The sequence below is a fragment of the Coregonus lavaretus genome (assembly GCF_964263955.1).
Source record: "Coregonus lavaretus genome assembly, chromosome: 2".
Taxonomy (NCBI): Eukaryota; Metazoa; Chordata; class Actinopteri; order Salmoniformes; family Salmonidae; genus Coregonus; species Coregonus lavaretus.
This window is the reverse complement of record NC_139989.1, coordinates 54184955-54257043: the sequence shown is the minus strand read 5'-3', so window position 1 is coordinate 54257043 and position 72089 is coordinate 54184955. Positions and strand designations below refer to the sequence as shown.

Below are 72089 nucleotides of genomic sequence, written 5' to 3'. Positions count from 1 at the left end.
GCTCTGGGGACTCTTAAATGTTGAGCCAGGGTGTGTAGTGTCTATGTTGTATTTTCTATGTTGTTGATCTAGATCGTGTAGATCTATGTTGGCCAGGGTGGTTCCCAATCAGAGGCAGCTGTTTCTCGTTGTCTCTGATTGGGGACCATACTTAGGCAGCATGTTTGGCACTAGTCATTGTGGGATCTTGTTCTGTATGGTTTGTTTTGGTGTTAACCTAGGACTTCACGTATCGTTTGATTTGTTGTTTTTGTTCGTGTGTGTTAAGTACGTTAATTAAATAAAATGTACGCTTACCACGCTGCGCCTTGGTCCGTCACTTCCTTGAACGATCGTGACACTTATTTCTTTTTTAATTCACCCCAAAAAATATTTTGCATCTTCAAAGTGGTAGGCATGTTGTGTAATTCAAATGATGCAAACCCCCCAAAAATCTATTTTAATTCCAGGTTGTAAGGCAACGAAATAGGAAAAATGCCAAGGGGGGTGAATACTTTCGCAAGCCACTGCAATACTTAAGAATGTACCTTTTTTGTGAAGCTTGCACCTGCAGAAGTACTATCAGCTAGGGCAACGCTCAAACATTTGTCCTGAAAGATATTGTTGATGGAGTTGATGAAGCTGGACTTGCCCGGTCCAGCTGGTCCAGTAAAAACCAGAGAAAGGGTTAGAGAAAGGGTTAGGCTAAATCTTGATTAAGTTCTGAAGCTCGTAATTCAACAATCCACCACACCTACTTAAAAATATGTCTCTCCCTGGTTCATTATAAAATATAAGTAGGGGTATTAGGGTAGTTTACAACATAAACATCCACATTGGAGTTGTAGTGACCTGAGACCAAACAAATTAGACTTATGATCAATCTTACACTTTTCTCAGATTTCCCTGTATTTTTGTGCATCTACAAAGGTTAGTGTATGCTGTACTTACCCCCAAGATGTTTGTCTCCATTATTTGCCAAAAGCTGTTAAACAAAAGAGTCAGTACATATTCTGATAAACAACTTCTCATGAAATATATTTCATGAAATATTTAAATTTAATCAATTACAAATTACATGACCCTCCCCATGTACCCGTTCCATAAATTATGAAAGTTCCCTTAGCTATTTGTCACGCCCTGACCTATAGAACGTTTGTTTGTTGAGTCAGGGTGTGGAAATCTATGTTTATGTTCTAGTTATTCTATTTCTATGTCTGGCCGGGTATGATTCCCAATCAGAGGCAGCTGTCGCTCATTGTCTCTGATTGGGGATCATACTTAGGTAGCCTACTGCCTACTGTGTATTGTGAGATCTTGTTCCGGTTAGGCTGGTATGTGTAGAGCCCTTTGGACTTCACGTTACGTTGTTTCTTGTTTTGTTGAATGTTTATTTAGTTAATAAACATGTACGCTTTTCACGTTGCACCTTGGTCCGACCCGTCTCTCAACGTTCGTGACACTATGTTACAACACCATTTAGCCTCCTTGGAGTAGATTTAAAACTTAATGCAAAGGGCATATTCAAAACATGAGGCTCTATACAGCATGACAATATCCTCAAACTCAAAGTAAAAATAAAAAACGAACCTTAAGAAGTTTTATGCCTACATACAGCATGAACCAATATCGTAGCTGATGTTTTTTGGGGGATCTTTCTGGGTCAGTTGAAAGGAGCCAAAGTAAGGTTAAAGGTGTGATCCCTTTAAACCACTGATTTTATTTATTATTATTTTTTCAATGGAAATGTAATACATTTCTGGAAATATTTTTTATGAAAGATTGTGATTAAACACCTGCATACATATAAACATACTAATTACCTGGTGGTGGAGGGCTAGGTTTGGATTTAAACAACCACATGCCTTTCTCCTCAAATTATTCTTAACTGAAATACAAAATAAATACTCTACACAAACAAACACACACACACACACACACACAATATCAAAAATAATCAATGAGATTTGCTGATTCACTAGCCATGTGTATACCTGGTGCTAACATGCATCCTTTGTCTTCATCTTGTCCACATTATAATTGTGCCCACATTTTTTGACAGGGTAGACAATTAAAAGATGAATTGTGATCTGATTGTGATCAGATCTTCCAGACCACCCCCGGAGGTGATCAGGGACCAATTGCATCTGGATATCATTCAAGCGTAAACAGATCTGGATGGTCAAACCATTAAAATCATATTTATACCGGCTTCTAAAATCATTGACAGGTAGCACCATTGACTTATGGCATCAATAGTTGGTGTAACCAGGAAATCTGGTCCCAATGCAACACAGTGGATGGATAAGAGACACATTTTAATACCATGTGTAAAGACGACAAACCTTCATCAGATATTGATATGATCATATCAATCAGATCACAAAACAAACATGTTAGCTCAAGCTTTTATTGTGCCAACAAGAAAAGGCAATACGTAATTTATGAAAACAAATAAAAAAGATGGTTTTAAAAACATACACTACCTGTCAAACGTTTTAGAACACCTACTCATTCAAGGGTTTTTCTTTATTTTTACTATTTTCTACATTGTAGAATAATAGTGAAGACATCAAAACTATGAAATAACACATATGGAATCATGTAGCAACCAAAAAAGTGTTAAACAAATCAAAATATATTATATTTGAGATTCTTCAAATAGCCACCCTTTGCCTTGATGACAGCTTTGCATACTCTTGGCATTCTCTCAACCAGCTTCACCTGGAATGCTTTTCCAACAGTCTTGAAGGAGTTCCCACATATGCTGGGCACTTGTTGGCCACTTTTCCTTCACTCTGCTGTCCAACTCATCCCAAACCATCTCAATTTGGTGGAGGTCAGGGGATTGTGGAGGCCAGGTCATCTGATGCAGCACTCCATCACTCTCCTTCTTCGTAAAATAGCCCTTACACAGCCTGGAGGTGTGTTGGGTCATTGTTCTGTTGAAAAACAAATGATAGTCCCACTAATCCCAAACCAGATGGGATGGCGTATCGCTGCAGAATGCTGTGGTAGCCATGCTGGTTAAGTGTGCCTTGAATTCTAAGTAAATCACAGACAGTGTCACCAGCAAAGCACCCCCACACCGTAACACCTCCTCCTTCATGCTTTACGGTGGGAAATACACATGCGGAGATCATCCGTTCACCCACACCGAGTCTCACAAAGACACAGCGGTTGGAACCAAAAATCTCAAATTTGGACTCCAGACCAAAGGACACATTTCCACCGGTCTAATGTCCATTGCTCGTGTTTCTTGGCCCAAGCAAGTCTCTTCTTCTTATTGGTATCCTTTAGTAGTGGTTTCTTTGCAGCAATTCGATGACGAAGGCCTGATTCACACAGTCTCCTCTGAACAGCTGATGTTGAGATGTGTCTGTTACTTGAACTCTGTGAAGCATTTATTTGGGCTGCAATTTCTGAGGCTGGTAACTAATGAACTTATCCTCTGCGGCAGAGGTAACTCTGGGTCTTCTATTCCTGTGGCGGTCCTCATGAGAGCCAGTTTCATCATAGCGCTTGATGGTTTTAGCGACTGCACTTGAAGAAACTTTCAAAGTTCTTGAAATGTTCCGTATTGACTGACCTTCATGTCTTAAAGTAATGATGGACTGTTGTTTCTCTTTGCTTATTTGAGCTGTTCTTGCCGTAATATGGACTTGGTCTTTTACCAAATTGGAACCCTGCTCTATGCTATACTTTCTTGTTTTTGTCACAAACTGAAATTGGCAAACATCAAATGGCAGAGCAATTTCTACATAGTGCAGCTTTTAAATAGTTAACCAAACCTACCTGGACTATCTGCATTGACCCTTTTTGCACTCTTTGACATCACATACGCTGTTGTTACTGTTTATTATATATCCTGTTGCCTAGTCACTTTATCCCTAATTATATGTACAGATCAACCTCAATTACCTCGTACCCCTAAACATCGACTTGGTACTGGTACCACGTGTATATAGCCAAGTTATCGTTATTCATTGTGTATTTATTCCTCGTGCCATAATTGTTCTATTATTTATATTTTCTTTCTCTCTGCATTGTTGGGAAGGGCCCGTAAGTAAGCATTTCACTGTTAGTCTACACATGTTGTTTACGAAGCATGTGACAAATAACATTTGATTTGATTTTGAAATATAGTGTTGACACTGGTATGTTGACAATATTGGGCTGTAGAGAGAACTTTTCAACCTGTCTCAGCTAAATGTAGTGAATAATACTCAGTATACTACTAACACCCCTCAGTTTTTGAGGGGGACTTTGTCGCACGGCCTGCTGCTGCCTTTTCAGTCTGCCACCTCCATAGCCCCCAATGCAATACACTGTACATGGCATGGGATAAATATTGGGTAGTAGAGAGCGCCCTCTACTGAAGACCTTTAGAATCATGTCTGACAAGGCCAGAATGACACTGTGCCTCACCCGGAAGCCCCGCCTTCCCAGGTAATATTACCTCAGGCATTCCTTAAATTCTTCTGTTCTTCACCTCGTGCTGAATGGAACAATTCACACATTTTCTCTGACAAACATTGGAATGTGGAGTATATCAAGCTTTACTCCGACATAACTGTCCTACTTAAGGGGAGCGTGCTCACCCTTTTGGACTTTGTGCGTTAAAGTTTGGTAGTTGATTTCATGAGGTTTCCAAATAAAAATAATAACACGAGGAATAAATACACAATAAGTAATGATAACTTGGCTATATACACGGGTACCAGTACTGAGTCGATGTGCAGGGGTACAAGGTAATTGAGGTAGATTCAATATATATACAAAAGTATGTGGACACCCCTTCAAATTAGTGGATTCGGCAACTTCAGCCACACCCGTTGCTGACAGGTGTATAAAATCGAGCACACAGCCATGCAATCTCCATAGACAAACGTTGCCAGTAGAATGGCCTTACAGAAGAGCTAAGTGACTTTCAACGTGACACAGTCATAGGATGCCACCTTTACAACAAGTTAGTTCATCAAATTTCGGCCCTACTAGAGCTGGAGTGGTGTAAAACTCGCCGCCATTGGACTCTGGAGCAATGGAAACACGTTCTCTGGAGTGATGAATCACGCTTCACCATCTGGCAGTACGACGGACATTACAGCCTTATTCTAAAATGGAATCAATATTTTTTTCCCCTCAATCTACACACAATACCCCATAATGACAAAGCGAAAACAGGTTTAGAAATGTTGACTAATTTATTAAAAACAGAAATACCTTATTTACATTAGTATTCAGACCCTTTGCTGTGAGACTCGAAATTGAGTTCGGGTGCATCCTGTTTCCATTGGTCATCCTTGAGATGTTTCTACAACTTGATAGGCGTCCAACTGTGGTAAAGTCAATTGATTGGACATGATTTGGAAAGGCACACACCTGCCTATATAAGGTCCCACAGTTTACAGTGCATGTCAGAGCAAAAACCAAGCCATGAGGTCGAAGGAATTGTCCGTAGAGCTCCGAGACAGGATTGTCTCTAGGCACAGATCTGGGGAAGGGTACCAAAACATTTTCTGCAGCATTGAAGGTCCCTAAGAACACAGTGGCCGCCTTCATTCTTAAATAGAAGAAGTTTGGAACCACCAAGACTCTTCCTAGAGCTGGCCGCCCAGCCAAACTGAGCAATCGGGGGAGAAGAGCCTTGGTCAGGGAGGTGACCAAGAACCCGATGGCCACTCTGACAGAGCTCCAGAGTTCCACTGTGGAGATGGTTGTCCTTCTGGAAGGTTCTCCCATCTCTGCAGCATTCCACCAATCATGCCTTTATGGTAGAGTGGCCAGATGGAAGCCACTCCTCAGTAAAAGGCACATGACAACCCGCTTGGAGTTTGCCAAAAGGCACTTAAAGGACTCTCAGACCATGAGAAGCGTGATTCTCTGGTCTGATGAAACCAAGATTGAACTCTTTGGCCTGAATGCCAAGCGTCACATCTGGAAGAATGGCAAAATGTAGATTTCCGCCTAAATAGACATACCGAAAAGTAACTGCTATTCATGTGTCAAGCCCATGGGAGAGAGGGTTTTAATAGGAAGAGAGTGATTAAATAGAGGCATGGAGCTCCAGGGAGTGAGCTGTACTCTCAAGCCCATGGGAGAGAGGGTTTTAATAGGGAGAGGGTGTTTAAATAGAGGCATGGAGCTCCAGGGAGTGAGCTGTACTCTCAAGCCCATGGGAGAGAGGGTTTTAATAGGGAGAGGGTGTTTAAATAGAGGCATGGAGCTCCAGGGAGTGAGCTGTACTCTCAAGCCCATGGGAGAGAGGGTTTTAATAGGGAGAGGGTGTTTAAATAGAGGCATGGAGGTCAATGGAGTGAGCTGTACTCTCAAGCCCATGGGAGAGAGTGTTTTAATAGGAAGAGAGAGTTTAAATAGAGGCATGGATGTCAATGGAGTGAGCTGTACTCTCAAGCCCATGGGAATTACATGATTCTGACTTGCCAAATTTTTTTATTTTTTAGAAAGAAGACATCTGGGAGATTATGGGGAAATGATCAGGAGATAGATAGGAGTTACATAGTTCAGAATACACAAGATCAAGCACACGCAAAATAACCGTTAATTTGTTTTTAAATTTGAAAGTAATCTTTCATTGACAAGCTATAAGTGAATTATTGATTCCCAGAGCTGGAAACACATCAGATGGCTTCCATAACATGTGAACAATATCAGAACAAAATGGAATTGATTGACGTAACAACACGAAATAGGCAGATGTTTTACTAAGTGGGGTCAGGTGTGGTCACAGGACGTTTCCTATTATCTGAGCCAGGTAGCAATAGTTCGCAATACGCATAAAAGGTTCTAGGCCTTGCTTTGTCCCACCCATGTCAACTGCATATCCCTGGAAAGGTTATCTCATTGGCTACAAGACTGTCAAGGTGCCATAGTAGCCAATCCCCTGTGTAATGGATGCCTAGAGCACATAAGCAGGCAATGTCATATTTTTGATGCGCAAAGATATAGTCACTGTGGACATTTTATGTTGCTATTAAGTCATACATCATCAGATAACATTGGCAATATGCTAGATGTGTTCCTAACAACCCAATGATTAATTTGATACCCACCTTGTAGCTATAGCTCAAACACAGACCAAATTGAAGCTTACCTTGTGAGATGTTTACCATTTGGAGAAAACGTTGTGTAAAATAAACATTTTGACTCTCGGGGCTGGTGATCAATAATGGTCGGTCACAGGCACACAAATGAGATATCCTCACGATCTGTGGAGTCCCGGCTTTCGGTGTGTATCAACGTATTCTGTGTTCATTTTGTTTATGCTTCACAACGCTAACCGGAATGTAGGTAGCAGCCATCTTGAAATGATGTCATCGGCTCGGCCTGCACTTATACATTTGTATGCCCATAAATGGTAGTAAGTCACATGAAAGATTTGAAGACATCAATCAATAGCCTAGATAATCAGCTTTCCGCAGACACCCTGCTTTCCATATAGGAGCTACCATTCTCATACCAGACTGAATTGAATAAAAAAAATCAAATGGGGTCCCCAAATATGGAGAGGTTTAAGAGGTTAAAGGACTCTCAGACCATGACAAACAAGATTCTCTGGTCTGATGAAACCAAGATTGAACTCTTTGGCCTGAATGCCAAGTGTCACGTCTGGAGGAAACCTGGCACCATCCCTACGGTGAAGCATGGTGGTGGCAGCATCATGCTGTGGCAATGTTTTTCAGCAGCAGGGACTGGGAGACTATTCAGGATCGAGGGAAAGATGAACAGAGCAAAGTACAGAGAGATCCTTGATGAAAACCTGCTCCAGAGCGCTCAGGACCTCAGACTGGGGTGAATGTTCACCTTCCAACAGGACAACAACCCCAAGCACACAGCCAAGACAATGCAGGAGTGGCTTCGGGACAAATCTCTGAATGTCCTTGAGTGGCCCAGCCAGAGCCTGGACTTGAACCCGATCGAACATCTCTGGAGAGACCTGAAAATAGCTGTGCAGCGACACTCCCCATCCAACCTGAGAGGACTTGAGAGGATCTGCAGAGAAGAATGTGAGAAACTCCCCAAATACAGGTGTGCCAAGCTTGTAGCGTCATACCCAAAAATACTTAAGGCTGTAATAGCTGCCAAAGGTGCTTCAACAAAGTACTGAGTAAAGGGTCTGAACACTAATGTAAAAATGATATTTCCGTTTTTTATTTTGAATACATTTCCAAAAATGTCTAAAAAACTTGTTGCTTTGTCATTATGGGGTATTGTGTGTAGATTGATGCGAGAAATAAGGCTGTAACGTACAGTACCAGTCAAAATTTGGACACACCTACTCATTCAAGTGTTTTTCTTTATTTTTATTATTTTAGAATAATAGTGAAGACATCAAAACTATGAAATAGCACACATGGACTCATGAAGTAACCAGAAAAGTGTTAAATTAAGAAAAATATATTTTAGATTTTAGATTCTTCAAAGTAGCCACCCTTTGCCTTGATGACAGCTTTGCACTTCACCTGGAATGCTTTTCCAACAGTTTTGAAGGAGTTCCCACTTATGCTGAGCACTCGTTGGCTGCTTTTCCTTCACTCTGCAGTCCAACTCATCCCAAACCATCTCAATTGGGTTGAGGTCAGGTGATTGTGGAGGCCAGGTCATCTGATGCAGCACTCCATCACTCTCCTTCTTGGTCATATAGCCCTTACACAGCCTGGAGGTGTGTTGGGTCATTGCCCTGTTGAACATCACATGATAGTCCCACTAAGCGCAAACCAGATGGGATGGCGTATCGCTGCAGAATGCTGTGGTTGCCATGTTTGGTTAAGTGTGCCTTGAATTCTAAATAAATCACAGACAGTGTCACCAGCAAAGCACCCCCACACCATCACACCTCCTCCTCCATGCTTCACGGTGGGAACCACACATGCAGAGATCATCCATTCACTTACTCTGCGTCTCACAAAGACACGGCGGTTGGAGCCAAAAATCTCAAATTTGGACTCATCAGACCAAAGGACAGATTTCCACCGGTCTAATGTTCATTGCTCGTGTTTCTTGGCCCAAGCAGGTCTCTTCTTCTTATTGGTGTCCTTTAGTAGTGGTTTCTTTGCAGCAATTCGACCATGACGGCCTGATTCACACAGTCTCCTCTGAATAGTTGATGTTGAGATGTGTCTGTTACTTGAACTCTGTGAAGCATTTATTAGGGCTGCAATTTCTGAGGCTGGTAACTCTAATGAACTTATCCTCTACAGCAGAGGTAACTCTGGGTCTTCCTTTCCTGTGGCGGTCCTCATGAGACCCAGTTCCATCATAGCGCTTGATGGTTTTTGCGACTGCACTTGAAGAAACTTTCAAAGGTCTTGACATTTTCCGGATTGACTGACCATGTCTTGAAGAAATGATGGACTGTCGTTTCTCTTTGCTTATTTGAGCTGTTCTTACCATAATATGGACTTGGTCTTTTACCAAATAGGGCTGTCTTCTGTATACCACTCCTACCACAACACAACCGATTGGCTGAAACGCATTAAGAAGGAAAGAAATTCCACAAATTAACTTTTAACAAGGCACACCTGTTAATTGAAATGCATTCCAGCTGACTACCTCATGAAGCTGGTTGCGAGAATGCCAAGAGTGTGCAAAGCTGTCATCAAGGCAAAGGGTGGCTATTTGAAGAATCTCAAATATAAAATATGTTTTGATTTGTTTAACACTTTTTTGGTTACTACATGATTCCATATGTGCTATTCCACAGTTTTGATGTCTTCACTATTATTCTACAATGTAGAAAATAGTACAAATTAAGAAAAACCCTGGAATGAATAGGTATGTCCAAACTTTTGACTGGTACTGTATATTATTGAATGGTCTTTTTCCCCACATGCTGATTCCCCATTTGGTCATTTCCCCTCACCCCCTCAACAGTCTTTACTCTGCCTCCACCCCAATGGACATTTATTTATTCATTACTGCTACAGTTTTTTATATTGTTGTTTTTTATTACCATTTTCAATATTTTATTTCACTTAATCCTGCATGTTGGAGCTCGGAGCCTAAGATTTTCACTGTACCCTGCAATCACACCTGCAACCTGCAATGGTCCAAACACACCAAGACAATCGTGAAGAGGGCACGACAAAGCCTATTCCCCCTCAGGAGACTGAAAAGATTTGGCATGGGTCCTCAGATCCTCAAAAAGTTATACAGCTGCACTATCGAGAGCATCCTGACTGGTTGCATTACCGCCTGGTATGGCAACTGCTCGGCCTCCGACCGCAAGGCGCTACAGAGGGTAGTGGGTAAGGCACAGTACATCACTGAGGCCAAGCTTCCTGCCATCCAGGACCTCTACACCAGGCGGTGTCAGAGGAAGGCCCTAAACATTTCCAAAGACTCCAGCCACCCTAGTCATAGACTGTTCTCTCTGCTACCGCACAGCAAGCGGTACCGGAGCGCCAAGTCTAGGTCCAAAAGGCTTCTTAACAGCTTCTACCCCCAAGCCATAAGACTGCTGAACAGCTAATCGAATGGCTATCCGGACTATTTGCAATGACCCCCACACCCCCCACACCCCCTTTTTCCCCCCGTTACTGGTACTCGCTGTTTATTATCAAAGCATAGTTATTTTACCCCTACTTACATGTACATACAGTGGGGGAAAAAAGTATTTAGTCAGCCACCAATTGTGCAAGTTCTCCCACTTAAAAAGATGAGAGAGGCCTGTAATTTTCATCATAGGTACACGTCAACTATGACAGACAAATTGAGAAAAAAAAATCCAGAAAATCACATTGTAGGATTTTTTATGAATTTATTTGCAAATTATGGTGGAAAATAAGTATTTGGTCACCTACAAACAAGCAAGATTTCTGGCTCTCACAGACCTGTAACTTCTTCTTTAAGAGGCTCCTCTGTCCTCCACTCATTACCTGTATTAATGGCACCTGTTTGAACTTGTTATTAGTATAAAAGACACCTGTCCACAACCTCAAACAGTCACACTCCAAACTCCACTATGGCCAAGACCAAAGAGCTGTCAAAGGACACCAGAAACAAAATTGTAGACCTGCACTAGGCTGGAAGACTGAATCTGCAATAGGTAAGCAGCTTGGTTTGAAGAAATCAACTGTGGGAGCAATTATTAGGAAATGGAAGACATACAAGACCACTGCTAATCTCCCTCGATCTGGGGCTCCACGCAAGATCTCACCCCGTGGGGTCAATATGATCACAAGAACGGTGAGCAAAAATCCCAGAACCACACGGGGGGACCTAGTGAATGACCTGCAGAGAGCTGGGACCAAAGTAACAAAGCCTACCATCAGTAACACACTACGCCGCCAGGGACTCAAATCCTGCAGTGCCAGACGTGTCCCCCTGCTTAAGCCAGTACATGTCCAGGCCCATCTGAAGTTTGCTAGAGTGCATTTGGATGATCCAGAAGAGGATTGGGAGAATGTCATATGGTCAGATGAAACCAAAATAGAACTTTTTGGTAAAAACTCAACTCGTCGTGTTTGGAGGACAAAGAATGCTGAGTTGCATCCAAAGAACACCATACCTACTGTGAAGCATGGGGGTGGAAACATCATGCTTTGGGGCTGTTTTTCTGCAAAGGGACCAGGACGACTGATCCGTGTAAAGGAAAGAATGAATGGGGCCATGTATCGTGAGATTTTGAGTGAAAACCTCCTTCCATCAGCAAGGGCATTGAAGATGAAACGTGGCTGGGTCTTTCAGCATGTCAATGATCCCAAACACACCGCCCGGGCAACGAAGGAGTGGCTTCGTAAGAAGCATTTCAAGGTCCTGGCGTGGCCTAGCCAGTCTCCAGATCTCAACCCCATAGAAAATCTTTGGAGGCAGTTGAAAGTCCGTGTTGCCCAGCAACAGCCCCAAAACATCACTGCTCTAGAGGAGATCTGCATGGAGGAATGGGCCAAAATACCAGCAACAGTGTGTGAAAACCTTGTGAAGACTTACAGAAAACGTTTGACCTGTGTCATTGCCAACAAAGGGTATACAACAAAGTATTGAGAAACTTTTGTTATTGACCAAATACTTATTTTCCACCATAATTTGCAAATAAATTCATAAAAAATCCTACAATGTGATTTTCTGGATTTTTTTCTCTCATTTTGTCTGTCATAGTTGACGTGTACCTATGATGAAAATTACAGGCCTCTCTCATCTTTTTAAGTGGGAGAACTTGCACAATTGGTGGCTGACTAAATACTTTTTCCCCCCACTGTATTACCTCAATTACCTCAACCTCAATTTTATCTGATAATCCATTAAAAATACACATCATATCCCTCCCAATGGGATTACTAATCCCATATATTTATAAAAATATATTATGTTTATGCTATCAATCCCAATCTTTGCATTCATTCTTATAATAGAAATATCACTATTTCTACTCAAAATAATTCCCACATAAGTGTTAGTCTCCTAACACATTAAAAACTAACGTAGCATTGTTTTAACCATACTACCTAGGACATGTTTAAGAATAGTGTCAACATCTTTAACTCACATATCTTCATTCAGATCAATCAGTCAGCTTACAATTCATAATCATACTCAAATTAATTACCCAAAACAAATTTAGAATGACAATTCTTAGTCAGTCACCTTGGTTCCATCATTCAAAGTTAAAACTCTCACCTTGGCACATACTGACACTAACATACTGTATAGTTATATTATCACAATTCTAACATTACCTTCCTCATAATGAGAATTACAACAGATCAGTATCCCAATGCATTCCTAGTCTAAATTACTATAAAATTAGCAGTGTATACTACCTCCTCAATTCAACGTACTACCTCAACTAACACTCCCTTCCTCTACCGGCACTCAATCTTCTGGCGTCCTCCTTATGTCCTTCAGATAGCTTCATAGTTCATCTTGGATTGCCCATGGCAATGCCCCAATTCCAATGTCACACCTGAGCCGCCCCACCTCCACCATCATTCTGTTTTGTCCATTTTGCCAACCAGTATACCCAAACTATGAAGAACGTTGTATTGGCATAGATCTCTCTCTTCCTGCTCACTCCACATGGACTCCTGTCACATTCTTGAGAGAAAAAGCACAAAAGAGAAGGCAATTGATTGCTTTGATTTGATGCTGGATTCAGGTCTCCTGGCAGAGGTGGTGTCGGACAGGAACGTCTTCAACGCCTTTGTTGCTCCTCTTCAGCCGGGTTTTTATTGAGGTTTACACCGTTCTGGACCGAATTATCTCTGCTATGCATTACGACACCATCCGTAGTAACCTCAGGAAAGGACAGATCATAACAGTTTAGTTGAGTTAATTTCCAATCCAAAACATCCCTATTAACATTGACTATATGACAAATCATTATGTTTCACCACTCATTCTTAATACCCATTTCTAATACTTGATCCTGCTGCCTGATAGATTTTTCTTTGAAGGGTCCCTGTATTCCAAAGGCTATCTGTTTAAACGCCCCCTAGTTTCACATTCTCCCTTGAATTCTCCCAAATTATATAACCCAATTGTTTTATTGTAACATTCCTATATTTCCTCATAGTCTATTTGATATTACTCTGGTGTTTTCCTTTACCTTGTTCAATTCTAACAATTGCTTACACTTCTCTCCTCATCCTGGTTGATCATAAAATTGTTTATAGTTAGAATTTCCTAAATATGACAAAAGTTGTGATTGAATCCTAGCACACAGTCCTGGTAACTGTGAAGATTTTGAACTACTGTTAATTCTTTAAACGGAGATGTGGTGCATATTAGACTATTTTCTTTATTTAATTGTATTGTAATATATTATACTCATCTATACCAATCATTGTTTAACGGCTCCTTCCATTCCCTTTCTTCTGTATTTGGTATGGCTCTAACATGTACAGGGTTTAGTGCACTTTCCCAAGGAATAACTACTCCAACAACACTTCCCCCTGGAACGCTAACACGAAGTACTACATCAAATTGTTAATCTAAGTCTTGAACTGTTATCCTCATGTCTATGATCCATCTGTCTTTTTATGTTATTATCTTAAGGTCACCATTACCCCATATGATTTCCCCATACTCCTTGTGCTGGTTCTTCCCACACCAATAACCATTTAACACTTGTATTTTAATAGTGATCCCTTTCTGTATTTTAGTTATGCTTCCTGCCTGTGCAGGAATATACATTCTAATCCTGTCTATATCCCTTCTATGTCTTGTTCTTCTGCTCTTTACTATTATCAGTACCCCATTCCCCTTATTCTCAGGGAACTAGTCAAGTGCAGAGAAATCAATGATGAGGATATCTGGTGCGTCTTGGAGGTCTGGAATCTCTCGGTGGTCTGGAATCTCTCGGCGGTCTGGAAGGTCTTGGAGGTCTTGAAAGTCTCGGTGGTCTCTTAGTAATCAGTTCCCTCACTCTGGTACAATGGTTTAGATGATACCCGATCGCGCTCCCCTCTATCCGTACCGCCGTTGGTGTAACCGGGACGATGATGTATGGTCACTTTAGCTGTTAACCTTCTTCCGTCACTAGGGTCTCCGTATCAGCCAGAGTCCCTCTCAATCTATCGACATCGGTCTGAGAAGAGTGTCCTTCTATCAGCCTACCCATAAGGAAGCTCGGAGTTACTGCTGCAAGGACACACAAGCACAGACACACACAAAAGACAACAATGCTACCCAATGGCTGGGGTTGACCACTCCTATAGTGGGAAACATGGATCTAAGTATCTGTCTCCGCCACTTTTACCATCATTGAGGTAGCCAACAACACTTGGTACAGGCCCCTCCACATAGGGTCTTTCCAACTCTTTCTTCTGTAGTCTTTTACCATCACATAGTCTCCAGGGCGCAGAAAATACTCAGATTCTCCTACTCCGTTGGGCAGAGTTCCCTTCACCCATGGGAAAAAAATCTTAAGAACATTGTTAGGTTAGGTGAGACACAGTATGCTACTTATGTCCTCTCATCCGTCAGGAGAAGCCTTGAGATTATGCTTCCAGCTCGTTGTAGTCCACTCATTTCATAGACAGACCACCTCTACACCCTGCCTCCTATCACAAAAACAAAAAAGATTTAACCTAACCCATAACACATTATTACTACTGCTCATATCCTTAATACAATTTGCATATCTTACCACAAACACATTAAAAACCATTAAAAACCATTAAAACTCCTGTAAGCCCAAAAATCATTAAAACACCTGTAAAACCCCTGTAAGCCCAAAAAAACTAAATCGTTAACACCTTCCCCCCTTTGGACACATGCATCACATCGTGATTCATGTGTTCAAAAAACAAAAGAACAACATTGCTTGTTAAACCAAAAATAATAACTGAACTTAAAATGACAACCCTTGATGATATCTTAACCCAATTGCATTCAATAACATTATTCAAGGATATCTCTCCTTCAAGACTAACTCTCCCACGTCATCTTTGTCCTGTTTGGGATGATATACAGGATTAATGCCAAATTATATACTTCTTTACAATTCCTTATTATAATCAACCCCCTAATTCACCATGCCTCTGGATTTACAGTGATGATGATCAGGCCACACTATAAAGCCAGGACAGATTGCAGAGGTCATTGAACTCATTCAATTAATTGTTCCATCAAATAGTATACTACTCATTAACAACCGTCAAAACATTTCATAAATGTTGTATCCCAAGTGTACAGTATGTCTTTAGTACAGCTCTTTTCAAAATAAATCACACGTATTTACTTATCCCTCAGTAAATAAAAGCCCAAATTACATGTGTTTGCCCCTTTAAGATATTTCACTTCCATCCCGTGAAAAAACCCAAAATAAAAATAAAAATCCTATACATCTAACATTTCATACTAAGTGGTTTGTTTGTGGTTATTTGAACACCATATAGTAAAACAATAAACAAACAAAACATGTCCAGGCCTCATTTATAGTCTCAGAAAATATTTCAAAGAAAAGAGAATCACTCCCCCCCTTTTCCTGGAAGAAAAAGTACACATTTAGTGAGTTTCCATTTTGATACCTCTTAATCCGTCCACACAATATAAATTCGAAATTCTCACTCTCTTGCCACATCTCCTGATCCCTCCTTTCAGACAACCCTCAAGAACATCACTTGTGACTGCTCCCTTCTCCAGTGAATTCCACAATCCAGTACACACAAAACGAAATAAAATCCCATAAGATTTAAACCCCTAGGCTTTTCCCTAGCCGCACTGCTACCACTCAATCACGCCCAACATGCTTTGTGACGTTGGAAACTCAAATATGCTATCTCTTGCCTCGTTGGTTGTACTCTCCCACATGCCCTGTGGCCCCCCTCCTTGTTTATTAATGTGATGATGGTTCCCCATTACCTTCTGTGGACATACCCCTTCCTTAACTATTATTTGTTCCTACTAAATTAACTGGAATTTGTTCTGACACTAATATATGTACACATGTACCTTTTTCCTGCTTCTTATACTACTGGAACTGTCATATGTATTAACTGCATTTGTCATGAAAATTATACTGTCTGTGCATCTTTGCCTGACATGGGGTTGGAGAGAGGCATAATTTGGACTTACACATGAGTAAGTTGCTCCAGTATCTATCATCATTGGGGTGCCTCTATTCTTTACCTGTTCCTATCATAGGTTCTTCATCAGCCGGCATAGTTACTGCCACTAGCTGACCCTCCCCTTTAGGATTCCCTGGATATCCCTAGTATCCATGATCTGATCCTCCCCACAGGTTCACTGGGCCCTGTGGAGCCTGTGTCTGAGACTGCTGCCATGCATCCGAGCTGGTGTAATTTATTTGCCACTTATCCCGTTGTGGGTGCCTAGGCAGCCATGGGTTGGTAGGACAATTCCTTCTCATATGTCCTAATTGATTGCACCCCCAGCAGACACCTGGCGGTCCTCTCGGTCCACCCTCTTGGCATGTCTGCTGTTGTGATCGGTACCCTGGATTCTTTGGTCTGTTTCCATTTCCTTTGTTTAGCCACTGTCCAGGGGATTGTTGTGTATACACATTCACTACTGGTAAGGCAGGAGATCTTTGGCCTTGCTGCTGAAGCGGTATCTGTTGACCTTCTTGGAGAACAGGTGTAGTTTGTTTTCTTTTTGTCCTTTCTTGTCAGCTCTTCCAGCTGCAACTGTCCCAGTTTTCTCAGAATCTCTCTCCACTGCCTCGCCAATTTCCGTTCATCCCACCTGTATTTCTCCATTGCGTGGATAATATGGTCACAGAATTCCTTGCGTGATTCTGACGTTAGTCCCTCTGTCTCACTCTGTCCTTGATCAGAGTCAGCATACTGTCTAAATTCTTCACCTTCCTCATCACTTCTATTCCCCCCATCTCCTTGCCCATCATACTCTTGTTCATCTATCCCATAATTTTCCAGCTCCGTTCACATCCCCCTCAGTCTTTCATAACAGTCTATATCTAAATGTGATTGTTTTCCTCTTCCTGGTGTGGAAACCTGCTGCTTCCTTTTTTCTCCTTCTATCTCTACATTCCCTGTTATTGAGACTAAACCTGTGACCTGAGAATACTGCCCCCCTTCTGTGTATGGTGGTGGTGTAGTTGAACCAGCCTTTTTTGGTTCACTCCCTCTCTCCATTTTCTCTCTTTCTCTCTCTTCTAATTTTCTTCTTATTCTTTGTTCCCTTATCTTATCCCAAACCTATAAAACAGCACTCCCCTTTTCCTTGTTTATATCTGGACTGCTACTCCCTATTCTAAACTCTCTTATCTAGATTTCTATTATTAATCTCCGTTACAGCTAGATTTGTACTCGCTAGTGTCTCTCTTTTACACGCGAACTAAAACATGGCCTTAGTAAAGTCTATTAGTAATAGTATTTTTTCGCATTCACATTATTAAAAGACATTACTTTCCTCTGTGTACCCATACAATTCACCGTTGAAATTCTAACTTCCCTATTAAATTGCTTTCCTTTGTTATCAATTCAAATCACGGCCTCAGCTCTATCGCAATTGCCAGTCCGCTATTCAATTTCTGTGACTGTCCTTTCTGATTACGCTCTAATTAATAAAACAAATACTTGCTATCGTTGACAAGCATACATTTAATTCACATCCATATTCAATTCACTATTCCAAATTCCAATTATATTCTCAGTAGTTTTCAAATTATCAACTCATTCGGGCGGCAGGTAGTTTAGTGGTCAAGAGCACCGTGCCAGCAACGGAAAGGTCACCGGTTCCAATCCCAGAGCCGACCAGGCGAAAAATTTGTCGATGTGCCCCCGAGCAAGGCACCCAACCCTAACCACTCCTGTAAATCGCTCTGAATAAGAGTGTCCGCCAACTGACCAAAATGTACAAATGTAATTCGGCGCCACAGAAAATACCTAACTATCTTTCTCCCCCCCGCCTATTCCGGTTGAATACGGGAGTTGTTCAATTTTAAATCAGCAAGCTGCCAAATCGTCCAGTCTTATAACACAAAATGAACACTGACTGTTCTATCAATCTAAGCAACCCATAACCATAATTGGACTATAATTAGAAAATCTAGATTTTACTGAGTAATGCAAAATCTATGCTTTATCGGAATGACAAGTAAATCCTCCGTTATTCCAATTCTAAATGGTCTGTATTTCAAGTATCTTGCACATACCACATTTATCACAAAATAGCTTTGAAGGACACATATCTCACACGCTCAACGTAAACAACTTAGCAGTCAACGAGTCAAACCCACATTCATTGATTTGGAAACAGATCTAACGACTTATATTTTCCCCCTAATATACTAAAATTCCTTGACTATATCACCTCTGCTTCTGGAATGATAGATAGCTATTATAATGGTTAACCTTTTCTACCACACGCTCTATGTACTGTCTCCCACCCCCCACGTACAGTGGGGAGAACAAGTATTTGATACACTGCCGATTTTGCAGGTTTTCCTACTTACAAAGCATATAGAGGTCTGTAATTTTTATCATAGGTACACTTCAACTGTGAGAGACGGAATCTAAAACAAAAATCCAGAAAATCACATTGTATGATTTTTAAGTAATTAATTTGCATTTTATTGGATGACATAAGTATTTGTTACATCAGAAAAGCAGAACGTAATATTTGGTACAGAAACCTTTGTTTGCAATTACAGAGATCATACGTTTCCTCTAGGTCTTGACCAGGTTTGCACACACTGCAGCAGGGATTTTGGCCCACTCCTCCATACAGACCTTCTCCAGATCCTTCAGGTTTCGGGGTTGTCGCTGGGCAATACGGACTTTCAGCTCCCTCCATTTTCTATTGGGTTCAGGTCTGGAGACTGGCTAGGCCACTCCAATACCTTGAGATGCTTCTTACGGACCCACTCCTTAGTTGCCCTGGCTGTGTGTTTCGGGTCGTTGTCATGCTGGAAGACCCAGCCACGACCCATCTTCAATGCTCTTACTGAGGGAAGGAGGTTGTTGGCCAAGATCTCGCGATACAATGCCCCATCCATCCTCCCCTCAATACGGTGCAGTCGTCCTGTCTCCTTTGCAGAAAAGCATCCCCAAAGAATGATGTTTCTACCTCCTTGCTTCACAGTTGGGATGGTGTTCTTGGGGTTGTACTCATCCTTCTTCTTCCTCCAAACACGGCGAGTGGAGTTTAGACCAAAAAGCTCAATTTTTGTCTCATCAGACCACATGACCTTCTCCCATTCCTCCTCTGGATCATCCAGATTGTCATTGGCAAACTTCAGACGGGCCTGGACATGCGCTGGCTTGAGCAGGGGGACCTTGCGTGCGCTGCAGGATTTTAATCCATGACGGCGTAGTGTGTTACTAATGGTTTTCTTTGAGACTGTGGTCCCAGCTCTCTTCAGGTCATTGACCAGGTCCTGCCGTGTAGTTCTGGGCTGATCCCTCACCTTCCTCATGATCATTGATGCCCCACGAGGTGAGATCTTGCTTGGAGCCCCAGACCGAGGGTGATTGACCGTCATCTTGAACTTCTTCCATTTTTGAATAATTGCGCCAACAGTTGTTGCCTTCTCACCAAGCTGCTTGCCTATTGTCCTGTAGCCCATCCCAGCCTTGTGCAGGTCTACAATTTTATCCCTGATGTCCTTACACAGCTCTCTGGTCTTGGCCATTGTGGAGAGGTTGGAGTCTGTTTGATTGAGTGTGTTCCTCCAACAGGATTTGTCATACCCCTCAGAGAAATGACACACACACACACACACACACACACACACCTTCTGATTTCCTCTTAAATCAGGGCACACACACTCCTTCTGATTTCCTTTTAATCAAGGCACACACACTCCTTCTGATTTCCTTTTAATCAGGGCACACACACTCCTTCTGATTTCCTTTTAAACCAGGACACACACCTTGTCTACTAGCCTGCTTGTCTTATTTACACTTATCTATTGTCACGCCCTGGCTCTGGCGACACTTGTATGTTGAGCCAGGGTGTGAGTTTCCTTGTTTCTAGTTGGTGTATTTCTATGTTGACCAGAGTGGTTCTCAATCAGAGGCAACTAGTGTCAGCTGTTGCTGGTTGTCTCTGATTGGGAACCATATTTATTCAGTCTGTTTGCCACAGTGGTTTGTGGGATCTTGTTCCAGTGTGGTTTGTGTTAGACCGTGGACGTCACGTTATCGTTTTGTTCGTGTAATCACTAATAAAAGAGTATGCTCGCCTTCAACGCTGCGCCTTGGTCCTCCTCTGTTCCCGACGATCGTGACATCTATAATCACATTACATGCATGCTTATTTCTCATTCCAACCCAAAACTCTGTACTTATGCTAAATTTGGTCCTTATTCTGGAGAGAACCCTTCCGTACCACATCCTCAGATTCAGCTTGATCGAAACACACAGCTCAAGTAAGAACATCGCTTACCTTTGTTTGAACAGTGGCCACTGATTGTGTGATTCGTCAAAACCTCCTCCGATGGCAAAGCACTCAAAGATCTCTATAACCAATCACGTCGGGGTCACCAATTATGTTGTGGAAAATAACCACTATACTTTATTACAAATAAGGTCTTACAGAGTTTTTGTTGCATCAAGAAATGACTATTAAAGTTTTCAACAAAGCCGATACCAGTCATCTTATATAGTCCTCTTCAGTTTTCCCGCTCTTTTATTGCTCCGCCCACTTCCTTTGTCTCTGAGAGCGGCTAAACTCAACTTTCATTAAGTTCAGAGTACTACAATCAATCAATCCTTATCTTGCAAAAACACTCATGTTTAGTTTAAACTCTGTTCAACCCTGGCTCTTTTCACTGTATTTGAAGACAAAAACAAACAGCCCAATTCAGTTAGCCACAAAGAATGTTAACTATATGTTCATGATTAACTCAATTTTATCTGATAATCCATTAAAAATACACATCAGCGGCCAAAGGAGGTGTTGGCTTTGGGGATGACCAGTGAGATATACCTGCTGGAGCGCATACTACGGGTGGGTGTTGCTATGGTGACCAATGAGCTAAAATAAGGCAGGGATTTGCCTAGCAGTGATTTATAGATGACCTGGAGCCAGTGGGTTTGGCGACGAATATGTAGTGAGGGCCAGCCAACGAGAGCGTACAGGTTACAATGGTGGGTAGTATATGGGGCTATGGTGACAAAACGGATGGCACTGTGATAGACTGCATCCTTGTATGGCATTGAAGCTCGTTTGGAGGTTTGTTAACACAGTGTCCAATGAAGGGCCAGATGAATACAAAATGGTATCGTCTGCGTAGAGGTGGATCTGGGGGGGGGGGGGGCAGCCATAGCAAAATGCTTATTGACATTCTCGATTATCGTAGATTTATCGGTGGTGACAGTGTTTCCTAGCCTCAGTGCATTGGGCAGCTGGGAGGAGGTGCTCTTATTCTCCATGGACTTTACAATGTCCCAAAACTTTTTGGAGTTAGTGCTACAGAATGCAAATTTCTGTTTGAAAAAGCTAGCCTTTGCTTTCCTAACTGATTGTGTATATTGGTTCCTGACTTCCCTGAAAAGCTGCATATCGCGGGGGCTGTTTGATGCTAATGCAGTACGCCACAGGATGGAATTTTTGATTGGGGCATGCTTATTTAAGATGGAGAGGAAAGCACTTTTAAAGAACAACCAGGCATCCTCTACTGACGGAATGAGGTCAATATCCATCCAGGATACCCGGGCCAGGTCAATTAGAAAGGTCTGCTCCCTGAAGTGTTTTAGGGAGCGTTTGACAGTGATGAGGGGTGGTCGTTTGACCGCGGACCCATTACGGACGCAGTCAATGAAGCAGTGATCGCTGAGATCCTGGTTGAAGACAGCGGAGGTGTATTTAGAGGGTAAATTAGTCAGGATGATATCTATGAGGGTGCCCTTGTTTACAGATTTAGGGTTGTACCTGGTAGGTTCCTTGATAATTTGTGTGAGATTGAGGGCATCTAGTTTGGATTGTAGGATGGCCGGGGTGTTAAGCATATTCCAGTTTAGGTCACCAAGCAGTACGAACTTTGAGGACAGATGGGGGGCAATAAATTCACATATGGTGTCCAGGGCACAGCTGGGGGCTGAGGGGGGTCTGTAGCAAGCAGCAACAGTGATATACTTATTTCTTGAAAGGTGGCTTTATAGAAGTAGAAGCTCAAACTGTTTGGGCACAGACCAGGATAGTATGATAGAGCTCTGCAGGCTATCTCTACAGTAGATTGCAACTCCGCCCCCTTTGGCAGTTCTATCTAGACGGAAAATTTTGTAGTTGACTAAAAGACCCTCTGAATCTCTGAATCTGAATAGACCACACAGATGGGAATGTCAACATTTAATTCCTAGGAATAACCAATCAAATTCAGATCAAACGGACATCAATTGAGCACAGCACACAGACCTTGTTTGCACTCAACATTAAATCTGAACAGAGGTGCATTTTGGTATGTTGATCTTCCCTTTTGTCGTTTTCACCAGGTACTCATATGACTGGTAGGCATTCACTAGGTCTATGAAAGCCTGGACAATGTTTTCTTTAGGCTAGGAAAGGCCATTCTCACTGTCTTATTTAACTGCTCTATGCATGTGCCTCCTGACAGTTCACTGTTGTTGACTATTTTCTCAATCGCATTAAAGCCAATAATGGGATGAGATAGATGTCTGCCCTTCATCATGAGCACTGGGGTGATTAGTTATTTAATGTCAGTTGCCTCTTGAGGTCAGCTTGAAAGTCACTTCTATCCAACCTATATACAGTGGGGAAAAAAGTATTTAGTCAGCCACCAATTGTGCAAGTTCTCCCACTTAAAAAGATGAGAGAGTCCTGTAATTTTCATCATAGGTACACGTCAACTATGACAGACAAAATGAGGAAAACATTTCCAGAAAATCACATTGCGCCCCTGGTCTGGTCTGGACCTCGGCACGCTGCTTCCCCTCTCCTTCCTCCCACTATACTCCAAGCCCTGTCTGGACCCTGGTGTGGGAGACCCCGAACCTGGAGAGGGGCTGACGTCTGGGTCTGGACTGGAGCCGCTGACCGGAGCTGGACCGGGCACCGGTGGAGCGGACTGCTCAGGCTCCGGACTGGAGCCGCTGATCGGATCTGGACTGGACCCCGGTGGAGTGGACTAATCTGGCTCCGGAGTGGAGCCGCTGACCGGAGCTGGATCAGGCACCGGTGGAGCGGACTGCTCTGGCTCCGGAGTGGAGCCGCTGACCGGAGCTGGACTGGACCCCGGTGGAGTGGACTGCTCTGGCTCCGGAGTGGAGCAGCTGACCGGAGCTGGATCAGGCACCGGTGGAGCGGACTCCTCTGGCTCCGGACTGGAGCAGCTTACCGGAGCTGGATCAGGCACTGGTGGAGCGGACTACTCTGGCTCCGGACTGGAGCTGCTGACTGGTGCCGGACCAGGCACCGGTGGAACGGGCACGGGTCGTGCCGGACTGGACACACTCACCACTGGTCTGGTGCGAGGGACAGGAACAGGCCGGACCGGGCTGGCGACGCGCACCACTGGCTTGGTGCGAGGGATAGGAACAGGCCGGACCGGGCTGGCAACGCGCACCACTGGCTTGGTGCGAGGAGCAGAAACGGGCCGGACCGGACTGCGAAGGCGGACTGGAGGTCTGGAGCGGAGAGCTGGCACAACCCGTCCTGGCTGGCTACCCACTTTCGCACTACACGTGCGGGGCGCTGGCACAGGACGCACTGGGCTGTGCACGCGTACTGGCGATACAGTACGTAGAACCGGCGCAGGATATGCGGGACCGAGGAGGCGTACTGGAGACCAGGGGCGTTGAGCCGGCACACCCCGTCCTGGCTGGATGCCCATCTTCGCACGGCACGTGCGTTGGGCTAGCACAGGACGTACAGGGCTGTGCCGGCACACTGGCGACACAGTACGTAGCTCCGCAAAACACGGAGCCTGCCCAGTCACACACCTCCTCGCGTGAGTACGGGGAGTTGGCTCTGCTCTAACACTAGGCTCCGCCAACCACCCTTTTAGCCCCCCCCCCAAAAAAAAATTGGAGCTGTCTCTCGGGCTTCTTCCTCGGCCGGCGCCTTCTGCGTTGCCGCTGCTCCTCTCTATACCGCACCTCCACTGTCTCCTCCCAAGGACGGCGATCCATCCCGGCCTGAATCTCCTCCCATGTCCAGGAACCCTTTCCTTCCAGGATATCCTCCCATGTCCAGGCTGTCTGCTCCTGGACACGCTGCTTGGTCCTCGTTTGGTGGGATCTTCTGTCACGATCGTTGATGAACGGGTCAGACCAAGGCGCAGTGTAATATGCATACATGTTTATTTGAACCGAACAACCAACGACAAAACAACAAACGAAACGTGAAGTCCAAGGTACACAAACAACATACCTAACACGGAACAAGATCCCACAACTCAATAGTGCCCATAGGCTGCCTAAGTATGGTCCCCAATCAGAGACAACGAGCGACAGCTGCCTCTGATTGGGAACCACACCGGCCAACATAGAAATACACACACTAGAATATAAAAATAGAACTACACAACATAGAATATACACACCCTGACTCCATAAATAGGAGTCCCCAGAGTCAGGGCGTGACAAATTTGTATTTTAAGAACAATGACTAAAGGATTTCACCCCAAATACAGTATAAATGTGTGAACGGTGTTAGAGTTATAATGTAGTGTCAACCCACTAACAGAGGGGGGGAAGTTAGAAACTGTTGAGAAAGCATTCCAGGGTGAAGGGGACTAAGAAACGGTTTAAAGGTGGGCGGAGCAAAGTGCCTTTGTGTGTCAAGGGATATAAAAGCTGTATGTATGTTTTTTGGCGCCAGAGCTCTCCATGATTAAAACATACAGATCATTCTTGTTGGTTGCGACACCTTCGTTTAATTAATGATTAAACCAGAGCCTTACACCCTCTGGGAATTATTCAAAGCATTACGTTTGATTAATTAGAGATAGAAATTCTCGTGACAAATGGTCCTTCGAGCCGGATCTCAAAATACGTCTTTATCGTTCTGAGGACACCGAAAACCGTGCACGGGCGGATGATAGCATCCGTATAGAATAGACCTGGCCTTCGACGTTAAGGTTATAAACAGGCCGGTAATGAATCTTATGAATGATAAAGACGTTAACAAGATTTGAAAAAGCATTTAAATCCCAACTGCAAGGAGGAGGTCAGTAATTTTTATTCATGGATTTTGGTGAAATTATTTGAACTTGTATGAGAATATGAATTATTGTAAAGGGCAGAGAATAGTTACCAAAATCTCATAAGAGAATTATAAAGGAAGGAAGGAGGGTCCGAAAATGACTCTAGGTAAATGGCCATTACCAAAATAAACTAGTTAATATTGAGATTGTACGAGATACAGTCTTTACAATATAAACAGGAAGGGAGATAATTATCAGCGTGTGAGATAGATACATTTAACAAGTCAAGAGTCATAAACAACTGGGGATTTGCTCTAACTCTGTCTATTTCATGAAACTGGAGCAGTTACGACCTCTAGGTTACAGATAGTGTTAGCAAAAAATCTTATAAGGTTGTATACGTGTGAGACCTAATGATCCATCGAAATACGTGATAATTGTTTCAAGGAAGGGACTAAAATAGGTAGTGTGAGGAAAAAAATGGTTGTCCCATCCCTTTCATGAAACTGGGGTTTTAAAAAACTCTGGGTTACGGGTTGGATAATTTAAATGGTTAATTACAAAACAGATCATAAACATTGGCTCAAGAGTCGCACCAGATAATAAGTCCCAAGGAAAATAATTCTGGATTGAATTATTACTAAACGGGGGGATTTCTTATTTTTCTACCATGGGAAATAAATATTCTAAAGAGGTTCGAGAATTAACGGGGGATGAAAGATATATGTTAGGAAGGGATCGAATAAATATGTTTTATGGATCCATTTTGGAGAAGAGGTATGGATTTATTGGGCATCTCGATGTGGAGAAATTAGAGGCTAAACTGTGGAACGGATTTGAAGAAACAGCGAGGGGAGGGGCTAGACACAGCGAGAGTATGGCTTTTGGAGAGTCAGGAAAGACTAGAGAATTTTGCTAGAGAGTGTAAGGCCCCGTGTAAATACTGTAACAAAACAGGTCATAACCATCGCGACTGCAGAAATAAAGGAAAGGGCAGTGTCCGGGAAATGACAGTCTATTTTTTGGTTCTAGGGTAAAATTTTTGAAGAAGTGATTTGTGTCGATTAAGAATTGGCTAAAAACACCACAAAGCGATTATTTGAGAGGTACCTATACATTTCTAACAATATATAGGTATGAACTTTCTCACCCAAACGTAGACATACGTCATGGGTGAGAAAGTAGAGAATATTTACATTTGGTTTGTTGATGTTGAATGGAAGATTTGTAGCGTGGTTGGGGTTAAATAGAAATACTCACTTATTCAATAGGGAATGGGTGTAGGGAGAGAGAGTTTTTGTGTTGCTGAATGAGGTGAGAGCTAGTGCGGTTTTCATTTGGTGACGTCACTTGCTCTATGAACTGGAAGTAGTTGCTTTGAAATAATCGTTGTGACTGGCGATGTATGTAGAGGGTCCCGGGTTCGAACCCAGGTAGGGACAGTGGCTAAAGCTTTCGCATTGGGGCTATGGACCTAGATTACTACGTGTATTAAAAGTTGAATTAGATAGCTTTACAAGTACGAATTACATTATTTCCTAAGAAGGAAGATGATTAGGGCAGGTCCCCACGCCTCCCCCGTTGTGTAGGAAGGAGCAAGGGGAGGGGGGGAAGGGGTGAGAGACAGTACATAGTTTAAATGATAGGAATATAATTAAATGTATGCTTATCAACGATAGCAAGTATTTGTTTTATTAATTAGGGCCTAATTAGAGAGAACAGTTAAAGAAATTGAATAGCGAACTGAAATGGCGATAGAGCTGTGAAAATTATTTAAGTTGAGGACAAAGGAAAATAATTTATGGTTCTAGTTCCCGGGTAAAAGGGTTGTACTTGCTTGACTAGATCGAGCAGAAGTTTTAATAGTTGAATGAAAAGCATTTATTTGACGAAGTCTAATGATTATTACTTTATTGTATAGGTTGGGTAACACCAGTGGTGTATGAAAATAAGTGGTGAATTCTAAAACGATAATTTGGTTTCGTTACGTGAACAATGGGATATCGTTTTTACTATTAGGATGATGGATTGAATAAACATTGGTTATAAGTATGAAGTTATTAAACAATAGGTTTATATTTTAAAAACATAAATGCAACAGGTTGCGATGATTAAATTAATAGAAAGGTGTTATAGGTTTATATTAGAAGGTGTAGTGAACTTAATGAAACGTGGTATTATATAGTGTCTTCCAGGATTGATGGAAGTCTCCTATAGCATTATGTTAAGGGGATGCCTGGGATAAAATATAATATCTTACACGGAGTATGTGATTGTATTGGCTAATGAATGAAAAATGACATTTACAGGGGCGAAAGGAACAATAGAAGGGGAGACAGATTTTCCTAGGGGGTTGATAAAATAATTGATAATGGATCATTTGAGATGAGATCACATGGAGCAGATTTAGGGGTTCAATAATCATTGTGAGATTAGTTATGAGAATTAGATTGATACAAACGATTATTGATGAGTTAGGACTGGGGATATCTGTATCATGTTTTGTGTGTACTTACCATCTTTAGATTACTGATGGTAATTGAAGGTTGAAAAAATGTATAACCAGGAGAAAGAGATTAGCTTATCTCATTGGAATGTTGCCCGGGGCTAGGGGGGAGCAGTAGTGAAGTTAGGCAGTATTTAGGTCGTAAAAGGGAGCTACTAAATTAAGTGGAGCCTGGCTATCTTTGATTGTTGTTTTTCAATTGGGTTTTCAAATAAAAAACATCACACCTAGTATGATGTTTATAAAGGGTTGTTATGTTGAATTTAGGGGATTTTCAACAGTTCATAGGTGGTGTTTACTATGCTGTGGGATGGAACGGTTTGTTGGGTGATTTCAATGGCCTCTGGGCTCTGTTTTGACTTTCTGGTGTTGATTGGTCATCCACACTGGTGGTTCTGGGGGCATGAGATGAGGACTTTGGGATGGTTTATTTAATCAAATTGGGGGTAATTTATAGTGCTGTGAAAAGTGTGAAGAAGATTATAATTAGGTAATAATAGGATTTGAAACATTAAATTAACAGAAGAGGGAGAGAGCTTTCCCTGAATGAGGGATACCTGTTGCTAGTCAATTGTACTAATCTTGGATTACTTTTACGGGATAGAAGTAAGTTGAGATATTATCAAATATTGTCATTTACATTTCATTTTTATTATGCTTTAATAAACAACAAGTTGGTATTTGAAACTAAATTAATGCAATGAGCTGCAGTAATCAGAGGAAGGCACAATCTAATGCGAAACAGCTATTGCCTAGATCATTGATTTAGTAATAAGATCAGGAAGATAGTAATAATAGGAAGCTGGATAGGATAATTTAAGATAGGGACTAGCTGTCCAGAAATAGAGGAAGAATGATGAGCTTTTTGGGAATGATAGACTACTGTAAAGCTTGGGTACTCCATTATGTACTGCATACTGGTAAATTAAGTGATCTTATCTATGGGAAGGCAATGGCAGCCCATGGTAAAATCATTTGGAACTCTGAGGAGGAAGAACAATTTATGAAGAGAAAAAAGTTGCTCACTTCCCAAACAGTCTTAGCTTTTCCTACACATAACAGGGATTTTACCCAAATGGTAGAGAGTAAAGAGGGATATATGACATTGGTTGTGATTTAAAGATGGTGATGAGGGAGTTTTTTTTAGTGGGCTATTAGATATAACTGGGTTAATCACGAACATAGAGTTTTTTTAATTCTTTGTTGCTAGGCAGAAGACGTAGGTGACCTAGGGTCGAAGTGCTTGCTCTTACTTCAATCCATGGCTGTCTTTTGTCTCTCTTCAAACATTGTGAAGGGAGCGGCACCAGGGTTGAGCAGAGTTCAGGCTAAAACCTGTCTCTCCTTTGCTATCTTCTTGATTGATTACAGCATGAAGGGGGGTTTGTGTTAGGTTTGAAAGATTTAAGTATGGACCTGTCATGTCCAACCATCAGTCTTCAGGTCAAGCCCGGGAGAGCCGGGGCAGAACAGAGTTTGAACTAAACATGAGTGTTTTTACAAGATAAGGGATTGATTGATTGGATTACTATTGATTCTGAACTGAATGAAAGTCGAATTTAGCCGCCATAAAAGACAAAGGAAGTGGGAGGAGCAATAAAGAAGCAAGGGACAGTCTCAAAAATAAATAAGGGATGGCAATTGGATGATAAATTACCAATATTACCTAAGTGATTGTTTAGGTAGGTGGTAATATTGACACATGAGCAGAACCATGTGTCAAGAGGGGGGAAGAGGCTAGTGGTAGGATTAAATAATATACGAAGGAGAGGACAAAAAACGTTTTAAAAAAATTATGTGAGCGGTATGTCAGAGGTTTTGTGCCCCACAGGTGAACTAAAGGAGAAGGTGACCCACTCTATCTAACCAGGTGACTGGTGAGCATCCAGTCCCTAAAGAAGAAAGACTGGAAGCAGGCCTGTTGGGAAGGGCCCTATCAGGTTATATTGGTCACTGCCTTTGCCATTAGAATAGCAGAAAGAGCAACCTGGGTCCACGTTATCCACTGCAAAAAGGTAAGAACACATACAAGCACCGCTGAACACACGCAGAGTTAGAGAGAAGAACTTGACCAATAGGGTCTGGGGATCACCTCTGTTAACGAAGATCTCCTACCCCGACCTATCATCACTGTAGTGTGTTCTCAGGGTGTGAGTATGGGGTGATACCAAGCAGAAAGACTGAGGACAGGAGAGGGTTGGCGGTTTTTGGGAAGAGGAATAACTTGAGCTGCATCATAGTCTCGGCAATGGTCTTGATATGTCAAGATCCACCACCAATTACGCTATGCCCTTACCATTGTTAAGAAGTAAAAGAGAAGAGAAGCGTCCCGACATACTGACCGTCAAGGACGAGTGGCCTACAAAATGGGAGTCAGAGAAGGGCAGACTGTAGGATTCAAAATAAAGGTTAGGGACGTAGCCAACGGGTGGGGTACAGGTCAATAAGCAACTTGGGATTAAGGAATCCCATTATATTCGTGTTCGGCCCCCACGGCGGATTGTTCCTAGACTCAAGTGTTTAAACACACTTGGGGATGGGGATATGAGACCGGGTGGGACTGAACATCCAGATGGGGGGTAAAGAGAAACAAAGATCACCAATTATCAATTGGAGATAGTAGTAATGTGACTGACTTAAGTTCGGAAGCACAGGAGAGAATTCTAAACCTTACAGCCCCTGTAACCGATGTGTGGTGGGCGTGTGCCAGTAAAGGCAGTATAAGGCAGAGAATACCAAAAGGGTGGCTAGATACGTGCGCCCTGGTTCTACTGATTCAGCTAGTTAGAATTAGTCACCAGGAACCAAGGAAAGGGTTAAACAGACGTAGGAGGAGTTTTAACAAGGAGAATAGCCCTATTTAGATGGATGCGATTGGGATACCAAGGGGGGTATCGGATGGATAACAAGCTATGAAAGAATTAGGGGAAGGGTTTACTACCACGTTCTTTTGGTGGGTGACAATAAACAAAATTGTGGATTGGATTAATTATATCTATTACGACCAACAACGATTTATTGGCTAGACTAGGGATGCAGTAAAAGGGATCTCTGAACAATTATCCACCATCCCACTCATGATTTAGTAAAAGAGGTTGGCTCTAGATCAGGCAGAAAGGGCCGGTGTCTATAGAATGATAAGCCATTGTTGCACATTTATCCCTAACAACACCACACTGGATGGGACAGTCACCAGAGCTCTTGCAGAATTAACTGCACTAAGTGAAGAATGAACTGAGAACTCAGAAGTTAGTACATCGTGGATTGGGTGGTTTGATGAAATGTTTGGTAAATGGAAAACCATAGCAGCCACCATCTTAGGGGCGGTCAGTGTTTGTATGGGTATTCTTGCATTATGTGGTTGTTGTCTTGTTCCCTGTGTCCGAGGATTGGTGAGTAAGGCGTTGGTGAAATGCAGTATCTCAACAATGATGAGAGATGGACCGACTCCGGACTCTGACCAGGGGAATGTGAAAAACGATCCTCCAGGCTTGGTGGATGACGAGGATTTTGACCCTGAAAGACCGCAATTGGATGAAATGTTTATTAGTTCTGACGTAATCTCTGAGATTAATCATGCTTGTAAATACATTTATCCTGAATGTGAAAACATTTAGTCAAAGGGGTGGATTGATAGATTAATTTGTATTTTAAGAATAATGACTAAAAGATTTCACCCCAAATACAGTATAAATGTGTGAATGGTGTTAGAGTTATAATGTAGTGTCAACCCACTAACAGAGGGGGGAAGTTAGAAACTGTTGAGAAAGCATTCCAGGGTGAAGGGGACTAAGAAACGGTTTAAAGGTGGGCGGAGCAAAGTGCCTTTGTGTGTCAAGGGATATAAAACCTGTATGTATGTTTTTTGGCGCCAGAGCTCTCCATGATTAAAACATACAGATCATTCTTGTTGGTTGCGACACCTTCGTTTAATTAATGATTGAACCAGAGCCTTACACCCTCTGGGAGTTATTCAAAGCATTAAGTTTGATTAATTAGAGATAGAAATTCTCGTGACAAATGGTCCTTGATTCAAATGATTCGGCTTCAAGTCACCTGTAATAAGTATTTTCACAAAACAAACATGGCATGCGCCTTTAGGAATTTCTAGGTATAACCAATCAAACTCAGATCAAACAGACATCAATAGAGAACACAGATCGTATTATCAACATTTAGATAAATTAATAGCATATTGCTTACTGGTACACATGATGATGCTGTATTATTATTTTGTTATTATTAAGGCGCATTTCATTCTATCACACTATATCAATGGGCAGCTGTTTCTGCCATTTTTAACTATGGCTGAGACCACAATACATGTTATACTATGTCGGGCATGCTGCACACAGATGGTGTCGATAGCTTAGGCACAAGTTTTGTTTAAGATTGTTCCATCTCCTTTAGGAAATCGTCTCCAAAGTTGACCATCTGCTTCAGTGCTCTCAATAGCATCACATCCATCTCGTTGTCCAAGTCGATTTCCTCATGGTAGTTCCTCACAGGAAGGATGCAGTTCACTGGGACACCCAGCCTTATACTGCATTTCTCCATCTTCAACAAAAACATAAAATTAGTTTAATATACACATACACACGTGCCTTCCAAAAGTATTGGGACTGTGTTGTCAATGTTTGGATAGTGATGTAATTGTTTTTGTTGTTGCTAGAATCTATTGTCACTTGAATTTGAGATCAAATAATGAATATGAGTCATGTACATTTCAGCTCACCATACAATGTGAGTTAAAGGGGAAGTTCAGTATTTTACAACATAAGGTAGATGGTTCCTCAACCTTAGTAGTTTATGGGCAAGGAGAAACTGTAATCCATTGGTTTTCTTTAAACAGCCACTACAAGCTTCAGTTAACTCATACCACCGCTAGCTAAAAATCAATTGGAGTGGTAGGGGCATGCAGGTGCCTGTTACAAAAGTTGTAAAAGTTGTAAAATACAGAACTTTCCCTTTAACTTTGGGAGTATTATGACCCTATTAAGTTCAAGAAAGTGTCTCACCTTCTCCTTGATATACTTGCTTAGATACATATTTCTCAAGTTGTCTTTCACCAATGGACAAGCCATATCAGCCCTGGTGAGGATGACCATTTGGGGAATTCCTGAAAAAGAGTCTCTAATAAGTATTTGCCTATGTGTACTGTGACTGACCCATTGCTTCTAGACCATTGGGGTGTGTGTGAGTGTGTGTGTCTCAGGGGGTTGGGTTGTGAGCACAAAGGACAATAAAGTATTGTAATGAAACAGGCAAGGAGTGGGGCTGAAACCTTAAACCTTCTGGCCCGAAGCCCAGCGTGCCATCGACTCTGCCACAAAAGCGTGCTCAAGTAGCAGAGTCGATATCTGTGTTTATAATCCAGGGTCACTACATAACTCCCTCCTTTCAAAGAGCGCATCCTCGCGCTAGACCTCACAGGACACGTCTTCCAGGAACGCGCTCACTGGCCAAGCTTACGTACTGTCGTGGATGCGAGGTCCGATCACATCCGACACCAATGTAATAAAACAGGCAGTGAGTGCGGCTTGAACCCTCAACCTTCTGGCCAGAAGCCCAGCGTGCCATCGACTCTGCCAAGAAAGCATGCTCAAGTGGCAGAGTCGATATCCGCGCTTATAAACCAGGGTCGCTACAGTATATATTTTATCTTAAATATCGGTGACTACAGTAATAGTGCTCAATAATGTATTTCTCCACTTACCCAATTCACTGGCCTTTACTCTAATGGCCCTCATCTTCTTGATGACATCATCATCCATGAGCGCAATCTTATCTGCTGGAATCAGACTGACCAGGCAGTGGGCTCTGTCACTTGGACTGGGGGATTTATTGTAGCCCAAATCGCCTTCGGTCAGTGGATGAATCGGATTGAACTAGACAGAATTAGACAAAGTACAAGAACAAGACATCATTGTGAGTTCATATTGAGTTCCAGCATGTAAACAATGGCAGGAATTTAATAATTCCCTCACAAAATCTCTTTCACATACTAATGAGCATGCAGTGCTGTTGTGTTGGAGATATTTTACCTTGTGACCCTCTTTTACATGTCCTGTCAGTGCTTTGATGAGGTCATCTTCATTCACTCCTTTGCCACTCTGTTTCTCAAAACCCATGACATCATTGAAGACAAACGGGTAATAGATTCCAGTTTTTCGATTCTCAATTTTGTGTGTTTTGTACTGAAATGCGAGAGAAAAGTGCATGAATATTTTTGTCAGTGCTTTTCAATGAGGAAATTGATTAATTGGAATTGGAATTCGGTTTACTTTCTGAATTGACTGGAATTTAAATGGAATTGACCCCAACCCTGCAACCAATATCATAATCTCTCTTCAAGAAAAATAAAATATTCATTTTAAAGTGGAACTGACAGCATTTTAGCAACATGAAATCATAGTAACATCTGTTCATATAAACCAACAGGGAGAATATGACGCCTATTTTAACATTTTATGACATAGATGCACATAGATGTGGTCCTTTTCACGTTTTCATAAATTCTTACAATGTTTGGGAATGACGTATAGTAAGGCATTTGTGAAAATTCTTTAGCAATATAGAGTGGGAAAGCGGCCGTGTGTTTGGACAATTAATAGTCACTGAAGTAAATAAAACCTCATAAAAACATCTGTCTTGTCCAGGACCGAACTCTACACAGACCGGTGCACCATAGCCAGTCAGAGCTACAGTAGGTCTACTGTATATGCACATAAGCCATTTGCCATCATGTGTAAGTGTGACTATAAATCATTTGAAAACATTCACCAAAAGCCACAAAATACACCTGAATAGATTTCTGCAAATATGTAAATACCAAATCAAATCAAAATTACATTTTATTGGTCACATACACATATTTAGCAGATTTTATTGTGGGTGTAGCGAAATGCTTGTGTTTCTAGCTCCAACAGTGCAGTAATATCTAACAATACACAACAATACACACAAAACAACAAATCTAAAAGTAAAATAATGGAATTAAGAAATACATAAATATTAGGACACGCAACGTCGGAGTGGCATTGACTAAAATACAGTAGAATAGAATACAGTATATACATATGAGATGAGTAAAGCAAAAATATGTAAACATTATTAAAGTGACTAGTGTTCCATTATTGAAGTGGCCAGTGATTCCAAGTCTATGTATATAGGCCAGCAGCCTCTAAGGTGCAGGGTTGCGTAACCGGGTGGAAGCCACCTAGTGATGACTATTTAACAGTCTGATGGCCTTGAGATAAAAGCTGTTTTCAGCTTTGATGCACCTGCATTGACCTCGCCTTCTGGATGATAGCGGGGTGAACAGGCCGTGGCTCGGGTGGTTGTTGTCCTTGATGATCTTTTTGGCCTTCCTGTGACATCGGGTGCTGTAGGTGTCCTGGAGGGCAGGTAGTTTGGCAGACCGCACCACCCTCTGGAGTGCCCTGCGGTTGCGGGCGGTGCAGTTGCTGTACCAGGCGGTAATACAGCCAGACAGGATGCTCTCAATTGTGCATCTGTAAAAGTTTGTGGGTTTTAGGTGCCAGGCCAAATTTCTTCAGCTTTCTGAGGTTGAAAAGGCGCTGTTGCGCCTTCTTCACCACACTGTCTGTGTTGGTGGACCATTTCAGATTGTCAGTTACGTGTACGCCGAGGAACTTGAAGCTTTCCATCTTCTCCACTGCTGTCCCGTCAATGTGGATAGGGGTGTTCTCCCTCTGCTGTTTCCTGAAGTCCACGATCAGCTCCTTTGTCTTGTTGACGTTGAGTGAGAGGTTATTTTCCTGGCACCACTCTCCCAGGGTCCTCACCTCCTCCCTGTAGGCTATCTCGTCATTGTTGGTATTCAGGCCTACTACTGTTGTGTTGTCTGCGAACTTGATGACTGAGTTGGAGGTGTGCTTGGCCACGCAGTCATGGGTGAACAGGGATTATAGGAGGGGGCTGGGCATGCATCTTTGTGGGGCTCCTGTGTTGAGGATCAGCGACGTGGAGGTGTTGTTTCCTACATTTACCACCTGGGGCCCGTCAGGAAGTCCAGGACCCAGTTGCACAGGTTTGGGTTCAGACCCAGGGCCCCGAGCTTAATGATGAGCTTGGAGGGTACTATGGTGTTGAATGCTGAGCTATAGTCAATGAACATTATCCTGACATAGGTATTCCTCTTGTCCAGATGGGATAGGGCAGTGTGCAGTGCGATGGCGATGTCGATTGCATCGTCTGTGGATCTATTGGGGCGGTAAGCAAATTGAAGTGGGTCTAGTGTGTCAGGTAAGGTAGAAGTGATATGATCCTTAACTAGCCTCTCAAAGCACTTCATGATGACAGAAGTGAGTGCTACGGGGTGATAGTCATTTAGTTCAGTTACCTTTGCTTTCTTGGGTACAGGAACAATGGTGTACATCTTGAAGCAAATGGGGACAGCAGACTGGGATAGGGAGAGATTGTATATGTCCATAAACACTCTGCGCATGCTCTGAGGACACGGGTAGGGATGCCGTCTAGGCCGGCAGCCTTGCGAGGATTAACACACTTACATTTCTTACTCACGTCAGCCACGGATAAGGAGAGCCCACAGTCCTTGGTAGCGGGCTGCGTCGGTGGCTCTGTGTTATCCTCAAAGCCGGTGAAGAAGGTGTTTAGCTTGTCCGGAAACAAGACGTCGGTGTCCGCGATGTGGCTGGTTTTCCTTTTGTAATCCGTGATTGTCTGTAGACCCTGCCACAAACGTCTCGTGTCTGAGCCGTTGAATTGCGACTCTACTTTGTCTCTGTACTAACGTTTTGCCTGTTTGATTGCCTTACGGAGGGAATAACTACATTGTTTGTATTCAGCCATATTCCCAGTCACCTTGCTATGGTTAAATGCGGTGGTTCGCACTTTCAGTTTTGAGCGAATGCTGCCATCTATCCACGGTTTCTGGTTTGGGTAGGTTTTAATAGTCACAGTGGATACAACATCTCCTATACACTTCCTGATGAACTCAGTCACCGTATCCGTGTATTCGTCTATGTTATTCTCAGAGGCTACCCGGAACATATCCCAGTCTGCGTGATGAAAACAATCTTGAAGCATGGATTCCGATTGGTCAGACCAGCATTGAATAGACCTTAGCACGGGTACTTCCTGTTTGAGTTTCTGCCTATAAGAAGGGAGGAGCAAAATGGTGTCGTGATCAGATTTGCTGAAGGGAGGGCGGGGGAGGCTCTTGTAGGCATTTAGAAAAGTTGAGTAGCAGTGGTCCAATGTTTTCTCAGAGCGAGTACTACAGTCAATGTGTTGGTAGAACTTCGGTAGCGTTTTCCATAAATGTATGTTATCACAATCACACCATGAGTAGTTTATTTTTTATTTTTTTGTCATTTAGCAGACGCTCTTATCCAGAGCGACTACAGTTAGTGAGTGCATATATTTGTTTTCTTTTTTGAATAAAAAAAAAAAAATTTCATACTTTCTTCTTACCGGAGAGTTCTTTATTCCTGTCTGCGCGATGTACTGAGAACCCAGCTGGCTGTATGGAATGTGACAGTATATCCCGAGAGAGCCATGTTTCCGTGAGATGTCTCTCTGGAAGGAGATCCTCGCCCTGAGCTTGTCTACTTTATTATCCAGAGACTAAACATTAGCGAGTAATATACTTGGAAGCAGTGGATGGTATGCGCGCCTCCTGAGTCGGACTAGAAGTCCACTCCGAATACCTCTTCTCCGCCGGCTGTGTTTTGGATCAGCTTCTGGAATCAGTTAAATTGCCCTGGGGGCTACGAACAAAGGATCCAATTCGGGAAAGTCGTATTCCTGGTCGTAATGCTGGTGAGTTACCGCCGCTCTGATATCCCAAAGTTATTTCCGGCTGTATGTAATAACGCAAAACAATTTCTAGGCTAATAATGTAAGAAATAACACACAAAAAAACAAAATGCTGCAAAGTTGCTTAGGAGCTAGAAGCAGAGCTACCATATCTGTCGGCACCATCTTACGTCTTACATCTTACCACAGGAATCCTCTTACATTTGGGAGTAGATAAACCCTCTCAAACTTTTTCAGCTTGTAGTACGCCGTCAAAATGGTACTGATAAATGATGGGGAATAGTAGCCTGCTCACCCCTCTGCAGCTTGCCTGCCAATGCATGCTTGTCCCAACCCAAATGTTGATACCTGAATGGAAACTTTCTTGCCTGCCCTCCCAATTGATCGATGCCAAATACATTTGATTGACAACTAAGTGATATGCTAACTGTGGATAACAGTTTTTCAAGTCTGTCACGGATTCCGCAGAGGCTGCTCCTCCTCGTTGCTCGGGCAGGCTTCGGCGTTCGTCGTCCCCGGAGTACTAGCTACTGCCGTTCGATGTTTTCGGTGTTTGTCTTGTGTTGTCTAGTTTGTACACCTGTTGCTTATTTTGTGTTGATTGTGTAACATATAAGTTCCCTTGTTTTACGTTTGGCCTTTGTGTGTTATTGTCATTTTGTATTGTTGATGTTCGGCATATCTAGTTCGCCTTTTACGCACAGAGTGTGTTACTCCTCCAGTATTGTGGATACCTTTTGTTTGTGCGTGTTAACTTTAAGTAAAGTAGTCATCCTGTTTCTCTGTGTCCTACGCCTGACTTCACTGCCACGTACACATCACCCCTTTTGACAGAATAACACACCACCATGGAGTCAGCAGGACCAGCGGTTGTAACAGAGTCTCTGGAGGATCGTGTCAGCAGCCAGGACGCCATGTTCCGTAGACTTGGCACCGCCATGCAGGATGTGATGGACACTCTGAGCCAATGGGAAAGAGGAGGCTTGCCCACACCTCCTCCTACAATACCACCACCATCGGCCAGACCCATCGTTCCATCTCCGGAGTCCAGTGGGATTATGCTCTCGCTCCTGAGGGCATATGATGGCACCGCAGCCGGGTGTCAGGGTTTCCTACTGCAAGTAGAACTCTACCTGGCAACCATTCACCCGGCGCCCTCGGGATATGAGAGTGTTTCCGCCCTCATCTCCTGTCTATCCGGCAAGGCATTGGAGTGGGCCAATGCCGAATGGAGGGGAATAGACACCGCCACCATCAGCTATGCGGAGTTCTCCCGCCGCTTCAGGGCGGTTTTCGATCATCCCCCAGAGGGTAAAGCGGCGGGGGAGCGTCTGTTCCACCTCCGACAGGGGAAGAGGAGCGCGCAAGAGTTCGCCCTGGATTTCCGGATTCTGGCGGCTAATGCGGGGTGGAATGAGAGGGCCCTCATCGACCACTATCGGTGCAGCCTATGAGAGGACGTTCGCCGAGAGTTGGCCTGCAGGGACACCAACCTAAGCTTCGATCAGTTGGTGGACATGTCGATCCGTCTGGATACCCTGCTGGCTACCCGCGGACGTCCGGAGTTGGGGCTGTCCATTCCATCCCCCAGCACCGCCGAGCCGAGCCCTATGGAGCTCGGGGGTGCTGGTGCTAGAGAGAGGAGGAGAGAGACCCGGAGAGAGGCCGTCCCCTGCATCAACTGTGGCCGTAGAGGACACACTGCGGCTCAGTGCTGGGGAGGGTCTCCTGGGGATCGAGGCAACAGGTCACGCACTGATGAGTCATTTCAGGTGAGTAGGCGCCCAACTCACCCAGAGCTCTCTGTTGTCCACTTGTGTATTCAAGTTGAATTTCCCCAGGTTTCATCTCATTCCCAGCATAAGGCGCTAGTCGATTCAGGCGCAGCTGGGAATTTTATTGATCGTAATTTCTGTGTTAAATTAGGGATTCCCCTCCTACCAGTAGAAGTGCCTTTTCCTATCCATGCCCTAGATAGCCGTCCTTTGGGATCAGGTTTAATTAGGGAGGTCACACGACACTAAAGATGAAGACGCATGGGGGTCATGAGGAAATCATATAGTTGTATCTGATCGACTCTCCTGCGTTTCCCGTGGTGCTGGGGCTTCCTTGGTTAATCTCTCATGACCCCACTATTTCGTGGCAACAGAGGGCTCTCAGGGAGTGGTCTGATCAGTGTGTCGGGCGGTGTATAGGTGTTTCCGTAGGGGCGACCACGGTGGAAAGTCCGAACCAAATGCCGCACTGCACATTCCTCCTGTGTATGATGATTTGGCACTCGTGTTCAGTAAGAGGGCGACACAATTGCCACCTCATAGACAGGGGGATTGTGCGATAGACCTCCAGGCAGGTGCTGCACTTCCGCGTAGTCATGTGTATCCTCTGTCTCAAGAGGAGACGGCGGCTATGGAGACATACATCGCCGAGTCTCTGGGACAGGGATACATACGGCCCTCCACTTCTCCTGCGTCCTCGAGTTTCTTTTTTGTGAAGAAGAAGGATGGAGGTTTGCGCCCGTGTATTGATTACCGTAGTCTCAATCAGATCACTGTTAAATACAGTTGTCCTCTCCCTCTGATTGCGAGTATGACGGAGTCATTACACGGAGCGCGCTTCTTCACAAAATTGGATCTCAGGAGCGCCTACAACCTGGTGCGCATTAGGGAGGGAGATGAATGGAAAACAGCATTTAGTACCACCTCGGGTCACTATGAGTATCTCGTCATGCCATACGGGTTAATGAATGCTCCTTCAGTCTTCCAATCATTTGTGGACGAGATTTTCCGGGATTTGCATGGGCAGGGTGTAGTGGTGTATATTGATGACATTCTAGTATACTCTGCTACACGAGCTGAGCATGTGGCCCTGGTGCGTCGAGTGTTGGGTAGGCTGTTGGAGCATGACTTGTATGTGAAGGCGGAGAAATGCCTGTTTTTCCAGGAGTCCATCTCCTTCCTGGGCCATCGGTTGTCCGCATCAGGGGTGGAGATGGAGATTGACCACGTTTCAGCCGTGCGTAATTGGCAGACTCCTACCACGGTTAAGGAGGTGCAGCGGTTTTGGGGTTTTGCCAATTACTACCTGAGGTTTATCCGGGGTTTTGGACAGGTAGCGGCTCCCATCACCTCCCTGCTAAAGGGGGGCCCGGTGCGTTTGCAGTGGTCGGCTGAGGCGGACAGGGCGTTTAGACAACTGAAGGACCTGTTCACCTCGGTTCCGGTGCTGGCACATCCGGACCCCTCTTTGGCGTTCCAAGTGAACGTGGACGCGTCAGAGGCGGGTATTGGGGCTGTACTGTCTCAACGCTCGGGCACGCCTCCTAAACTCCGGCCCTGTGCTTTTTACTCTAAGAAGCTCAGCCCGGCGGAACGTAATTACGACGTGGGGGACAGGGAGCTGCTAGCTGTGGTCCAAGCCCTAAAGGTGTGGAGGCATTGGCTTGAGGGGGCTCAACACCCTTTTCTCATTCTGACTGACCATCGTAACCTGGAGTACATCCGGGCAGCTAGGAGACTGAACCCTCGTCAGGCTAGGTGGGCCATGTTTCTGGCCCGGTTTGTCTTTAAGCTCACCTATATACCAGGGTCACAGAACGTTAAGACAGACGCCCTGTCCCGGCGATATGACACAGAGGAGAGGTCCATTGAGCCCAGTCCCATACTGCCAGAGTCTTGTCTGGTGGCACCGGTGGTGTGGGAGGTTGATGCGGAGATCGAGCGGGCGTTACGTACCGACCCTACTCCTCCAGAGTGTCCGGAGGGGCGGAAGTACGTGCCGCTCGAGATTCGTGATCGACTAATTTATTGGGCTCATACGTCACCCTCCTCTGGACATCCTGGTATTGGCCGGACAGTGCACTGCCTTAGTGAAAAGTACTGGTGGCCAACATTGGCAAAGGACGTGAGGGTTTATGTCTCCTCCTGCTCGGTGTGCGCTCAGTGTAAGGCGCCTAGACACCTGCCCAGGGGGAAGTTACAACCCCTACCCGTTCCACAATGGCCGTGGTCTCACCTATCGGTAGACTTTGTCACGGACCTTCCCCCCTCCCAGGGGAATAACATTATTTTGGTCGTTGTGGATCGGTTTTCTAAGGCCTGTCGTCTCATCCCAATGCCGGGTCTCCCTACTGCCCTACAAACTGCTGAGGCCCTGTTTACTCACGTCTTCCGGCACTACGGGGTACCTGAGGATATAGTGTCTGATCGGGGTCCCCAGTTCACCTCTAGTGTCTGGAGGGCGTTTATGGAACGCTTGGGGGTCTCGGTTAGCCTTACCTCGGGTTTCCACCCTGAGAGTAATGGGCAGGTGGAGAGAGTAAACCAGGATGTGGGTAGGTTTCTGAGGTCTTATTGCCAGGACCGGCAGGAGGAGTGGTCGGGGTATATCCCCTGGGCAGAGATTGCCCAGAACTCCCTTCGCCACTCCTCTACGAATCTGACCCCTTTTCAGTGTGTGTTGGGGTATCAGCCGGTTCTGGTACCCTGGCATCAGAGCCAGATCGAGGCTCCTGCGGTGGATGAATGGTTTCAGCGCTCGGAGGAGACATGGAACACTGCGCATGTCCATCTGCAGCGGGCTATCCGTAGGCATAAGGCGAGCGCCGATCGCCATCGCAGTGAGGGTCCAGTGTATGCACCTGGAGATCGAGTATGGCTCTCGACTCGAAACCTGCCCCTTCACCTGCCCTGACGGAAGCTGGGTCGGCGGTTTGTGGGGCCATTTAAAGTCCTGAGGAGATTGAACGAGGTATGTTACAGGTTACAACTGCCAAATGATTATCGCATTAACCCCTCGTTCCATGTGTCTCTCCTCAGGCCGGTGGTAGCTGGTCCACTCCAGGACAATGAGATACGGGAGGCTCCTCCGCCCGCACTGGACTTCGAGGGGGCTCTGGCGTACTCAGTCCGGTCCATCGTGGATTCGAGACGTCGGATGGGGGGTCTGCAGTATCTCGTGGAGTGGGAGGGGTACGGTCCGGAGGAACGGTGCTGGGTGCCTAGGAGGGACATCTTAGATCCCTCCCTCCTGACGGAGTTCCACCGGAGTCATCCCACTCGCCCTGCTCCGCGTCCTCCTGGCCGTCCCTGAGGCCGGGGTCGGCGCACGGCTGAAGCCGCGCGTCAAGGTGGGGGGGGGGTACTGTCACTGATTCCGCCGAGGCTGCTCCTCCTCCTTGCTCGGGCAGGCTTCGGCGTTCGTCGTCCCCGGAGTACTAGCTACTGCCGTTCGATGTTTTCGGTGTTTGTCTTGTGTTGTCTAGTTTGTACACCTGTTGCTTATTTTGTGTTGATTGTGTAACATATAAGTTCCCTTGTTTTATGTTTGGCCTTTGTGTGTTATTGTCATTTTGTATTGTTGATGTTCGGCATATCTAGTTCGCCTTTTACGCACAGAGTGTGTTACTCCTCCAGTATTGTGGAGACCTTTTGTTTGTGCGTGTTAACTTTAAGTAAAGTAGTCATCCTGCTTCTCTGTGTCCTGCGCCTGACTTCACTGCCACGTACACATCACCCCTTCTGACAAAGTCCAGCATAGCTAGCTAGCAAAGTGATTCAAATGTCTTGCTAGCTAACCAAATGACACCTGCATCTCTAGCTGTAGCCACAGAAAAACTATATGGGTTGGAAGTCGGCCACTCACCCACTCCTCCAATGACATGCACGGTGGCCAGGTCTAGCAAAAATGTATAGCACAATGACCCCTCAAAACCTACACACAAGGCCTAAAAACCAGCCCACATTTTTGGGGTCGAAGCAAGAGAGGAGCTGCCACATACTGTATATCCAATAGAATGGGTCTAAACCCTTTTTCCATAATATCGTCAAGCAAATTTTTAAATTAGGTTTTCTATCAAAATAATAATTATTTTGTGCTATCATGTCGTAATAAAGGACTTAGGAATTTGAATATGTCACAAGATAAAACGTCTTAAACTCGCAAGATAATTTTCCAGAGAGACGAAAGTATTCACCCCCCTTGCATTTTTCCTATTTTGTTGCCTTACAACCTGGAATTAGAGTGGATTTTTTGGGGGGTTTGTATACTTTGATTTACACAACATGCCTACCACTTTGAAGATGCAACATATGTTTTATTGTGAACAAACAAGAAATAGGACAAAAAAACGGAAAACTTGAGCGTGCATAACTATTCATAACATTCAATTCTGACCAGTTTCCCAGTCCCTGCCGATGAAAAACATCACCTCAGCATGATGCTGCCACCACCATGCTTCACTGTGGGGATGGTGTTCTCGGGGTGATGAGAGGTGTTGGGTTTGCGCCAGACATAGCGTTTTCCTTGATGGCCAAAAAGCTCAATCTTTGTCTCATCTGACCAGAGTACCTTCTTCCATATGTTTGGGGAGTCTCCCATATGCCTTTTGGCGAACACCAAACGTGTTTGCTTATTTTCTTCTTTAAGCAATGGCTATTTTCTGGCCACTCTTCTGTAAAGGAGTGTACGGCTTAAAGTGGTCCTATGGACAGATACTCCAATCTCTGCTTTGGAGCTTTGCAGCTCCTTCAGGGTTATCTTTGGTCTCTTTGTTGCCTCTCTGATTAATGCCCTCCTTGCCTGGTCCGTGAGTTTTGGTGGGCGGCCCTCTCTTGGCAGGTTTGTTGTGGTGCCATATTCTTTCAATTTTTAAATAATGGATTTAATGGTGCTCCGTGGGATGTTCAAAGTTTCTGATATTTTCTTATAACCCAACCCTGATCTGTACTTCTCCACAACTTTGTCCCTGACCTGTTTGGAGAGCTCCTTGGTCTTTATGGTGCCGCTTGCTTGGTGGTGCCCCTTGCTTAGTGGTGTTGCAGACTCTGGGGCCTTTCAGAACAGGTGTATATATACTGAGATCATGTGACAGATCATGTGACACTTAGATTAAACACAGGTGGACTTTATTTAACTAATTATGTGATGAATACTTTTGCAAGGCACTGTAACTCGTTTGACTGCTATGATTGTAAATAAATCCCTTTTGTGGATGTGCAGAACTATAGAGAAATCCGACAGGAGAGTTTGAGTGGTGAAAAGTTGGACAGAGGATATTGAAATCTCTTGGACGAACTTAAAAAAATGAATGTTAGGCTATTTTCTGGCAATTGTGCTGTTATTATGTGCCAGATGTCAAGACTACAAACTATTATAAATGGCCTATTTGTAAGATTGACTTGTCATTTCAATAGGCATAGGCTACTGACAAAAATCTGGGTTTATGATTGTAGTTCAACTTTGCCATGGTTTGCTTAGCTTGGTGAAGGTAGCAAATAGCCCCTGATAGGCCTACATCTAATTTCAGATTGCCTGCAGTAGCCTAGGCAAGATGTAGGCAAGATGTAAAGCTCAATGATTTAGCAGCTTTCTTAGTTCAAATTGACAGACTAAGAATAGCGAGGCGATATCAAGGTAAGAAGTGCTTGTGTTTCCCAATAGCCTGTTGGAATAGGCTACTAAGCATGGGGTCGTAATTTCAATCATTGAAACAAATATGAATAACATGGATATGAACTGAATATGCTTGTCAACAACACTCATTGTTTTCTTTTCTTTGACCTGTAGCCTAATCTGACTGACTGTTACCGTCAATCTTATGCATTCTAACAACAGCTGATCTGCAATTGCTATAGAGCTGTGACCATGATCACGATTGATAACTTCCAATTTAATTAACTAATCATGGCCATTAATAATTTCATAATAACACAAGGCTACAACAACAATAAACTGTAGTTATAGGCTACTTATTAAATATATTTGCCAGTTCCAGGTAGGCTACACAAGTGGCAGAAATTGATTAGCAATTGTTAATTATTATTATTATTATTATTATTATTATTTACAATGACGGCCTACCAAGAGGCAAAAGGCCTCCTGCGGGGACGGGGGCTGGGATAAAAAAAAGTAGGACTAAACACACATCACGACAAGAGAGACACCACAACACTACATAAAGAGAGACCTAAGGCAACAACACAGCATGGCAGCAACACATGACAACAACACGGTAGCAACACAACATGACAACAACAAGGTAGAAACACAACATGGCAGCAGCACAACATGGTAGCAGCACAAACATGGTACAAACATTGTTAGGCACAGACAACAGCACAAAGGTCAAAAAGGAAACGACAACAATACATCACACGAAGCAGCCACAAGTGTCAGTAAAAGGCGCTGCATGGTCAATTCAATGTCTGCATTGGCCGTGCAGAAGTTACGGTGATATGGCCTCTGCAGAAGTCAGGACCTTTATACTTCTTGCGCTTCGCGGAGCAGCGCTGAGCTGTTGTGAAGAAAGTTGTCATGGAAGTGAGTTTGTGTTTTTACAGGACCTCCTGCCCTCATCTACCGTCAACCAATCATGTCAATGCGGAGCTATACGATGCCCTCCACATTGTTACAAAATTTGAGAGGCGCACAGCGATGCGGTACGGATCTTATTTTGGCCTCTGGCTACATAAATTAGATGTAAAATTGTCCATGATTGAGTCTTTGAATGTAGAGATGGAGATAAAACTGTCCAGTTTGAGTGTTTTTTTGCAGCTCGTTCCAGTCGCTATCTGCAATGAACTGACAAGAGGAGCGACCCAGGGATGTGTGTGCTTTGGGGACCTTTAACAGAATGTGACTTATAGAACGGGTGTTGTATGTGGAGGATGAGGGTTGCAGTAGGTATCTCAGATAGGGGGGAGTGAGGCCTAAGAGGGTTTTATAAATAAGCATCAACCAGTGGGTCTTGCGTCGGATATACAGAGATGGCCAGTTTACAGAGGAGTGTAGGGTGCAGTGATGTGTCCTATAAGGAGCATTGGTGGCAAATCTGATGGCCGAATGGTAAATAACATCTAGCCTCTCGAGAGCACCCTTACCTGCTGATCTATAAATTAGTTCGCCGTAATCTAGCATGGGAAGGATGGTCATCTGAATCAGGGTTAGTTTGGCAGCTGGGGTGAAAGAGGACTGATTACGATATAGAAAACCAAGTCTAGATTTAACCTTAACCTACAGCTTGGTTATCTGCTGAGCGAAGGACAGTGTACTATCTTCCCATACTCCATACTTGTATGAAGTGACTATCTCAAGCATTCTTCATACTGAACCACATGATTGTCATGTCTCCTCCTGTTGCTCCCCTTCCGGCGCTCTGATTCGCCGGTCTACTGAGCCACCGGTCTGAGCGCACCACCTCGGCAACACCGGAATGGAAACCCAACACACCCTAATCACCTCCAGCGCACCTGCACCTCATCATCTCATCACCACCCCTATTTAGCTCTGGACTGTTCTGTATTGTGTTGTGTGTGATTGTTAAGCGTTGTGTCGTTTACTCTCTCTTTCTTATTCTCTTTCTCATTATTAAGTAAAACTTGACCTTGTTAATTCCTGCATCTGCGCCCTGCCTCTTCGTATATCAGTACTCGTCACAATTATCTTTGTTTTGGAGGTGTTCGGGACAAGGTTATGGGCAGAGAAAGCTTGTTGGACATTTAGAAAGCTTTGATGGCGTTTAACACAAAATCCGGGGAGGGGCCAGCTGAGTATAAGACTGTATAATCTGCATATAAATGGAGGAGAGAGCTTCCTACTGCCTAAGCTATGTTGTTGATGTAAATTGAGAAGAGTGTGGAGCCTAGGATCGAGCCTTGGTGCACTCCCTTGGTGACAGGCAGTGGCTGAGACAGCATATGTTCTGACTTTACACACTGCACTCTTTGAGACAGGTAGTTAGAAAACCAGGCCAAAGACCCCTCAATGACACCAATACTCCTTAGCCGACCCACAAGAATGGAATATTCTACCGTATCAAAAGCTTTGGCTAAGTCAATAAAAATAGCAGCACAACATTGCTTAGAATCAAGGGAAATGGTGACATCATTTAGGACCTTGAAGGTTGCAGTGACACATCCATAACCTGAGCGGAAACCAGATTGCATACCAGAGAAAATATATGACAAGTTTTTCCAACACTTTTGATAAACAAGGCAAGATAGAAATTGTCCTATAACAGTTAGGATCAGCTTGATCTCTCCCTTTAAATAAAGGATGCACCGTGGCTGCCTTCCAAGCACCGGGAACCTCCCCAGAGAGGAGAGACAGGTTAAAAAGGTGAACGATAGGCTCGCCGATGATAGGGGCTGCAACCTTAAAGACGAAAGGATCTAACCCAGGATCTAACCCATCTGACCCAGACGTTTTTGGGGGGTCAAGTTTAAGGAGCTGCTTTAGCACCTCAGATTTAATGACCACAATGACGCCAGTGATATCATATTTTTAACATATTTATGTAGCCTACAATATAACATAAATGAATAGGCTACTTGATGACTAACATATGCAAATGTTTCATTCTCCACATTTAATGTCAATTTCATTATGGACTTTTACCCATAACAGAAGCACGCAAAAGAGTTCCATAACTTATTTCAAAGTTCCACTGGGGCAGCTCTCGAGACCCAGGAACTGAGCATCCATAAAATCCTTATCTTGATACAGGGTTTTCCATAAGCAAAGTGGACATTAGAATGCAGTTTAAACCACCTCCGAGTGAATTTATCTAATGCACTCCAGTGCGCCTAAAATCATTTCCCTGTGCTCTGTAGATGTTATTTCTTGATCAGTTCTAGTGTGTTAATATTTTTTATGGGAAAGGGTTGGTAATAGGTGTCTCCATAATGACAATCTAAATAGCCTACATAGCCAACTTGTAAAAAGTTGTCATGAAGTGCACAGGTGCTGCTCTGTCTCCTCTCACTCAAGTGACTCAACTGCCTGCTGCAGCGCTCTCTCAACACACACCCCTCCGGCCCTCCCCCTCCCCACCACTCACTCACTCACTCACTCACTCACTCACTCACTCACTCACTCACTCACTCACTCACTCACTCACTCACTCACGCAGCAATAGACTGCCTCACTGACTGATAGTCAGCAGCAGCAGGTCACAGTGAAATATATATTCTTAAAGCGGAAATCAGCAGTAGAAACAATAACAAAGCAGACGCTCCGCCCCTGGTTTGGTAAAAAGCTCAGGGATGGGGCTGGAGAAATGTAACCACTCTCAAATTCATAGACAGCGCAATGGATGCTAGCACTAACCATCCATGATATCAAAATTATAGTGTTAACCATGTTTTGAGGCTATATAGGGTTTGTTTACACTTTCTTTGTTTGCAAACATTGGTGTAAAACAAGCTTGTATTTGGGTTCTGATGGGGTATGACCGTTGAACTAAGCTCATGAGGCATTTATAAGATATATTAGACATTTTCAAAATAGGCCAATTTCGAGGAAAACTGCAGACTAAATAGTTACATAAATAGACAAGCTAAGGCCTCCCGAGTGGCGCAGTGGTCTAAGGCACCTAATCACAGTGCTAGCTGTGCCACTAGAGTCCGGGAGACCCATGGGGCGGCGCACAATTGGCCCAGCATCGTCCAGGTTAGGGGAGGGTTCGGCCGGCAGGGATGTTCTTGTCCCATCGTGCATTAGCGACTCCTGCGGCGGGCCGGGTGCAGTGCACGCTGACACGGTCGCCAGGTGTACGGTGTTTTCTCCGACACATTGGTGCGGCTGGCTTCCGGGTTAAGCGGGCATTGTGTCAAGAAGCAGTGCGGCTAGGTTGGGTTGTGTTTCGGAGGACGCACAGCTCTCGACCTTCGCCTCTCCCGTGTCCGCACGGGAGTTGCAGCGATGGGACAGGACTGTAACTACCAATTGGATACCACGAAATTGGGGAGAACAATGGACAACAAAGAAGAAAAAAAGGTAAACTAGCCAATCAGCCACGGTATGACTGATCATTGCCCTTGCTAGTTTAATTGTATTGACATTCCCAGCCTTAGTTACATTTTGATTTTTTTTTTTCTCAAATATAACCTATTTTTAAAACCGCTTATAAAGTTGGTTTTGTAGCGTAAACTGGGAATTTGATATTTTTTACTGGTATGATTGTCCGTTTGTATCATATCTGCAAAGTAGTTAAAACGCTGTCAGTTCCACGTTAAGTTATTTATTCCAAAGGAATATAATATGAAACTACAACACCTCAAGTAAATTGAAAATAAATGTAAATTTGGGGAATTAGTCTGAAAATGTTGTTATTGTTGGCAGTGGCTAGTTCAACGAAACCAAAGTATGGATTGCAATCACTCCTTGTCCATAGACTGCTTTCAAAGTAAGGAAACATATATCTAAATATTTTGTTTAACTATCCCTTACGATAATCAAATGTGAAAAATGTCCATGGTTGTGTCCGAATACCCATACCTGCGTTCTAAATAGTAGGCTTTTTTGTTATTTGACAATAGAACGTTTTATAATATGTGACATATAAAAAATGAAGTACGCTTTAAATGCCAGGAAGTCATTCTCATTTCAGCTATTATTCTAGTAGAATTCGCTGCATGCTATTGAGGAAGACAATTGTTGTGTGTGTTTGACAACAGCTGATAATCAGATCAGGGGACGGATGGCGGGAAACAATGCAATTGCTAACTAATACCCTGGTTACCATCATGTACTGTATGTCTATGTTTGCTACCCTGAACTTCTATAATATGTGCAAAATGACTTAGGCCGTGACTAAATACTTGTCATAGCTTACTCAATTTAGGCTTTTGGGATATGCGATAATAATTGAACATTTTGTAGTATGTGAAATTACGAAATTGAGTATACTTTAAATGCCAGGATGTCATACTCATTTCTGCTTTTCATCTACTAGAATGAATTTGCTTCACAGTAATAAGGAAGCAAATCAGTGTGTTTGACAACAGCTGATAATCAGATAAAGACGACGGGCTGTACTGAAATTAACAAATGTCTTGAAACAACAGATGACGCGTTATATACAGTGGGGGAAAAAAGTATTTAGTCAGCCACCAATTGTGCAAGTTCTCTCACTTAAAAAGATGAGAGAGGCCTGTAATTTTCATCATAGGTACACGTCAACTATGACAGACAAATTGAGAGAAAGAAATCCAGAAATTCACATTGTAGGATTTGTAATTAATTAATTTGCAAATTATGGTGGAAAATAAGTATTTGGTCACCTACAAACAAGCAAGATTTCTGGCTCTCACAGACCTGTAACTTCTTCTTTAAGAGGCTCCTCTGTCCTCCACTCGTTACCTGTATTAATGGCACCTGTTTGAACTTGTTATCAGTATAAAAGACAGCTGTCCACAACCTCAAACAGTCACACTCCAAACTCCATTATGGCCAAGACCAAAGAGCTGTCAAAGGACACCAGAAACAAAATTGTAGACCTGCACCAGGCTGGGAAGACTGAATCTGCAATAGGTAAGCAGCTTGGTTTGAAGAAATCAACTGTGGGAGCAATTATTAGGAAATGAAAGACATACAAGACCACTGCTAATCTCCCTCGATCTGGGGCTCCACGCAAGATCTCACCCCGTGGGGTCAAAATGATCACAAGAACGGTGAGCAAAAATCCCAGAACCACACGGGGGGACCTAGTGAATGACCTGCAGAGAGCTGGGACCAAAGTAACAAAGCCTACCATCAGTAACACACTACGCCGCCAGGGACTCAAATCCTGCAGTGCCAGACGTGTCCCCCTGCTTAAGCCAGTACATGTCCAGGCCCGTCTGAAGTTTGCTAGAGTGCATTTGGATGATCCAGAAGAGGATTGGGAGAATGTCATATGGTCAGATGAAACCAAAATAGAACTTTTTGGTAAAAACTCAACTCGTCATGTTTGGAGGACAAAGAATGCTGAGTTGCATCCAAAGAACACCATACCTACTGTGAAGCATGGGGGTGGAAACTTTGGGGCTGTTTTTCTGCAAAGGGACCAGGACGACTGATCTGTGTAAAGGAAAGAATGAATGGGGCCATGTATCGTGAGATTTTGAGTGAAAACCTCCTTCCATCAGCAAGGGCATTGAAGATGAAACGTGGCTGGGTCTTTCAGCATGACAATGATCCCAAACACACCGCCCGGGCAACGAAGGAGTGGCTTCGTAAGAAGCATTTCAAGGTCCTGGAGTGGCCTAGCCAGTCTCCAGATCTCAACCCCATAGAAAATCTTTGGAGGGAGTTGAAAGTCTGTGTTGCCCAGCGACAGCCCCAAAACATCACTGCTCTAGAGGAGATCTGCATGGAGGAATGGGCCAAAATACCAGCAACAGTGTGTGAAAACCTTGTGAAGACTTACAGAAAACGTTTGACCTGTGTCATTGCCAACAAAGGGTATATAACATAGTATTGAGTAACTTTTGTTATTGACCAAATACTTATTTTCCACCATAATTTGCAAATAAATTCATTAAGAATCCTACAATGTGATTTTCTGGAGAAAAAAAATCACATTTTTTCTGTCATAGTTGACGTGTACCTATGATGAAAATTACAGGCCTCTCTCATCTTTAAGTGGAAGAACTTGCACAATTGGTGGCTGACTAAATACTTTTTTTCCCCACTGTATACTGTAAACTGCATACATTTTTACTAAATAGTATGTTCTAAGTAGTATGTAGTATGGTTAATACATAGTATATACTTTTAGTAAGCAGTAGGTCTAGGCAAAAAAATTATCTGGACACAGTCTTACTATTGTGGTGAAGCTTTTATCAGCCATTGCAGAATCAACCTGGGCTTTCATTGTAATTTTATTCTGAAAGACATTGTTGATGGAGTTGATGAAGCTGGATTTGCCCGCTCCGATCGGTCCATCTAGCAGAATCCTAACATGTTCTATGTCAGGGTTACATGGAACATATGCCATCAGGTCCTCCAACAACTTATCTCTTCCACTGTTGGAGAAAAACAAGTTCAGTGTCCTGATTGCATTGTAATGTTACAGTGTATGGGAAATACCTTTAAACTTTTACAAATTGCTTTTTTCACTTTAAAAAATGTATATACTGGGTTACAAAATTGATGATGGCCGGTATTCTATTGTGACAAAAATTTCACATAAGTCTCCCATTGACATCAATGACTGATTAACATGAAAGTCTGAGTAAATTGCACATGAGTATCTCAAGTCAGAATACCTCAACAGCTTAGATTACTCACTGCATAACGCCAATGTCCACTAGGGGGCGATGATTTGCTGTTGATACCTAGCACTACCTAGCACAGTGGAGGCTGCTGAGGGGAGTACAGCTCATAATAATGGCTGGAACTGAGAAAATTGAATGGAATCAAATACATGGAAACCATGTTTGATGTATTTGATACCATTCCACTATGCCGTTCCAGCCATTACCACAAGCCCGTTCTCCCCAATTAAGGCGGCACCAACCTCCTGTGACCTAGCATGCTATTGGCTTGCTAGCACTCAAATGGCAAGCCACTCTGGACAAAGTTAGCGTGGCTAGGCAAAGCATCGCTCCCTAGTCGACATTGGCCATAAGGGTTTATCACTACAGAACTAACTTATTTATTTACCCTTATTTTACCAGGTAAGATGACTGAGAACATTCTCTTTTACAGCAACGACCTGGGGAAGAGTTACACGGGGGAGGAGAGGGAATGAATGAGCCAATTGGAACCTGGGGATGATTAGGTGACCATGATGGTATGAGGGCCAGATTGGGAATTTATCTAGGACACCAGCGTTAACACCCCTACTCTTACGAAGTGCCATGGGATCTTTAGTGACCACAGAGATTCAGGAGACCTGTTTTAAAGTCCCATCTGAAAGACAGCACACTACGCAGGGCAATGTCCCCTTCACTGCCCTGGGGCATTGGGATCTCCTTAGACCAGAGGTAAGAGTGCCCCCTACTGGACCTCCAACACCACTTCCAGCAGCATCTGGTCTCCCATCCAGGACCGACCCTGCTTAGCTTCAGAAGCAAGCCAGCAGAGGGATACAGAGATACTGCTGGCGACTTAAAGGGCAATTCCACCACTTTTCAACCTCATATTTGTTATCTCCAGCACCATACCAATATCTATGTGAAAACGGCTAATTTCTATGTTCTGTAGTTAAAAAGATAAGAAGAAATGTCCTAAAAAGTGCACTGTGTTCATATTGTACTTTTTGTAAAAAAAACTAGGGGAGAGCATTTTCCTGCTCCCCGCATCACTGCGAATCTCATAGTATTCGAATATCTCAGCTTTCTTTCTTATATTTTTAACTACAGAACAGAAATGCGCTGTTTTCACATGTAGACTGGTATGGTGCTGGAGATAATAAACATGAGGTTGAAAAGTGGTGGAATTCCCCTTTAAGAATTTAAACCACTAACTTCCTCTTTATATAAGCTCTAAAAGCTCAGAAATGCAATCACAAAGGGGGTTGATTATTCAGAACTTACTCCCAGGGTGTGTTCCTCCATGGTTCGTCAAAAACTGCAAAATACATTGAGTGCATACTTTGATATACAGTAGGTGCAACATACATCTTACACCACCCATCACCCACAAATTAAATTTCATAGCAATGTAAAAACCCCAGGAGGGACAATCATAGAATGGGAGGTTTTCTTTGTTCCAAGGCCCCAATATGCATCCAATATACACAATATAGTCACATTATTTATATATATTTATATTCTTTATATTGTTGTTATTGTTTCCATTTCATCAACTTGAAATATCATATTATACCATGGCATAGTTGAATACTCCTTTCTGATTGGCTTGAAGGGCATTCTAGAGAATGCATTATTACACACAGTAGAGTTTGCACGGTAGAATTCAATGGCTATAGTTCATTTTTACATTTTGTTTGAGCTGCTTTAGAAAGCAAAAATCCAATTGAAAACAGTATTGGTATTGTTGAATAATATTTTCAGCAAGCTAGGACTGATGGTTTGGTTAGCTAAACTAGCAAGTCTGCTTGTTTGGTTACCACGGCAACTACTTTAGCTATCTAGAAAACTTGCTAGCTAGAAATGTGTTCAACATTCACTCAAGTAGCTAGTAAGTTTTCTAGATAGCTACAGTAGTTTCCATGGTAACCAAACAAACAGACTCGCTAGTTTCTACCGGCAAATGAACACATTTCTTGTTGCAAATGTGTTATAAAAGGGATAATCAACTCGGGGATCTATGCGTTCTCTGGAAAAATAATGGAACTCCGTGGAAGGTCAGTTCCACTATTCTAGTGCATTGTGGAACACACCTTCCACGTTGTTCATTATTTTCACAATTTAACCCCATGCATTTGAACACATGCACATCTTACCTTTAGGTGGAGCTGGGGCTGGGGCTGGGGCTGGGGCTGGGCGGGCTGGGGCTGGGGCTGCTGGTTTTGATTCACCAAATCCCATATCTTTGTCCAGTGATTCAGGTCTGTTCAACTACTAAATAGAATGTAAATAGTGTGCAAAATGTATGCAAAATTCTAGAACAAATGATATTAACAACATTTTCATTTTGATAATTTACCAGATGCTTTTATCCAGAGTAACTTAAACTTCAAGAGCGAGGATTGTCATTACACTATTTTAGCAACTAAGTTATATTTAAGCAATACAGCATGAGAACCCAAGAATTATAGTGTGAATAACTCCCGACGAAGAGCGGTTCTTAGGCCCGACGTGAAGGGAAGGGCAGGGAAAACAGCCCTTACAGGGGATTTCCACTATCCACATTAATTTGGATAGCCACTCTAGCTTCGCCCTCATGTGGGTGTTAACAAGCTAGCAAGCATGCTAGATAGTGCTATGTATCAACAGCCAATCCAGACGGGTCTGGAAGCTATAGTGAGCTTTGATTGGTCAATCACGCCGCAATGTCGCAAATATTCGCATAAAGTTCAGGTATCCCCAAATTAGTTCCCGCCCTGTTCACGCTCCTTCGCCCACTTCACTTCCCTCCACTGAAAATTAATGGCTTCCAATGTTTCATCGTCCCCCCCTCATCTTCAGTGGAAATTGGGTGTTAGGAGGGTGTTATTCACTATAATTCCCAGGTTCGATGGCCTTATTGCTTTTATAAAACGATTACCAACATATACTTTTTTTTCCCCATTTAAAACGTTATTTTACAGAGAAAATGTTTTATTTTATCCTTCCAAAAGCCAGTCGTTAGCTCGAGGCTGTAATTGCTGCCAAAGGTGAATGTCATGGCGCCCCCCAAAAAAATGTCAAGGGAAGCCGGTTTGGATATGGCTTCACACCAATCACATCACATCAAAAGCTAAACGTAATTGACAGAAAAAACATGAATTGTTGCATCCTGTTGTGTCGTTGTCCTCCGGGGCTAGGGAAGGGATAAGGATTTGGACTTCTAGTTTTACTTAATTCTCTGTACCGGCCAATATTTAAAATGGCGATTCTGATCCAACCATACATGTATACCTTGTGCCCCTGGCCTGAGAGGATGGAAGTTCAATGTGTAGCTAGCTAGATGTAGTAGCCTAGGCTAACATTAACTAGCTGGCTAATCGTTGCCCATGAAAGGAAGTAAGGCCAGCAAGTATTTTAGCCAGGTATGCTAATCTAGGTCAACAAAAACTAAAAGTGTGTACACCAGTGGTCTCAGACTTGTCGATCATGATCGACTGGTCAATCTCAAAGGCATTTGTAGTCGATCACCAAACATTTCTGTAGCAAACAGCAACGATAAAGCCTTGCATTCCTTTTTTTTTATGCACTGTTGGCGGAAGGTCCACTTGAATCAGCAGCTCTAGCCCCGGGAAGACGAAGTGTTCCCATTTGCACCATTTCATGTGTCTGAAGGTAGAACTTTGCATATCCAGCAGGCCCAGAGAGCAAATCAAGTTCACCTATAGGCCTACTGTTGGCCAATCAGATAGCTCAGATCACCTGTCTACACAGTTTCATCGTGCCATAGGCTGTAAAAAGAAGCCTCAAGCGCACAGCAAAGTTGATACTGTTGTGAGATTTCAAAACTTTAAAACCATGACTAAAGAGAGACTCAATTAATGCAGCAAAGAGCTGCTGCTTTTATAATTAAGTTCATATTTAAGTAGTTATTCAGCACTGTCAACACTTTGCTCAACACTTTTATAAGCCATAAAATGTCCGTTCTCCCAACTTCCACTCGTGCTACAACCAGCAAAGCAGACGCAATGAATGAGTATAGCAAAGTGTTTCCATAAGCTTGTGTTATTATTAGCAGCTTGTGTCTTTTTTAATATTGAGGAATATTTCACTTTCTCGAGTCATAGGAGTAACAACATGAATTGGTGCATGAGGCAGCAATAATGCAGTGCGACTTGAGTTTCGCCATCAGCTGGAAGACTGTGTCCCCTTTCAAAAAATATATAATTAAAAAATGGTCTGAGAAGAACAACATTGGCAGGGAAATTCAAGCATAGCCAATATGCAGTGATAATGTATTGCGCCTATAGCCTTCTGCACAAACCTCATTGCTACAGAACTGGTTTTAATAGGTTATGCAGGCTTATGTTTATTAATTCATGTTTTTTTTTAAATCTGAGCGGTAGATCTCGACTTGCTTTTGGACTCAGAAAGTGATCTTGACTCAAAAGGTTGGTGAACACTGTCTGAAAGAGTCATAGACCGTTTTGGCAACATGAACGAGAGGAGGATGGCATGACGTTCCTCTACGGTTAGTGCTATCAAGAATCCTTGGGACGTCCCCCTTCTAAGCTGACATATGGAATTGTTTTAAGATGATCATACTATGGATCATTTAGCTATTTGATTTGGAATTTTAGGACCCCTTTATGTATAAAAAATATATGCAACAATTATTTGATAAAATATTGAATTTGGCCGTTACTACTATAGCCCATAGAAACGCATTGAATAACACATTCATGAATGGCAAAAAATACAGTCAAAGTATTTATAGTTATTATTTTCTAATAGTGAAGACATCAAAACTATGATATAACACATATGGAATTATGTAGTAACCAAAGAAAAGTGTTAAGCAAATCAAAATATATTTTATATTTGAGATTCTTCAAAGTAGCCACCCTTTGCCTTGGTGACAGCTTTGCACACTCTTGGCATTCTCTCAACCAGCTTCATGAGGTAGTCACCTGGAATTACTTACAATTAACAGGTGTGCCTTGTTAAAAGTTAATTTGTGGAATTTAATTCCTTCTTAATGCGTTTGATCCAATCAGTTGTGTTGTGACAAGGTAGGGGTGGTATACAGAAGATAGTCCTATTTGGTAAAAGACCAAGTCCATATTATGGCAATAACATCTCAAATAAGCAAGAAGCAAGAAGAAACGACAGTCCATCATTACTTTAAGACATGAAGGTTAGTCAATCCGAAAAATGTCAAGAATATTTTACAATTTTTCAAGTGCAGTCGCAAAAACCATCATGCGCTATGATGAAACTGGCTCTCATGAGGACCGCCACAGGAAAGGAAGACCCAGAGTTACCTCTGTTGCAGAGGATAAGTTAATTAGAGTTACCAGCCTCAGAAATTGCAGCCCAAATAAAAGCTTCACAGAGTTCAAGTCGCAGACACATCTCAACATCAACTGTTCAGAGGGGACTGTGTGAATCAGGCCTTCATGGTCAAATTGCTGCAGAGAAACCACTACTAAAGGACACCAATAAGAAGAAGAGACCTGCTTGGGCCAGGAAACACGAGCAATGGACATTAGACCGGTGAAAATGTGTCCTTTGGTCTGATGAGTCCAAATTGGAGATTTTTGGTTCCAACCACCGTGTCTTTATGAAACGCGGTGTGGGTGAACGGATGATCTCCGCATGTGTAGTTCCCACTGTAAAGCATGGAGGAGGAGGTGCTTTGCTGATGACACTGTTTGTGATTTTATCTAGAATTCAAGGCACACTTAACCAGCATGGCTACCACAGCATTCTGCAGCGATACGCCATCCCATTTTTTTTCAACAGGACAATAACCCAACACACCTCCAGGCCGCGTAAGGGCTATTTTACTAAGAAGGAGAGTGATGGAGTGCTGCATCAGACCTGGCCTCCACAATCCCCCGAACTCAGCCCAATTAAGATGGTTTGGGATGAGTCGGATGGCAGAGTGAAGGAAAAGCAGCCAACAAGTGCTCAGCATATGTGGGAACTCCTTCAAGACTGTTGGAAAAGCATTCCAGGTGAAGTTGTTTGAGAGAATAACAAGAGTGTGCAAAGCTGTCATAAAGGCAAACTTTTTTGGTTACTACATGATTCCATATGTGTTATTTCATAGTTTTGATGTCTTCACTATTATTCTTCAATGTAGAAAATAGTAAAAATAAAGAAAAAAACATTTTTTATTTTTCTACACATATTTAATTCATTTTTTGGGGTAGGCACTAAACTACCTTTATATTTCCATTATTTATTTTTTATCGGTATCGCTTACCTTCAGAAGAGTCCTGTGACACTTGTGGGGGAATATCTCATGGTCTGACAAACACCTTTCACCACAGATGGAGAAGTACGGTGGATTAAGAACCATACAATGCAAAACAACATATCTCTAGCTTAAACTGACAGATTTTTATGGGGATTTTTTTATTATGTTACTTAGATTGACACACCGGTGCATCAATCGACTCTAGGGTGTTGGTTTATTACATAATTTTTTTCACATGGTTGGGGTCGCAAGATTTTTCAGATATCAAAATTGGCTCGTGTACAAAACAAGTTTGGGAACCCCTGCCTAACCCTAACCTTAACCCTTACCCTAAACATAACCCTTAGCTAACCCTGACCTTAACCCTTACCTTAACCATTTGAAATGTTTAACTTCAATTGGGGAGGGACATCCCAAGGATCCAGGCAAGCAAGGACCGTTCCTCTACAAGAAGGGTGTGTCAACGTGTTTTTTCTACTTGCATGCACACACACATAGAAATGAGTACCAGGAACACCCACATGATATTTAGCTTATGTTGATTAGACTAAATTGTTTTTGGTATCTTTATTAACATGCTGACCATACAGGCTGCGTTGCGTGCACAAGCGTTGCAAAATAAATGTACATGTACATGTTATTCAATAATTTCATCCAAACTGTCCGTGCAGGTCAACGGGCCCCTACGTAGCCAGACGCTAAAATAGAACTTGGATGTTCTATTTTAGATGTTTGACTAGCTGCAAAGTCCCGCCTCTCCCATCTACTTATTGGTTTTTATGAGCATACTATCCCACGTGGGTGATTGAAAGATGAGCGAGTTCCACACTCCAGTCCAGTTGGTGGCGGTAATGCACCTTAAAGTTGGTTGCAAGCCGCCATATAAAATCCACAGAAGAGTAAGAAGAAGAAGCATGAAGAAGGAGATATTAATAAAAGAAAACAAACTAAAAACTAACTAGGTTTCCCCTTTCATCTGTGGATTAATTGTCGGAGTAGAGAAATGTGATTTTTCACATAAGTTTTCACGTACTGAATAAAAATGTTAAGTTCTAGGAGTTTCCGTCGCATTTTCAACTCTACCTATATTTTTGTCACAAAAACTGTTGCGTTAAATAGAAAATGTGGCACGTGCGTTCTAGTCAACAGCTCACTGGTACAGTGCGGGTAGGCTGTGCGGGTAGGGTAGTCTACATGATAAGATTAGTATGGATAAGAGCAAGAATATTTTTATTTCTCAATAGGCAGTCGCGCATCGATCATCATGTCACCAGAATAAGACCCTCGATATTTATTGTAAATGAGCATCAACATCAATGTGCCCTTCCACCACCCTGTGAAGTTCATCATACCGTATTTAATGTGTAGCCTAATAAACTGCATGCTTTCCCGAGTCTTAGTGGGAGGACCACACAACATATCATCGCGTGACTCCCAAGTTTACCTCGATATTATGGTTATTATAACAATATTTGCACATAAAGGCGTTTCTACCGCCATTACTCGGATAATTCATAATTATTTTTACTGACACAAAAATACCCCACCATGTCGAACGAAGAAATGATCTAGCTGATTTATAAAATTGTACCGAAACTTTCTGTTTCCATCACAGCTCTCTGTGATAGGCTACAGCGGAGTTCAGCACATCAAAAGTGAAACCAATCTTCTGAGGTTGGACAGGCAGACAGCTAGGCATGTTAACCCCCGCTGTACCAAACCAAATGCTAGAAGCAAGGGGAAATAATGTGTTCGACTTGAGATAAATACAAGAGATGATCACAGACAGCAACATGATGATTTTGTTATGGAGGCGCAATGATAATTCAGATTGAAGTGTTAGCAGGCATAGTGTGCCTGTGATGGCCAATACAGCACGGCTTGGAACATTTTACATTTTAGTAGAAGCTCTTATCCAGAGCAACTTACAGTTAGTGAATGCATATATTTTCATACTGGCCCCCCGTGGGAAACGAACCCACAACCCTGGCGTTGCAAGTGCCATGCTCTACCAACTGAGCTACAGGGGACTGAACGTGTCCAATCAGCATCCAGGATCCAAACAACCAGCTTTATAAATACATTTTTACAAAGCCATATATATTTGACTCTGCATTTATCACTGCATCATTTATTTTTCATTTCATTTTCACTAGCACCAAAAATGGCTATATCAGTATATACATACATAGCTTATATATACACCTATATTTATATTATCTGTTCTCTGTACATTTACAACATCTGGTCCACCAGCCCATTACAAAACAATTGAAAGCCCAATTTTATTACCGTTGGTCTATTAATATTTTATAATTCATACTTTTATCAATTGAAATTGCTCAAAAATGTACCTTGCCAAGTTCTGCCACATACCTTGTCAACCGGATTCTCAAATGTGCAAAGTTATACCTGCGTTCTCTATCTTTGTTCAACTGCCTATGCTCTACATAATTCTAGATTTCACTTTCATTTACTGTGTCCAGGGGCAGACTGGGACAAGAATTCGGCCCTGACATTTTATCCACACCAGCCAACATCACTGCGAGCGCCGCTCCATATCTCAAACCCGTAACAGATATCTTGGTTGTAAAATAGTTGCTATTGAACAAAGGGACAAGGGGACGAAGCTTCCAAAGCTCTACCAACTGAGCTACAGGGGACTGAACGTGTCCAATCAGCATCCAGGATCCAAACAACCAGCTTTATAAATACATTTTTACAAAGCCATATATATTTGACTCTGCATTTATCACTGCATCATTTATTTTTCATTTCATTTTCACTAGCACCAAAAATGGCTATATCAGGATATACATACATAGCTTATATATACACCTATATTTATATTATCTGTTCTCTGTACATTTACAACATCTGGTCCACCAGCCCATTACAAAACAATTGAAAGCCCAATTTTATTACCGTTGGTCTATTAATATTTTATAATTCATACTTTTATCAATTGAAATTGCTCAAAAATGTACCTTGCCAAGTTCTGCCAGATACCTTGTCAACCGGATTCTCAAATGTGCAAAGTTATACCTGCGTTCTCTATCTTTGTTCAACTGCCTATGCTCTACATAATTCTAGATTTCACTTTCATTTACTGTGTCCAGGGGCAGACTGGGACAAGAATTCGGCCCTGACATTTTATCCACACCAGCCAACATCACTGCGAGCGCCGCTCCATATCTCAAACCCGTAACAGATATCTTGGTTGTAAAATAGTTGCTATTGAACAAAGGGACAAGGGGACGAAGCTTCCAAAGCTCTACCAACTGAGCTACAGGGGACTGAACGTGTCCAATCAGCATCCAGGATCCAAACAACCAGCTTTATAAATACATTTTTACAAAGCCATATATATTTGACTCTGCATTTATCACTGCATCATTTATTTTTCATTTCATTTTCACTAGCACCAAAAATGGCTATATCAGGATATACATACATAGCTTATATATACACCTATATTTATATTATCTGTTCTCTGTACATTTACAACATCTGGTCCACCAGCCCATTACAAAACAATTGAAAGCCCAATTTTATTACCGTTGGTCTATTAATATTTTATAATTCATACTTTTATCAATTGAAATTGCTCAAAAATGTACCTTGCCAAGTTCTGCCACATACCTTGTCGACCGGATTCTCAAATGTGCAAAGTTATACCTGCGTTCTCTATCTTTGTTCAACTGCCTATGCTCTACATAATTCTAGATTTCACTTTCATTTACTGTGTCCAGGGGCAGACTGGGACAAGAATTCGGCCCTGACATTTTATCCACACCAGCCAACATCACTGCGAGCGCCGCTCCATATCTCAAACCCGTAACAGATATCTTGGTTGTAAAATAGTTGCTATTGAACAAAGGGACAAGGGGACGAAGCTTCCAAAGCTCTACCAACTGAGCTACAGGGGACTGAACGTGTCCAATCAGCATCCAGGATCCAAACAACCAGCTTTATAAATACATTTTTACAAAGCCATATATATTTGACTCTGCATTTATCACTGCATCATTTATTTTTCATTTCATTTTCACTAGCACCAAAAATGGCTATATCAGGATATACATACATAGCTTATATATACACCTATATTTATATTATCTGTTCTCTGTACATTTACAACATCTGGTCCACCAGCCCATTACAAAACAATTGAAAGCCCAATTTTATTACCGTTGGTCTATTAATATTTTATAATTCATACTTTTATCAATTGAAATTGCTCAAAAATGTACCTTGCCAAGTTCTGCCACATACCTTGTCGACCGGATTCTCAAATGTGCAAAGTTATACCTGCGTTCTCTATCTTTGTTCAACTGCCTATGCTCTACATAATTCTAGATTTCACTTTCATTTACTGTGTCCAGGGGCAGACTGGGACAAGAATTCGGCCCTGACATTTTATCCACACCAGCCAACATCACTGCGAGCGCCGCTCCATATCTCAAACCCGTAACAGATATCTTGGTTGTAAAATAGTTGCTATTGAACAAAGGGACAAGGGGACGAAGCTTCCAAAGCTCTACCAACTGAGCTACAGGGGACTGAACGTGTCCAATCAGCATCCAGGATCCAAACAACCAGCTTTATAAATACATTTTTACAAAGCCATATATATTTGACTCTGCATTTATCACTGCATCATTTATTTTTCATTTCATTTTCACTAGCACCAAAAATGGCTATATCAGGATATACATACATAGCTTATATATACACCTATATTTATATTATCTGTTCTCTGTACATTTACAACATCTGGTCCACCAGCCCATTACAAAACAATTGAAAGCCCAATTTTATTACCGTTGGTCTATTAATATTTTATAATTCATACTTTTATCAATTGAAATTGCTCAAAAATGTACCTTGCCAAGTTCTGCCACATACCTTGTCAACCGGATTCTCAAATGTGCAAAGTTATACCTGCGTTCTCTATCTTTGTTCAACTGCCTATGCTCTACATAATTCTAGATTTCACTTTCATTTACTGTGTCCAGGGGCAGACTGGGACAAGAATTCGGCCCTGACATTTTATCCACACCAGCCCACATCACTGCGAGCGCCGCTCCATATCTCAAACCCGTAACAGATATCTTGGTTGTAAAATAGTTGCTATTGAACAAAGGGACAAGGGGACGAAGCTTCCAAAGCTGTGTTTTGGTACAGCTTTGGAAGCTTGGTACAGCCCATCAGGCATTTGCCAGAATTGCCAGATGGCCAATCTCCCACTGACTGTGTGACATGATTTCCCAGAAACAGGTCCTGTTCATATCAAAAGTTGTATGTGTCCCAAGAGGTTTGGCTCATGAATGCCAAGAGTACAAACCTGTCATCAAGGCAAAGGGTGGCTATTTGAAGGATTTCAAACCTGAAATATATTTTGATTTGTTTAACACTTTTATGGTTACTACATAATTCCATATGTGTTATTTCATAGTTTTGATGTCTTCACTATTATTCTACAATGTAGAAAATAGTAAAAATATTGAAAAACCATTGAATGAGTAGGTGTGTCCAAACTTTTGACTGGTAGTGTATATATATATATATATATATATATATATATATATATTTAAAATAAGAAAACTAAAGGGTGTGCTAAATGCTTCTCTATATAAGGAATAATTGGCAGTTGAAATGAGGTTGCTAAATCACTTGGTTGAAGAGCTATTGAGATTTGAATATTGTGATCATGCACTTTGTGTCACGCCCTGATCTGTTTCACCTGTCTTGTGCTTGTCTCCACCCCCTCCAGGTGTCTCCCATTTCCCCCATTATCCCCTGTGCATTTATACCTGCTGTTGCCAGTTCGTCTTGTCTCGTCAAGCCTACCAGTGTGTTTTTCCGTACTCCTGTTTCTCTAGTTCCTGTTTTCTAGTCCTCCCGGTTCCGACCTTTTCTTTCTTTCTGCCCTGACCCTGATCCCGCCTGCCGCCCTGTACCTATCGGACTCGGACCTGGTTACAAACCTCTGCCCGTTCTCGACCTGCCCTTTGCCTGCCCCCTGTGGTTTAATAAACTACTCTGTGTATTGAACCTTCCGTTTCCTGTGTCTGCATCTGGGTCATATCCTGAGTCGTGTTAGTACGAACTGGCCATGACTGACCCAGCAGACTCGAACCAGCTCCGTAACGCCGTCTCCTCCCAAGGAGCCACCATTGAAAGACACGAGGAGTTACCCTAAGGTCTTATGGAAGGTTTCCAGACCTTGGCGGAACGCCATGACCGTGCCTTCAATACATTGGTGGAGCAATTCCGTGAATTGTCTGTTAGGCAGCCAGCCACTACAGTAACCTCCCAGCCCCTCAGTATCCCCACTGTCAGCAACGCATCTCTCCAGCCCACCACGGCTTCCCGAGAACCCCGCTTACCTCCTCCGAAACTCTTCGCTGGAGATTCAAGAACCTGTCAAGTGTTTCTCTCCCAGTGCTCCCTCATCTTTGAGCTGCAGCCCTCGTCCTTTCTCTCGGACCGCTCGAAGATAGCGTACCTTATAACGCTGATGTCCAGGAGGGCTCTCGCCTGGGCTACAGCTGTGTGGGAACAACAATCTGGTGTGTGCTTCAGTCTGGAGGAGTTCGTGGCGGAGGTGAAAAAGGTTTTTGATTCTCCGTTGTTCGGGAGAGAGGCTGCTCGGAAGCTACTCCTGCTTTGTCAACACTCCCGTAGTGTGGCAGACTATGCGGTTGATTTCCACACGTTGGCCGCCGAGAGTGGCTGGAACCCGGAATCCCTGTTCGACACATTCCTTCACAGATTATAGGAGGAGGTTAATGACGATCTCGCATCCCGGGAGCTGCCCACGGATCTCGACTTGCTCATCGACTTGACCATTCGGATCGATAGGCGGCTACGGGAACATAGGAGGGAGAGGAGGTCTGATTCCGGTCACACTCGCTCACCCAAGGATCCTAGGAATCCCGGAAGTCCCCAGCGTCTATGTAACCGAGAGAATCCGAGGATACCCTAGTTCCCCCGGGAATCTCCAAGGTCTTTCCACTCACCTCTTCCGGAGCCTATGCAACTCGGCAGAGCTAGATTGTCTCCTGCCGAACGTTTACGCAGACTTAACACCAAGAGTTGTCTGTATTGTGGGACTACAGGTCATTACATGTCTACCTGTCCATTAAAAGACCAGGCTCATCAGTAGGTACGAATATGCTGGTGGGCCATACGGAGAATTTCCAATCTCCCCTTACTCGTACCCCTCTCTATGCCATCCTGCTGTGGGGAGACTGATCGAAATCTCTCTGGGTACTCATTAACTCTGGGACCAACAAGAGTTTTATGAACACCTCTCTGGTGTCATAGCTGGATATCTCCACTCAACTCCTCTCCATTCCCATGGACGTCAGCGCACTGGATGGGCGCTCTATAGGCAGTCACCAACAATACGGTTCCTATCAACCTGCGAGGGTCAGGGAACCACAGTGAGTCTATGCAGGTTATGCTCATCAAGTCTCTGCAGGTATCTGTGGTGTTGGGATTTTCATGGCTCCAGCGACACAATCCCCTTATCGACTGGACTGCTGGTGCTATCATGGGCTGGAGCCCGTTCTGCCACGCTCATTGCCTGAAGTCGGTGCAGCATGCCCCGGGACGTCTTCCGGTGGGCTTGGAAGAAGCCTCAGCCCTCTCCGCCGTTCCCGCCCAGTACCAGGACCTCCGGGAGGTTTTCAGCATGGCCCATGCCACTTCGCTTCCTCCACATTGACCCTACGACTGCGTGATCAACCTTCTCCCATGCACAACACCACCCCGGGGGCGGCTGTATCCTCTGTCGGGTCCGGAGACCAAGGCGATGGAAACGTGCATCGAGGATTCCCTGGCTAGAGTGTGGATCCGTCCTTCTGCCTCCCCTGCCGGCGTGGTTTTCTTCTTTGTGGAGAAGAAGTACAAAACCCTGCGCCAGTGTATCGAATACTGGGGCCTTAATGACATCACGGTTAAAAACCGTTACGCGTTACCACTCATCGCCTCTGCTTTTGAGCCGCTCCAGGGGGCTACTTTTTCTCAAAGTTGGACCTTCGTTACACCTACCATCTGGTGCGGATACGGGAAGGAGACGAGTGGAAGAGAGCCTTCAACACGGCTAGTGGGCACTACAAATAGCTGCCATTCGGATTGACCAACGCTCCTGCTGTGTCCAGGCCCTGGTTAACTATGTTCTCCGCGACATATTGAACCGGTTCGTGTTCATCTACCTTGACGACATCCTCGTCTTTGCCGCTCAGCTCAAGAACATGTTCTCCACGTCCGACAAGTCCTCCAGCATCTCCTGGAGAACCAGCTTTTTGTTAAAGCAGAAAAATGTGAATTCCATCGCTCCACCATCTCCTTCTTAGGATACGTCATTGCTGCAGGTAATGTGCAGATGGATCCTGGAAAGGTGAGAGCGGTGGTGGATTGGCCTCAACCCACATCCAAAGTGCAGCTGCAACGCTTCCTGGGGTTTGCCCATTTTTATCGCCGTTTTATCCAGGGTTGCAGCACCCTGGCTTCCCCCCCTTTCTGCACTCACCTCTCCCAAGGTCCCGTTTGCATGGTCTCCAGCTGCTGACCGGGTGTTCCTGGACTTAAAGCAGCAATTCACTACAGCTCCCATATTAATCCATCTGGATCCGTCCAGTCAGTTCGTGATGGAGGTTGACGCCTCGGACGTCGGAGTGGGGGCTGTCCTGTCCCAGCATTCTGCCCAGGACAAGAAGTTGCATCCCTGTACCTTCTTTTTCCATCGTCTTTTTTAACGCCACTGAGAGGAATTATGAAGTGGGAAATCAAGAACTACTCGGGGTGAAGACGGCGTTGGAGGAGTTGAGGCACTGGTTAGAGGGTACGGAACATCCATTGATTGTGTGGACTGATCACAAGAACCTGGAATATCTCTGCACCGCCAAGCGTCTCAAATCTAGGAAAGCTTGATGGGCCCTGCTATTCACTCGGTTCAACTTTACCATCTCCTACCGCCCGGGGTCCAAGAATGTTAAGCCGGATGCGCTTTCACGCCGCTATAGCCCCGCTGCTACACCCTCGGACCACAAGACCATCCTCCCTACCTCATGTCTTGCGGCTGCACTCATCTGGGGTATAAAGAACCAGGCCCATGAGGCGCAGAGTTCCCGGGGGGGATGGGCTCATTCCTTCAGACTTGCCTGCCACCCTGGCTCCCGTCACACCCTGGCCTTTGTGCAACAACGTTTTTGGTGGCCATTCCTCCAGACTTGCCTGCCACCCTGCCTCCCGTCGCACCCTGGCCTTTGTGCAACAACGTTTTTGGTGGCCAACCATGATTCCTGACGTCTCCGCGTTTGTCACCGCCTGCACTGTTTGTGCTCAGAATAAGACTCTGCGGCAAGCTCTGGCTGGCCTCCTTCAACCACTTCCTGTCCCTCACCGCCCCTGGTCTCATATATTCCTGGACTTCGTCACTGGTCTCCCTCCATCAGCTGGCAACACCACTATCCTTTAGGTGGTGGATAGGTTTTCCAAAGCCGTCCATTTCATTCCCCTCCCCAAGAGAGCCAGCAACTCGTGTGGGTGGAATACGCCCACAACACCCTTTCCTGCTCGGCCACTGGTCTCTCGCCTTTTTGATGGAATATCAGCCCCCGCTCTTCCCTGAGCAAGAGGTCAGCATACCCTCGGCCCAGATGTTCGTCCGCCGCTGTCACCGTACCTGGAAGAGAGTACATTCCACTCTTCTCAAGACCACCTCTAGGTATCAACGACAGGCGGACTGCCAACGGACCCCGGCTCCTCGATACCGCCAGGTGTCTCACATTTTCCCCATTATCCCCTGTGCATTTATACCTGCGTTTTCTGTTTGTCTGTTGCCAGTTCGTCTTGTCTCGTCAAGCCTACCAGCATGTTTTTCCGTACTCCTGTTTCTCTAGTTCCTGTTTTCTAGTCCTCCCGGTTCCAACCTTTTCTGCCTGGCCTGACACTGAGCCCACCTGCCGTAGCATTCTGCCTGTCCTGACTCCGAGTCTGCCTGCCTGCCTGCTGTCCTGTACCTATCTGACTCTGACCAGGTTTACGAACTTCTGCCTGCTCTGACCCTGAGCCTGCCTGCCGCCCTGTACCTATCAGACTCAGACCTGGTTATGAACCTCTGCCCGTCCTCGACCTACGCTTTGCCTGCCCCCTGTGGTTTAATAAACTACTCTGTGTATTGAACCTTCCGTCTCCTGTGTCTGCATCTGGGTCATATCCTGAGTCGTGTTACATTGCTGATGGTCCCTAACTAGTTGCATTGTGGTGCTCCAGGCTGCCTACACTGTTGCCTTGTGATTATGAAACTCGGTTCGGAATCGGGATAATAAGACCTGTGCAATGTTGTAAATGTTTTTCCTTCATAAAGAACCTGAGGTGTGTAGCTCAAATTGTTCGCGAGCTATTGAAGTTCTGAATGTCTGGCGAATATCAAATCTCAAACCAACTTTACCATGGTGTAGAAACATGTGGTAGCACTGGGCTTGAATAAAAAAACATGCATAACCTTGTGGATCTTCAATATAAATGTAGGTAACTCCTGAAACAAACACTTCTGAGAAACACCTGTCAAATTACAAAGTCATTAGACAAGTAACAAAAAATGATATACAGTACCAGTCAAAAGTTTGGACACATCTACTAATTCCAGGATTCTACATTGTAGAATAATAGGGAAAACATCAAAACTATGAAATAACACATATGGAATCATGTAGTAACCAAAAATGTGTTAAACAAATTAAATATATTATATATTTGAGATTCTTCAAAGTATCCACCCTTGTCGTAGAAATATTTGACTCAAAAGTAGTCAACTAAAAAATAATATTTTATAATCCCCCCTTTGGGACATTCCAACAATGTCCCAATAATACAAAGATGTACTTTTAAATGAATGTAAGCCTGTGCATTTACTTATTCTTAGCCTTGCCATATGTGGTTACTTTTTATATGCATATATTTAAACCAATATATATTCCTCATTGTTTGACCCATCCTGATGAGGACCCAGAGCCCAGTCAGGTATTGGTTACAAATCTGGAAGGTTTTCCTCTAAATTAACCTCCATATTGTTCTATTGGGCTTTGTAACCATGGCAAGCCCATCCACCCCCAGGAACAACTTCATACAAACATTCAGGATTCCCAAATGGACAGTCCATTGGTCCTCCCTTAACATTTACAAAATGTCCCATATTCATTTACATACTGTCCTGGAGCTCCCTGAACTGGATATATTTCTTTGTAAACATTGCTCCCCACTTTTGTATAGTTGTAGCATTTCCCATATATGTGTTAGTATCCTAACACATCAAAATATGCAACTTTGTCTTACCAATAATATCTAGGACATGTTAAGAATGGTGTCAATATCTTTAGCTTACATAACCTTTTTTACCCATATCACAAGTATTATAACAAAATAATCAATATCAATATCTAATCCATTAATTGCAATGTCAACATCACTAGGCATTAATATTAATAACTTATTCAGATCAATCAGTCAACTTATAATTTATAATCTAATTAATTACCCAAAACAACTTTAGAATGACAATTCTTAGTTAGTCACCTTGGTTCCATCATTCAAAATTAAAACTCTCACCCTGGCACATATTGACACTGGCGGAATGTATATTTATATTATAATAATTCTAGCATGAACTTCCTCATAACGAGAATTACAACAGATCAGTATCTTAATGCATTCCTAGTCTAAATTACTATAAATTTAGCAGTGTATAATACCTCCTTAATCAACATACTACCTCAACTAACACTCCCTTCCTCTACCGGCACTCAATCTTCTGGTGTCTTCATTATGTTCTTCAGATAGCTTCATAGTTCATCTTGGATTGCCCATGGCAATGTCCCAATTCCAATGTCACATCTGAACCACCTGACCTTTACCCCCATTCTATTTTGTCCATTTGCCAACCAGTATACCAGCACCATCAGAAATGTTATATTTGAATAAATCTCTATTCATGCCGACTCCAAATGGACTCCTGTCACACTCTTGAGAGAAAAGGCACAAAAGAGAAGGCAATTGATTGCTTTGATTTGATGCTGGATTCAGGTCTCCTGGCAGAGGTGGTGTCTGACAGGAACGTCTTCAACGCCTTTGTTGTTCCTCTTCAGCCAGGTAGAGGGTTTTTGGTTTTTATTGAGGTTTACACCGTTCTGGACCTAATTATCTCTGCTATGCATTACGACACCATCCGTAGTAACCGCTGTTGGTGTAACCTGGACGGCGATGTATGGTCACTTTAGCTGTTAACCTTCTTCCATCACTAGGGTCTCCGGATCAGCCAGAGTCCCTCTCAATCTATCGACATCAGTCTGCGAAGGGTGTCCTTCTATCAGCCTACCCATATGGAAGCTCGGAGTTACTGCTGCAAAGACACAACCATAGACAAACACAAAATACAACAATGCTACCCAATGGCGGGCCGTCTTCCTCTCCTGGGGTTGGAACACTCCTATAGTAGGAAACATGGATCGGTCTCTCCCACTTTTACCATCATTGAGGTAGCCAACAACACCTGGTACAGGCCCCTCCACATAGGGTCTTTCCAGCTCTTTCTTCTGTAGTCTTTTGCCATCACATAGTCTCCAGGGCGCAGAAAATACTCAGATTCTCCTACTCAGTTGGGCAGAGTTATCTTCACCCATGAAAATAAAATCTTAAGAACATTGTTAGGTTAGGTGAGGCAGAGTATGCTACTTATGCCCTCTCATCCGTCAAGAGAAGCCTTGAGATTATGAAGCGCCTCTGCTTCCAGCTTGTTGTAGTCCACTCATTTCAAAAAAGATTTAACCTGACCCATAACACATTATTACTACTGCTCATATCCTTAATACACCTTGCATATTTCCACACAAACCATTATAAAACATTAAAACCTCTGTAAGCCCAATTTCCCCCCATGCATCACATCGTGATTAATGTGTTCAAAAAACAAAACAA

At 43.3% G+C, this 72089-nt stretch overlaps 1 protein-coding gene across 1 annotated transcript; it reads right to left on the bottom strand.

Moving 5' to 3' along the window:
- Positions 1 to 31952: 31952 nt before the first annotated feature.
- On the bottom strand, positions 31953 to 61532 carry LOC311104104 (interferon-induced protein 44-like). Its single transcript, XM_084145773.1, has 8 exons — positions 61457 to 61532; positions 55015 to 55132; positions 54143 to 54176; positions 52426 to 52627; positions 34085 to 34237; positions 33757 to 33928; positions 33059 to 33159; positions 31953 to 32597 (listed from the first exon to the last, which is right to left on the bottom strand). The coding sequence occupies exons 2-8, from the start codon at positions 55097 to 55099 to the stop codon at positions 32427 to 32429; spliced, it is 918 nt and encodes a 305-aa protein (XP_084001899.1). The 5' UTR covers positions 55100 to 55132; positions 61457 to 61532; the 3' UTR covers positions 31953 to 32426.
- Positions 61533 to 72089: the final 10557 nt, after the last annotated feature.

Bases quoted from the DNA above. Each gene is read 5' to 3' on its own strand.
- LOC311104104 (XM_084145773.1), bottom strand. From the start codon at position 55,099: ATGGGATTTGGTGAATCAAAACCAGCAGCCCCAGCCCCAGCCCGCCCA. The intron at 52,628-54,142 runs GTAAGTTCTGAA...TTTCTCCAACAG, and splicing joins TGGAGGAACACACCCTGGGA to TGGAAGAGATAAGTTGTTGG. The intron at 33,929-34,084 runs GTAAAATATCTC...AATTCTGTCTAG, and splicing joins ATGTAAAAGAGGGTCACAAG to TTCAATCCGATTCATCCACT.